Source organism: Hyla sarda, chromosome 4 (genome assembly GCF_029499605.1).
Source record: "Hyla sarda isolate aHylSar1 chromosome 4, aHylSar1.hap1, whole genome shotgun sequence".
Taxonomy (NCBI): Eukaryota; Metazoa; Chordata; class Amphibia; order Anura; family Hylidae; genus Hyla; species Hyla sarda.
Genome location: NC_079192.1, coordinates 203797034 through 203869122, shown reverse-complemented (window position 1 = coordinate 203869122; position 72089 = coordinate 203797034). Strand labels below are relative to the sequence as shown.

At 40.1% G+C, this 72089-nt stretch overlaps 2 protein-coding genes across 7 annotated transcripts in view; both read right to left on the bottom strand.

The window, feature by feature from the left end:
• Window positions 1-30740: 30740 nt before the first annotated feature.
• On the bottom strand, window positions 30741-61057 carry PROSER2 (proline and serine rich 2). 2 transcript variants are annotated; one of them, XM_056569357.1, is made up of 5 exons: window positions 60963-61057; window positions 60386-60639; window positions 45377-45556; window positions 36273-36498; window positions 30741-33739 (listed from the first exon to the last, which is right to left on the bottom strand). In XM_056569357.1, exons 3-5 carry the CDS (start codon window positions 45488-45490, stop codon window positions 32742-32744), a joined length of 1338 nt encoding a protein of 445 aa, XP_056425332.1. In that variant the 5' UTR covers window positions 45491-45556; window positions 60386-60639; window positions 60963-61057; the 3' UTR covers window positions 30741-32741. The 2 variants fall into 2 exon arrangements, with proteins under 2 accessions (XP_056425332.1, XP_056425331.1); XM_056569356.1 differs by lacking the exon at window positions 60963-61057 and having other exon boundaries at window positions 60386-60802.
• A 10582-nt stretch (window positions 61058-71639) lies between these two features.
• Window positions 71640-72089, bottom strand: part of LOC130368899 (zinc finger protein 436-like) — a 15641-nt gene continuing 15191 nt past the window's right edge. For 3 of the 5 annotated variants that reach the window (XM_056573310.1, XM_056573312.1, XM_056573311.1), the window contains exon 8: window positions 71641-72089. This exon is cut by the window's right edge and continues 2158 nt beyond it. The gene's annotated coding sequence lies outside the window, so the exon portion shown is untranslated. The other 2 variants (XM_056573309.1, XM_056573308.1) reach the window with 2 other exon arrangements.

Here is a 72089-nt window from a genome sequence, read left to right as displayed (position 1 = left end):
GATATTGGCCTCCAAGACGGTCAAAGGAAAAAGATTTTTCTTGGTAGATTGGGAGGGCTGTGGTCCTGAAGAGAGATCCTGGGAACCTGAGGACAACATCCTAGACAAAAGTCTGGTCCTCAGGTTCTCAGGCTCCAAGAAGAGGGGGAGACCCAAGGGGGGGGGGGGTACTGTTACGCCGAGCGCTCCGGGTCCCCGCTCCTCCCTGGAGCGCTCGCAACATCCTCGCAATTGCAGCGCCCCGGTCAGATCTGCTGACCGGGTGCGCTGCGATACCTCTCCCAGCCGGGATGCGATTCGCGATGCGAGTGGCGCCCGCTCGCGATGCGCACCCCGGCTCCCGTACCTGACTCGCTCTCCGTCGGTCCTGTCCCGGCGCGCGCGGCCCCGCTCCTTAGGGCGCGCGCGCGCCGGGTCTCTGCGATTTAAAGGGCCACTGCGCCACTGATTGGCGCAGTTGGCTTAATCAGTGTGTTCACCTGTGCACTCCCTATTTATACCTCACTTCCCCTGCACTCCCTCGCCGGATCTTGTTGCCATTGTGCCAGTGAAAGCGTTTCCTTGTGTGTTCCTAGCCTGTGTTCCAGACCTCCTGCCGTTGCCCCTGACTACGATCCTTGCTGCCTGCCCCGACCTTCTGCTACGTCCGACCTTGCTCTTGTCTACTCCCTTGTACCGCGCCTATCTTCAGCAGTCAGAGAGGTTGAGCCGTTGCTAGTGGATACGACCTGGTTGCTACCGCCGCTGCAAGACCATCCCGCTTTGCGGCGGGCTCTGGTGAATACCAGTAGCAACTTAGAACCGGTCCACTAGCACGGTCCACGCCAATCCCTCTCTGGCACAGAGGATCCACCTCCTGCCAGCCGAATCGTGACAACATAGACATTTTAGCCCAAATACAAGCGTGGATCCTTACTAAGCATGTCCATTACTGTCTGGGAGGTACGTACTAAAATCACCTTACGGTGAATAACCTCTTTAAGGGGTTGAAAAATTACCACATGTAGATAGATACATTTATTAGAGCGCTTTATTGAAAACTTGCTTCATGAGATATTCTTTCCATTAGTCTAAATACAAAAATGTTGTACATACATACAAAAATAATATAATATTGACATAGTAGCAACAAAAGCATACAAGTATTAGGCACATGAGCAAAATACAAATCTGGTAATTAAATAATAAAAGTAAATAATACTTTCTGTGCTAACATCATAAGTCATCACTGTAATTCTTATGGCAGTGTGGAAGCAATTAAGATCTAAAACTGACATTTCAATATAAGCCTATTAGCATTTTGATAATGACCTGGTATTTCCTAATAATGTCAGAGCATTGCAATTATATCGATTCTTGGTGTAGCATATTTGGAGGAGGGATATTGAATGACTAGCAGACATTTTCTTCTCTGCACATAAAATCTTTTATGTTTCTGTAAAAGTTTATGAGGTCTGTTTATGGATCCAATGACGTCATAAGTCTTCATTCCAAGACCCTATGAGACCAATTACACAATTTTGCCTCCTGCTACAGAAGTATGTGCTTAAAACATTAGTTACGTCGCATATGTTATGTTGCTTTACAACATATAAACAATCAAAACAAATAACACTACTGACTCTCAATACACAGTATTTAGGAGATTGTTGGTTGGTTATATGTATAATTTATTAATGCATACAGTATAATAATGCGTATTATAGAAAATAGGCATATGTATCAAAGCTAATTAAAAATAATTAAAAACGGTAAAACAGGAAGAAAAGGTCCCTCAATGCATCGAAGTTCAACTGATGTATAAAAATACAGATATAATAATACTTTCCATGGTGCCCTCATGGTACATGAATTATCTCAGATGCCAGTATAAATGCGGAAATAATGACCAGTGAGAGATACCACTAGTAGCACCATAGTATGAAAAGCCTTCATTAAAGGGGTACTCCGGCCCTAAGACATCTTATCCCGAGGGTCCCGCCGCTGGCTGTCATGCCCCCTCCCATAGACTTGCATTGAGGGGGTGGGGCATGATGTCACACGGGGGCGGAGTTGTGATGTCACAATACTTCGGCCCTGTGGTCGTGAGGCTTCAGACTCGGAGCCTCCAGCACTGCGTGCAGCTCCCACAGGTGGGTGCTGCATGAGAGATTGCGGGGGTCCCCAGCGGCAGGACCCTCACGATCAGACATCTTACCCCTATCCTTTGAATAGGGGATAAGATGTCTTAGGGCCGGAGTACCCCTTTAATTCATAATAGGAAGTCCATGAATTATATTAACCACTCAGCTTGACTTTTAGACTACAGAGAAAGTAGAGTCTGTTTATTAGACTATTACATTTCTTAGGCTATTCCTAATAGTTATTAGTAGTTATTAATAGTTATTGCAGACATTTTATATTAGCTGTTATTAAAGTGGTATTCTGAAATAATTTTATTTGACTGTGCCACAAGGGCTGTAAAGTTAGTGTAGTTCTGGTCTCGTAATTCTTATGTGATCTTTGCCCCAATGTTTATTTTTAGCAGCATACAAAATGAGTGTTGTCTTGGGCTTTTCGCAGGTTGTAGTACATCCTGAGACATTACATCACTTGTCAGGTGTTAAAAGGGAGACTGTGCTTCAATGGGTGGAGTGACCGCTGGGTGGGAGGGAGATAATCCTCCACAGGGCTGCCGGGAATTGTAATTTTATTCACAGTACAGTATAGATTAGCACATTTATGAAGTTATTGCATCTGATTTTGGACTTTAGCTAAGTTCAAATTATTTTCCCAGTATTTGGTAAGTATTTGGGCTAAAACAAGGGATGAGTCCAAAGCACTAATCTTAACAGCAGTTTTTCTCCTAGTCTGTTTGTCTATTTCACAACTGGATTTGGCTACATACTGACCAAAGTATATATACGGACCCAGCCTTGAGCTATTTCACATTATGTTACTAGTGCCTGTTAATTATACTCTATCCTATGTTTTTTTTAACAAGTCTGTTTTTATTTTTTACATAACAGTAATCAAAATACAATGATAACAATGAATAGGATCTACACAATGTATTCTCTTTGCTGGATAGAGCAATAAGCAATCGGAATGGTACATGTGCACTGTATATATAGCCTTTTACATAGAAAAGAGACATGCACAGATATGTAATCCTGGAAAGATCCCATTATTAAAACACAAATATCAACAAACAAAACAAGTCACGTGAATCGAGCCGGTAAAGAATTTGTTACCCTTGAGTGAAATAGAGTGGTGAGCTAGCTAGAACAGCTAAGGGTTCATCAGTTAAAATATGATCTCTAGGAGGATGAAAGCTAGATAAGTATATCAGTGTGGAGGGGGGGGGGGGGAGGGGGGGAAGGGATATACCAGGAAGTCCTGTGTGGCGTAGCACTCCTTGAGGTTGTACATTGCGGTGGTCTATTCGTGAGGTCCGGATACTTTGAATCTGTTTAATAAGAGGGCAATGGCGTAGAGAGGGACTGTGTCATGCAGAGGCGCTTATACGAGAGCCAGGGTCCCCATAACATTTCAAACTTGTCATGGGTGAGGGATGACCAGCTGGATAGTTCCTCCATTCTGCATATTTGATTCAACTTCTCTATCCATTGTGTTTTTGTGGGAGGTACGGTTTGTCGCCATAATTGGGGAATAAGAGCCTTAGCTGCTGCTATCATGTGGGTAGGCAGGGATTTGTTTGAGGGTTTTAAGGAAGGTATAGGTAGGGCAAGGGCTATAACAGCCATTGAGAGCGTGATCGAACTCTTACACTCCATATTAATTGTATCCTCTACAGCCTTCCAATAAGGTTGGATCATTGGGCAACTCCACCAAATGTGTGTTAGATCGCCCAAGCCTCCCCCACATCTCCAACAGGAGTTAGAGTTCAGGAGACCAAGTCTGCACAGCACTTCGGGTGTTTTGTATCATCGAGAGAGTAATTTAAAATGGCTCTCTTGTAGTTTGACACACCGAGGGAATCCATGAGAATTGCGAAGGACAAACCTCCTCTGTTCATCTGTGAGTTGTATTTTTAATTCTGTTTCCCAAGAGTGCAAGTACAGAGGGTCACCAACGCTAGTATCTGTTAATAGGGACTTGTGAAAAACAGCAAGTTTCATCTTAGTATTTTTGTTGGTAGAATAGATGTCATCTAGCCATGTGGTGGATCGGGCAATCGTAAACTCTTTTAGAAAGGCAATGCACGTCTGTCTTGTAGAATAACTATGCATTGCAGCTGAAGTGTGAATGCACCAGAGACTGGAGTAACTCCAGGGTAGGGGGTGTATTGTTAGGTAAGAAGTCCTCCAGTGCCACCTATACTCTATCCTATGTTTGAGAAAGGTATAGGAGGAGATTTATCAAAACCTGTCCGGGGAAAAGTTGCTGTGTTGCCTTTAGCAACCATTTAGATCGCTTCTTCCATTTTTTAAAAAGCCTTTAAAAAAAATTAAAGAAACAATCTGATTGGTTTCTATGGGCAACTCAGCAACTTTTACTCTTGACAGGTTTTAAGAAATCTCTCCCATAGACTTGTAAAGTAAATGTATTCAAAGACCCCTGTTGGACAGAGACCAAAAGAATGTTCTTTGACCTCTGTTCTTTTGTATACATTGGGGTTTATGTTTTTTTCCTTAACTGTATGGAATACCACAGCCAAAAAATATACACTGCCTAATATACCTTTCACTTTGTAGCGTATAGGTGATAAAAACCACTCATGCCACTTAATCAAAAGTATCTGTAGGAGGTCTACATTGGTGTCATGGTGAATTTCCAGTGAAGAGTATTAGAGAGAGTGAGAGCAATAACCCCAAATTGAAGACACCTGCTACCCAGTCACACCTGAGACCTTGTAACACTAACAAGTCACATGACTCCAGAAAGGGAAAATTGCTAATTGAGCCCAATTTGGACATTTCCACTTTGGGCTGTACTCACTTTTGTTGCATTTAGACAGTCATAACTGTGTGTTGTTTTATTTGAGGGAACACAACATTAAACACTGTTATACAGGCCATGCACTCACTACTGTATATTGTAGCAGACTGTCATTTCTTCAGTGTTGTCACATGAAAAGATATAATAAAATATTTACAATAATGTGAGGGGTGTACTCTGTTGGAGGTCATGTTGGGAGTCCCTCCAAAGTATTTCTTAAATTGACACTGCGAGACACACTGGAAAAGGATCCTAAGATTTAAAAAAGAACAAATATGTACAAACATATACATATTGAGTCTCTTTGCAATAGCTCTTCATGTTGGCTTATCAAGAGGAGCATTATTCCCAATATGGTATGTTTGCATGGAATCACTGTGTTATCAGAAAATTACCTGTTGTTTAAATCAGGTTTTTATGTTAAAGAGTACCTGTCATCAAACTATAATTTCTAAACTAACTCAGATTATATTCCCTAACTACTCCTAACACCCCTCCTGCCCTTAAAAAATTCCAAGCTTTAAACAGCTCTCTATCATACCTTTCCCCTTGCTTACATTATGTGAGCTCCCGGCAGGAGAAAGTGGGCATTTCCCAGCAGGTGCAACGTCACTGAAGCCTGCAAGAGCTGTGCCTCGCCATTCTCCGCACGAACTTCCTGAGATTGTTCTCTTGCAAGGCTGGGAGGAGACCAAACTAACTGTTTGACTTGTGCAGGGAACAGAACAGAGCCACCTAGTGGCTGTTTTTTCAATCACAAGGTTGAGAATTTTAACAGCAAGTAAACAGCAATAGTGTCTTATAATTAGATAAGGAACAATATATTAAAAGTTTAATTTGGTGACAGGTACTCTCCAACATTTTTTTTCAAAGAATTTTTGGTGATGTATTTTTTTTTTCCATCTTTATTTTATAATAATTCTGAAATCTTGCAGTTTCCATTCTGTCCACTAGGTCTAAAACTAAGCTGAGACTTTCTGTTTTGTACGGATCATTTTCCAGTATTGCTTTTATTTCTCATCACAGACAGGAGTACAGTGAAAGGTGACACCATAGATAGATACACACAATAGGTTTTTCTCGTAGAACAACCTTCTCCACCCTGTAAAATGACTTCTGAATAGGTCACAGTTTATCTAAACGACAGCTCCTATTCAGTGTTATCTATGTCCATGAGTTTTGCAGTAAAGTATAACACTAAATGCTGTTATACACAGCTCAGGCAAGATGGCAACCCCATAATAGTGCACAAAAATGTATTAATGAATTACATTACAATCAGAAAATAGAAAGAGATTTAATAGAGGAACATGTTTGAGTATCTGTCTGTTATCAGAAAAAAAATCTAGGTGACACATTAATTCCCTTTAAGGTATAATGATAAGGGCTAAGGTAAGAAAGAAGGCTGATTTTATTTTAAAGATAAAGCAACAAGAAACCATTAATATAATTATGATGGTAGTACTATTAATTATTTAACTTTTCACAAGGATAAACTCTTGGTACCATGTTATTCTGCATACATAATTTAAATAATGTACTATTTATTTGGCAATTTAAGTCATTTTCATGTCTCACTGATCAAAGCACATAACTTTCCAAGCATTGGTCTTGTAAGCGAAGCAGCGCTCATTATATTGCAGATGAAAAGGGTTTTTCAGCATTTATGTCTCATTATGATTAAACTTAATGGTTGTTAATAGCTAAATTCTGCTTTCCTAGTTAAATAATATCTTATAACTGGAAGGGGTAAGTCTTTTGTATATATTTATCAAAACCTGTCCAGAGGAAAAATTGCTGAGCTGCCCATAGCAACCAATCAGATCGCTTCTTTCATTTTTGAAAAGGCCTCTGAAAAAGAAAAAGAAGCGCTCTGATTGGTTGCTATAGGCAACTGGGTAACTTTTCTTCTGGGCAGGTTTTGATAAATCTCCCCATTGTTACGCCTAGCGCTCCGGGTCCCCGCTCCTCCCCGGAGCGCTCACGGCGTCTTTCTCCCTGCAGCTCCCCGGTCAGTCCCGCTGACCGGGAGCGCTGCACTGTCATGGCCGTCGGGGATGCGATTCGCACAGCGGGACGCGCCCACTCGCGAATCGCATCCCAGGTCACTTACCCGTCCCGGTCCCCTGCTGTCATGTGCTGGCGCGCGCGGCTCCGCTCTCTAGGGCGCGCGCGCGCCAGCTCTCTGAGACTTAAAGGGCCAGTGCACCAATGATTGGTGCCTGGCCCAATTAGCTTAATTGGCTTCCATCTGCTCCCAGACTATATCTGATCTCCTCCCATGCACTCCCTTGCCGGATCTTGTTGCCTTGTGCCAGTGAAAGCGTTTAGTGTGTCCAAAGCCTGTGTTACCTGAACTTCTGCTATCCATCCTGACTACGAACCTTGCCGCCTGCCCCCGACCTTCTGCTACGTCTGACCTTGCCTCTGCCTAGTCCTTCTGTCCCACGCCTTCTCAGCAGTCAGTGAGGTTGAGCCGTTGCTAGTGGATACGACCTGGTTGCTACTGCCGCAGCAAGACCATCCCGCTTTGCGGCGGGCTCTGGTGAAAACCAGTAGCCTCTTAGAACCGGTCCACTAGCACGGTCCACGCCAATCCCTCGCTGACACAGCGGATCCACAACCCGTAAGCCGAATCGTGACACCCATTGTGTGGAGAAAGCTACTGCGTTTACTCTTCTGAGAATGTAAAACATACTAGACTTACATGTCAAAAGGCTGCAGGCACTGTGTTTCTAGGGCCTTGACATTTGCCCATTAAATGGGCTGCATCTAAAAGAATCATTCCAAGTTTGGCCTCTATAATGTTAGCTCACCACCAGTATTCCTGCAGTGTAATTTATTTCATTTCAGCTCAGCTGCATCCATACATTTCATTATTGTAGCTGGGCCATGTGACAACCACTGAAAGTGGTCTATCCTGTGTGGTTGACATTCTGCAGACTACATCATCCCCTATCAGATCTTCCCTGAGACCTCTCAGACCTTTTTCCTCTCCACTCAGGTCCCCTCCCCTTGATCATCTCTGTGTCCCACCATGTATAAGTATTGCTAAAGAGATAATTTCTAATGTCTAATCTATAGAGAGTGCAGTGTTTGGGGTGCTATAATGATTAAAATGATGCATCAGAAGTGATCACTGCTTTAAGTAGAAGGATATAAGATTCCAAAAAGTGATTACTGCTGGAGGGATATGAAATGCCTGAAGCTGACTACTGTTGTGAAAGGGAAAATAACGGGGGTATATGAGATGCTTTAAAGGGGTACTCCACCCCTAGACATCTTCTCCCCTATCCAATGGCTAACGGATAAGATGTCTGATAGCAGGGGTCCGGCCGCTGCAACCCCCGCGATCTCCATGCAGCACCCGGCATTCTTAACATTAGTTTCAGAATGCTTGGTGCTCGTGTTCTTAATGTAACCCCACGCCCCCTCCATTCATTTCTATGGGTGGGGGCGTGGTGACCAACATTTCCCCTCCCATAGACATGAATGGAGGGGGTGTGGAGTGACGTCCCAATGGGGTGTGGCATGTTTATAACTTGATGTTCAGAATGTTGGTTGCTGCACGGAGATCACGGAGAGTCCCAGACGCCCAGACCCCCACGATTATACATCTAATCCCTTATCTAATCTTATTCTTTGGATAGGGGATAAGATGTCTAGGGGCGGAGTACCCCCTTAAACTGCTGGGTGGGAGAAAAAAGAGTGTTCATGAGAAAGTGATTACTGCTGGGTATGAAATGCCTGAATGTGATTATTGCTGTGGGGATGTAAGGGGCCTGAGGCTAAGTTTCCAGAAAAAAACGCTGAGGCCAGATGCTGTAAATCAATGAAAAATTGTTTTTCCACTTTGCGTTTATCAGTTTGGAGTTTTTTTTTTAACCCTTTTTCAGTTTTTTCACTCTTTTTAAGCTCCTCGCAGCATGTTGAGCCTATGGCGTTTTTTTCCCTGAAATTGTGGCGTTTATCTCCCATAGAAGTCTATAGGAGGAAAAAAACAACAAGAAAAACAACAGCGTTTTTTATTCTTTTTTGGACTTTAGCGATCCAAAAAGTGATGGAGAAATCTTTTTTTAATAAAATTTGTTAGGGTACCATTAAAAAAATATTCAAAAAGATACAGAAGTGATGGGAAAAATTGTATTTAACGAAATTTATCTTTTTTATAACAAAATTTTAATTCATTTTTAAAAAGGGATGAATTTATGGGGGCGGGTAGGGCCCTAAAAATGTAGCACACTATAATAAAAATGTAGTGTTGGTGTGTTTTTCATTTTTATGCACAAGTCCTGGTAGGTAGAAACAGCTGATCGGCACTGCTCTGTCTCTCTCTGTGTTGGTCGGAAGTACTTCGCAAGGGGGACTGCGTGTGGAGGTGCTCAACTACTTAGAAATGCAGACTGTCCAAAATCATACAGGTAAAGAAGAAAGCATAGTGGCACTCACCAGGTTCGTTACTTCATAGGTAGCTTCATTCCATAAGAAGGTGCATTGACATGGGCGGCATCAGATCCAGCCGGACCGGGACACCAATGCGTTCGCTTACTGGGTTACAATTGTTTCACGCTTGCGCGCTTCAACAGACCCTCCCTCTCACCGCTTCCCTCACCTGTATATCACTACCTACAACAGGTGACGTCAGAGGCAGGAGGGATTACAGCAAGCAAAAGTTTAAAACCAGTTACAAAAGAAACTACATTTAAAACCAACACACAGTTACAAGAAAGTACCCAAGTCTATTCTATCATTAAGACCTACATTATCCTGTGGCCGTGTTTTTAAAATCCAACGGGCCTCCACTTCACGTAACTCTTTAACTATATTCACTCCTTTTTATCTGAAACTTAAAAATGATCCAATTCCCCATCTTAGGTCCAAACTGCAGTAATTTTTGCGAAAGCAAGTGGAGTCCGGTATACTTTCTGAGAAACTGGCTGAGCGGTTATTCCCTGATGAAGTAAAAGATCCGAACTGGTACTTCCTGCCCAAAATTCATAAGACCCTAGAGAGCCCACCCGGGAGACCCATAGTCTCCGGGGTGGGCTCTCTTACTGAGTCTTTATCCAAATATTTGGATTGGTTGCTGCGCCCCTTACTAAAAGATGTGCCTTCTCTAGTGAAAGACACCAATGATTTTTTGGCTGCTCTGGGTGACATCCCCTGGCGAGAGGGACTCCTGTTAACATCTATAGACGTTGAGTCCCTTTACACCCGTATACCGCAGGGGGATGGAACCGAGTGCATCCGAAAAATCTTGGAAAATACAGACAAGAGTGATAAGTACATCAACTTTGTCTGTGAAGCACTTACATTTGTTCTAGGGAATAATGTATTTAAGTTTGGCGAACAATGGTTCGCACAAAAACGGGGAGTAGCAATGGGCACGCCAGTAGCGTGTACATTCGCTAACTTGTTCTTGGCTCATTTTGAGGACAGATTTGTATTCTCCACACAAAACAAATATTTAAAACACATTCAATGTTATCTACGGTTCGTAGATGATATTTTTATGTTGTGGGAGGGTACACAGTCTGACTTCGAAGGATTCGTGACATGCCTAAATCGCAATGACATCAATATGCGATTTACGTCTAAATGTAGTGACACTGAACTTGAGTTTCTGGATGTGAAGGTGGTGGTAGAAAACTGTCAATTAGTCACTAAAGGTTATAGAAAAGAAACTGCAACCAATTCAATATTACATTTTGACAGCTACCACGCCGTTCACACCAGAAAAGCTATCCCTTATGGGCAACTGTTGCGTTTGAAGCGGATTAACAGCTCCCCAGAGGCGTTTGAAGAGCAAGCTACTGCTCTGATGCAGAGATTGTCGCTAAGAGGATACCCGAGGGAAGTCCTCTGCGATGCGCTGGATAGAGCGAAAAAAGTAACTAGAAATGATCTGCTTAAGGGTAGCAAGAAGAAAAATTATAGAGAGGGTAATGCTGTAAAAACTAGTGATAAGTTTTGTTTTTCATTCAAATATAGCCCCCTGTCTGATTTAATTAGAAGTTCGATCCAAAAAAATTGGAGCTTGATCGAAAGAGACCCACAGTTAGGGGCTGTCAGATTACAAAGACCATTAGTGACGTTCAAAAGAACGAAGAATTTAAAAGACGAATTAGTCAGCAGCAAGTTTAAAGAAGTGAGTTCGGAAAATTGGTTAAAGAAAATGTCAGCTAAAGGTAATTTCCAATGTAAGAGATGTAAATGGTGTCCTCAGTTCAAATCTGGAAAAAATGTGACAGTGGGCGGGGTAACCAAAGAGATAACCGAGTACATATGTTGCAGAACCAGCTATGTGGTGTATGCAATCATATGTACGTGCGGTAAGTTCTATATTGGGAGTACCATACGTGCCATGAACACTCGGTTCAGAGAGCACGTCTGGTCTGTGAATTCAGATAAAGGGTCCCCGCGCCTTATCAAGCACGTTAAAAAAGACCACGATGGAAATACAAATGTGTTAAAATTTACAGGGATTAAACGGTTAACCCCGCGAAAAGGAGTGAATATAGTTAAAGAGTTACGTGAAGTGGAGGCCCGTTGGATTTTAAAAACATGGGCACAGGATAATGTAGGTCTTAATGATAGAATAGACTTGGGTTCTTTCTTGTAACTGTATGTTGGTTTTAAATGTAGTTTCTTTTGTAACTGGTTTTAAACTTATGCTTGCTGTAATCCCTCCCGCCTCTGACGTCACCTGTTGTAGGTAGTGATATACAGGTGAGGGAAGCGGTGAGAGGGAGGGTCTGTTGAAGCGCGCAAGCGTGAAACAGTTGTGACCCAGTAAGCGAACGCACTGGCGTCCCGGTCCGGCTGGATCTGAGGCCGCCCATGTCAATGCACCTTCTTATGGAATAAAGCTACCTATGAAGTAACGAACCTGGTAAGTGCCACTACGCTTTCTTCTTTACCTGTATGGTTTTTCATTTTTATTTTACAATTTTTAGGTAGTACTACTACTCCCTGCATGGAACACACTGTTCCATGATGGGAGTATTAGTACCTGTACTAATTGACAGATCACCTGTGTCACTTCTGACACCCATTGCGATCCTCCTGTATAATGTATAGATGTGGCCGGCCACTCTTCTATGGTCCCCTGCACTGCCGTATATATACACCTATTCATATTTCCTGCAGAGAGCTGTGATTGGCCAGATGGTTCCAGCCAATCACAACTCTCTGTGGGAAATATGAATAGGTGTATATATAGGTCAGTGCAGGGGACCATAGAAGAGTGACCGCCCGCCCGCATCTATACATTATACAAGAGGATCACAGCGGGTGTCAGGAGTGACACTTACTGTCTGCGAGCTGTCACGCCCCCTCACATAGGCTTGCATTGAGGGGGCAGAGCTTTTCATCACACGGGGGCGGGGCTGTGACATCACAATGCTATGCTCCGGCCCCCATGATCACCAGTAATCAGACCCGGAGCTATCGTGCTCTGGGGACTGATTCTAACGGCGTGCTGCGTGCAAGATCACGGGGGTCCCCAGCGGCGGGACCCCCGCGATCAGACATCTTATCCCCTATCCTTTTATTGTTTTAATGCTTGGGTAGGCTGTGAAGAAAGTTTAAAATTTTCTTGAAAAACTTTAAACCTTTGGCCTCCCTCGATCCCCCTCTACTCACACAGTTATATCTTCCGGTTCATGCTGTTGCACTTTAAGAAACCTGGTTGGAAACAACTTACATACATATAAATATAACTAACAAAAGGCTAAATAAAATCTTCCATGACAGAAGAGGACAATTAAAGGTCTGATATTTAGTGGCAGTTTTTGTCATTTATTAACATATGTTCTTTACCTAAAGAAGCATTGTGCAGCTAGTTTATAGTGGCAATGGGAATCTTTTTGATTCTCTTAGTAAAATGAAGCAGATATGTATTATGGCCATTCTTTCCATATGTGTCAGTTTCTGTGAGTTCATAACTATGATGCATGACATAACCTTTGCTACAGAACACTCTGTTATACCGGAAATACAAGGTAATAGTTTCATCTGTTCTCTTAAGTGCCCAGACTATAAAAATTGCATTAAGATCATAGTTAGGATATCATGATCATGTTTAATGAGTCAGTCACTATCTTCTGAAGAGAAACTCCATGTCTTATCAGCAGACATTAATGCACTTCTGTCCAGCATTCATTTTCACAGGTATATTACTAGTTATCAGTTATTACATACAATAAATACTCAGCAATCTACAAATTATACACAATAGAGACATACACAAGAAATACACAATAGAACATGAAAGTGGAGTCTTTCAAATCTGATAATGAAAACATCTTTCAGTTTCTTGGGGCACTCACCGCATGATTCAGTTCACCTATTAGAGAAACTATAAAATAATATTCTTATCGATATGTAAAGGGGAGTGAGCCACTGATAAACTTGAAGAGATGTGGCTACTATCCATTTTTCCTCATAAAACCGACACAAAAGTCATGGCTATATCCAATTCTTTTTTGGTTTCTGAATTTTCAGTAAACACACAGAGCTTCATGGAAGTTATACATGAAGAAGTGAGGACAAGGCTCGATGCAGATGTGTAACCTTGGTGTGTAAAGAGGTTGGGTCTGGAGTGTATTTAGAAGATATATGCTTATACCTTTTCTGTCATTGTTTGAAATCCATAAGGAAAATACATGGCAGACTGACGTCAGTTGAGCAGCAGACACAGGTAGCTTTAGTATTAGGACACATACACACTACATATTTTCTGCTCCGGAATTCCGATTGGAAAATCAGGTGCAGCACCTTCCATTTTTATCAATGGGATTCTGCTGCACCATTCCCACTACAGAATCGCTACGGCGGAATGTTTGGACCCCAGAGTGGAGTCCTCTCTGAAATGCATTGCTGTCAGTTTCTAAGCAGTCCTAGCTCTGGGTGGCGATTCCATAGTGTGAATGAGCCCTTACAATACTCTCACATATGTATAGATTAGGACAGTTGGTCCTTTCCGAACCATATTGTCATGGGGAATCCTCTAAAAAAAATTCTTACTCTTAAACCCCTACTATAATTCCTACCTCAAAGAAACTTTTGAAGGGAATTTTGGTTGAAAATCATTTTATTAGTAAAGTGTTTTAACCTATATTCAAGTAAATGAGTCTACTGTTGAAGATAAGAAGAGTACCTGTCATGATCTTGATATATTTTTTAATCCTCCAGTTCACTTCACTCATCATGATAAACCACCACCTGCCTTTATTTTTATTATTCCTTAGTTTTCTGCTGTATATTCTGCTCAATCTCAGTCAGTCCACACACTGGAAAGGGGTGTTACCCAGCAAGCATTGCATCATCGGAAGCCCTGCAGGGAAGAACTTACTCCCTTACTCTTCTATACTGCTCTGAACACACAGCCTAGAGCAGTTAATTCTGTGATGGGCTGTGATTGGCTGAGACCGCACACCCTCTTCTCAGCTCTATGCTCTGAACTCCACAGTGTGTCAGCTTTGCCCAGCAGCTGCAAAAGGGAGCAGATATATCCAGCACAATATTTACCACTATGCACTGAAGGCATCGTGAATCTACAACCCTGCTCTACAGTGTTGCTCAGCTCAAAGGGAAAGGGAGCTGAAACATTCAGCTCTGTACACTCGATATACTGTGCTGAGCAGAGGTCCCACCTGCATTTCCTGACTTTTGTCTCTGGAACCTGGTGGCCTAAACTTTTAATTTAATACATAAAGTTACAAAATGTTATTAACAAGTACATTAGAAAAGTAATTTAAATAGGCTAATCTATAATATATTACATTTCATTGATAGTGACAGGTACCATTTAAAGGAAACATGTATCCAATTTCATGCTGCCTGAACCAGAGGCAGCATAAAACACTGACAGGCTCCCTTTATGCAGTCATATATGACCCTTTCTGAAGCATTTTTCCTTTCCTTCCTGATTGATCGGCCTCTCCCTATACCCAAATAAGTGGCGTTTTTCCTTTCTTTCCTGATTGATCGGCCTCTCTCTATACCCAAGTAAGTGTAGACCGATGAATCCTGGCTGGTGGGGTGAGGAGAAGCTGCCGGAGGCTGCCCTAACGCCCTGTTCCTGGCCGTGCTCTATGATTGCTCTAGAACACCAAAGCACTTTAGAGTGGATCATATATCACTGTACAGAAGGAGCTTTTTTACTGCCTGTGGTTCAGCCATGAAACTGGTAACAGGTTCCTTTTAAAAAGGCTTGCACACCAGTTTTTTAGTGTAAAAAAATGCACATTTTAGTCTGAAGGCACATTTACAACCATAGATACCCCACATGCATTATGGGACATGTACCTCTTCAGCTCACTTACTCTGATGTTGGGGGATTGTAGACATATGAAACTCTGGTATAACTAAGTTCCCTCCATTGTTTTTGTGAAAATTACCTGAAACTTTAAATTCATGGTACGCTACATAACTGAAGACAAATAAATCTGGAAATGTACTGACTGACACCAAGACAAACCAGAGTAAACAAAAACAGAGTAGAAAAGCTTGAAATTTCTCTTTGGTTGTTGAAATATTGGATACCACATAGCAGTGGCATTGTACCCGTACATTGTGTGCATAGTTTCAGCCATACAAATATTTCATGAAATAACATAACATGTTTTGTATTCATTATATTCTTTGCACAATCAGGAATGGCTTATGCATCTTTACTGTGCATCTCAATATGGCTTACAAAGCCTCCTATGTAAATGAAAATATGCTGCACCTTTTGAAGGTGTTGTTCTCTCTATATTGGCTTTTTTCAGAAATGTCAAATCTCTGCCTATGGCCTAAAAAAGAGAAATACATTTACTTATTATGCCAATGTCTTCTGCAGCCGATCTTGTACATGCTCCCAAATCCTAGGTTGTCTTTTCTGGTTCAATACGTAAAAAACACAAAAAGGAATGAAAAAAGGTGCAATAAGTGCAGTTACCATGAGTAAAACAGGTGTAATATCAGAGTAGTGGAACTCACCAATCACCTTTTTGTGTTGCGCTGGATCATAGTGTCAGCAGGATCATAGGATCAGCCCGCTGTCTAGCCGCTGCTTTGGCTAAGCTGGCGGTGTAAGAAATCATCCAAGAAGAAGACCCTCGGTGAAGCCTCTGTGTGTGGGAAGATCTCTAGGAGCCTAGAAGGGAAAATGGACGTTCATGGAAGGCGCTCCTACTCCTATGACTAGTAAGTGGGTTTAACTAAAGAAATGAACTTATAAGCGATTTGCTGTCTGACTCAATACGTTAGCCAAGCTAGCCCTCTTTCTCACTGCTGATGCAGGGACAAACAAGAGGACTTGTCTAGCTAGTGAACTCAGCCAGACAGCCAGCCCGCTCCAAGCATGTCACTGACACAGAGGTAGGGTAGAGCTCTCTGCGGTGTAAGAACAATTGCAAAAGTGAAGGTGCATGGATTAACAGGCGGGGTAAGGATCAACATGTATATTAGTTATGTCTAGTAATTTAAATTCGGTAAACAACCAAATAACTTTTTTATGTCCGCAGACAACTCTTTTAATTGATAAGAATAAATCAGCATATGCTTCTACAGTTTCCACAGCAGGGGTCACAGAGGGGTTACTATGGAAATCCTAGATACTAACTCTAACTAATTGTTACATCAAAACTTAAAGGGGTACTCCACTGGAAAACATTTTCTTTAAATCAACTGGTGCTAGAAAGTTAAACAGATTTGTAAACTACTTCTATTAAAAAATCTTAATCCTTCCAGTACTTATGAGCTGCTGTATGATCCACAGGAAGTTCTTTTCTCTTTGAATTTCCTTTCTGCCTGACCACAGTGCTCTCTGCTGACAACTCTGTCTATTTTAGGAACTGTCCAGAGTAGCCAACATATACTGCTATGGACAGTTCCTGACATGAACAGAGGTGTCAGCAGAGAGCACTGTGGTCAGACAGAAAATAAATTCAAAAAGAAAAGAACTTCCTGTGGATCATACAGCAGCAAAGTAGTTTACAAATCTGTGTAACTTTCTGGCACCAGATGAGTGGAAAAAATTGTTTTCCAGTGGAGTACCCCTTTAAAGGGAGACTCAGTAAAACAGTTTTTGTTGTTCATAGCAGCAAATCACAGTGCAGCTTTCAGTTTTCTAAAATGCTATATAAAATCCAAGTACCGGGATGAATCGCATTATACAACAAGCATATAAAACATTCTTTACTTTTATCATTGTTACGGTGAGCACTCCGGTCCAGCGTTTCGACCGTGAGCGTTCACCTCCCCGCTCTGCCGTCCGCGGTTCGCAACGTGGGACCTGCTCGCATGTGAATCAAGACCCGCTTCTCACCTGCCTCCTCTATGGCCTCTGCTTCCCGGCATGAGTGCCCCCGCCTCCTAGGGCGCGCGCGCTCGCTCGCTGTCTTCATAAAATTTAAAGGGCCAGTGCACCACTGATTGGTGCTTGGTCCTTCTGCCGCCCTTTCCTCCCTGCCGGATCTTCAGTGCCCCTAGCCTGAGATTGAGCACTCCCAATTGTCTGTTTGCCCATGTATTTTGACCCTTCTGCTACATTAATTGACTACGCACCTTTGCCGCCTGCCTTGACCTTCTGCTAAGTCTGACTATGCCTCTGTCTCATCCTTTTTACCTCATCTTGGCCAGTTACCTGTGTGGTCGAGTCGTATCGGGGGTAGCAACTTGGGTGTCGCTTGATGCACCAAGCCCATCCTGCCTTGCGGCGGGTTCTGGAGAAGACCAGCAGCACCTTAGACTCTGCTCCCCCATACGGGCCCACGTCATCTGCCACACAGGTCAGAGGATCCACATCCAGCAGCGTTACAATCATCCATGCATAACCCCTTTTTTACCTTTCTGCAACCAGAAGTAGTGCCTGTGGCAGTTGTATCCTTTCTATTTAGAAACATATGAGATAACTTTAAAGGGGTACTCCGGCGCTTAGACATCTTATCTCCTATCCAAAGGATCTTCTTATCTTATCCCCTATCCAAATCTGTTTAACTAATTGTTACATCAAAACTGTCATGCCCCCTCCCATAGGCTTGCATTGAGGGGCGGAGGTGTGACATCGCACGCCGCCGGCCCCGTGGTCACCGGTAATCAGACCGGGAGCGAACATGCTCCAGGGACTGATTTTAACTGGGGTGCTGCGTGCAAGATCACGGGGGTCCCCAGCGGCGGGACCCCCGCGATCAGGCATCTTATTCCCTATCCTTTGGATGGGGATAAGATGTCTAAGCGCTGGAGTACCCCTTTAATGTCATAGACAGCAATGGCAACAATATGCCACATCTGCTATTTGTGGTATTGCTAGGAAAGAATCATGCATCAATGACAACACTATTGAATTCCATTAGTGTCTCTTGGGATAGTTTCCTCACAGCCTAGCCTAAGTTCAAGTACAGCACTGCTCAGTTCCTTTATTGTTCTCAGTTGCACAACTGCACAGCTGGGAAAAGTTGCTATGCAATATTATGCTTTTTTGTTTTGCTACTGAGTAATGATAGGAGGGTCTGATCCTAAATTACAACCTTAGACCAAAAAGAAGCAGAGAAAGTGCCACTCCGCTCTGGGTAGCATAGTCTAAGGCTCCATAATTCACCAAAGCCTTTCGTAAGGTCAGATATACTTGGCTACAAAAGACCAAGGTTGCATTTGCAGATCAGAGTTGGAGCAATGATGCTGGTTGGAAGGCCACAAATATCACACGAGCCCTGGGAGGGGTTAACATCAGGCCCGGACTGGCCTACCGGGATACCGTGAATTATCCTGGTGGGCCGCTGGGCTTGGGGCCGTATTAACGTAGGGGCTCCAGGCCCCTACATATAAATAGGTCCAGTAGGCTGCACAGGTGGCCCGCATAGGCCGCCTGGCGCTGACGATAAATATCTTAACAGAAAAGAGGGCCAGCCCTGCTTCTTACTTACGGCCCTGGGTGGTCGGCTGCCTGGGAGAGGCGCTTTGAACTCCGGCGTGGCGCGTTGCTGCGCTTAGACGTGAGGTCACGTCACCGTGAGAGTGACGTGACCTCACGTCTAAGCGCAGCAGCGCAACGTCGGAGTTCACTGTGCCACCGATCAGTGTGCCTGCCGCCCTGGCTGCTCTTTCTCGTACAGAGCCCCGCTTGTCCTCAGGTACAGAGCCCCGCTTGTCCTCAGTGTACAGAGCCCCGCTTGTCTTCAGTGTACAGAGCCCCGCTTGTCCTCAGTGTACAGAGCCCCGCTTGTCCTCAGTGTACAAAGCCCCGCTTGTCCTCAGTGTACAGAGCCCCGCTTGTCCTCAGTGACTGCACCTAATGTGGGGAACTATGCTGCACCTAATGTGGGGAAACTGTACTGCACCTAATGTGGGGGAAACTATACTGCACCTAATGTGGGGGGGACTGTACTGCACCTAATGTGGGGAAACTGTACTGCGCCTAATGTGGGGAAACTGTACTGCACCTAATGTGGGGGAACTGTACTGCACCTAATGTGGGGGAACTGTACTGCACCTAATGTGGGGGGAACTATACTGCACCTAATGTGGGGGAACTATACTGCACCTAATATGGGGGGAACTATACTGCACCTAATGTGGGGAACTATACTGCATCTAATGTGGGGAAACTAATATGCTTTAAAATGCATGATTTGACATTTTATGAACAAGAAAATGACGACATGCTGGTATAATAACGCAACACTATGGGGCTGGTATGTAATTTTTTCCAGGGCTGGTTTTCACACCCAGTCCGGCCCTGGTTAACATGATCATTTACCAGGAGGGCTCATAGGAACAAAATAGGCAGGGAAATAGAAAACAATCCAGAGGTCAAATAGTCAGGAGGTCATGTATATGTAAAATCAGCAGACAAGAAGGGGTTACCGAATACACAATCCAATAGGTGAGAAGCCAGAAGATCCACTAACTCTATAGATGTAACGCCGATCGCTCCGGGCCCCACTTCCTCTCCGGAGCGCTCGCGGCGTTACTCCTCTGCTTGCAGCGCTCAGGTCTGCGAGTCTGACCGGGAGCGCTGCTCTAAGTCCCTCGGCGGGGATGCGATCCCCGCGGCGGGACGTGCCCGCCCGCGGGTCGCATCCCGTGTCTCTTACCGGCCCCGTCCTTCTGCTCAGTGAAAACCAGTAACCCCATAGATTCCATTCCCCTGGTACGGCCCACGCCATCTCCTCACTGACACAGAGGATCCACCACCCGTGTCCTCTCCGCATACCAGTCCGGATCCTGACAATAGAATGCGGAGTAGAGAGCCAAACAACATCAAAGGCCATTGTTCTGTTACCCCTTGACAAAGCCAGTGTTCTGGTGAAACACGTCACAGTGTCAGACTGCAGCTGCACTGTCCTACTAGGTCATTTTGTTGTCCTCAAAAAAGCGGGGAGAGTATAACATTGAGCATAAATGCCAAGCCAATAACCGTATGTAAGTACATTTTTTATTTCTCCACGCAAGTAAAGAGAACAGTCTGGTGGTCCATGGTGTTATTGGGCAATACCGGAAAAAAATGATTAAACTATGCAGGTTTGACGAATAACAAACATAGTGAGATATCCATTATAATATGTTTTTCTCACTAGTGACCTTAGGGCAACAGGAAATTTGCAAACAATATTAAAACCACAGACATGTGTCAAATACAGGAGCCTGTTGTAAATGGACCACCTCCTACCCCCATTGGATGCCAAAAATGAGCTCTGATTGGCTTGGCATTCAGCAGTGCTAATTGGCCAACCAACTCTCCTGTTAGCAAGGCTGGTGCCCATGGCAAAAGGGGAACACTGGCTCATAGCAGGAGTCAACAGAGAAGATGTATAACATGGATAGGAAAGATAGGTATCAGAAAATCTGATTAGTTAATCTAGGTCTAGCTATTTTAAACCAGCCAGGTCACCATTTAGTGTCAATTTAAGTGTAATTTTTTTTCACAAATTAGAGCCAGATACTGAAACATGTTTGTGTTGCTATTGTTTCTATTTTCAGTTTTTCATTTTTATTTTATTTTAAGCACTTTATTAGGGGTCAGATATATTGCCTGGACTATCTGCACAGAATTTAGAGATATGCTTTACAGGAGAGATGACACTTTAGATTTTTATGGCCAGTGTGCAGGCAGAGGAGAGACTAAACTCTAAACATTACTTATTGTGAATGGCCTGATCCCATTTTATCTATATACTGGTGTCACCTTTCCCTGTAATCCTGCCTGTGATTATAAGGAGAAGACTGCTAAAGAGTTTTTTCTACAGCGCACATAAATAGTTAATAGTTAAATGTGTTTTACCACACTTATAGACACTTATCTTTGCCTATCTGCTACTTTTGCTTCTCCCATAGACAATAAATGATTCAGGTATCACTGAATATCAACCTGTGCACTGCTGCTCCATTAAGAGTCCCATTCAGGAGTCCTGTTCTAGCACTTGTAACTACTTCAATCAGACACCTATCCCATATCCAATGAATGGTAGTGTCTATAGATTCAAACACCTTTAGGTATGTCACAAAAAGCATTGAAAGATTATATGTAATCTGCCATTCCAGTCAACATCACAAATATATTTTTTCTGGTTTCGCCATAAATGTTGCGGTGAAATGATTATAATGACATCAAAGTACAATTGGTGGTGCAAAAATAAAAGCCTTCACATAGGTATGTATGTGCAAAATCGAAAGCGTTATGATTTTAGAAGGTGATGAGGAAAAAACAAAAGTGCAAAAACTGAAAAACGTCCTTAAGGAATTACATTTGTTAGCCTTTATTTATGTTTTTCATAGCAAAAATTTCACCTTTGGAACTACATGTGCAGCCTCAATGAATTTTAACTTACGTTAGATGTGTTGTCTATTACTCCCATTCTAGGAATGTAGTCAATAAATGTGTATATCAGTCCAAGATAACAAAACACACAAAGAAGTGACCTTCTTGTTGTGGTGAAAAGTGATTGCACAGTAAGGCAAAGGATATTTTTTATTAGTTTTAACGTTTTTCAGTAAAGTCATCTAAGCTACGGTAAGCAATAACACAATTGGAAACATGCAGGGGGAGATTTATCAAAACCTGTCCAGAGGAAAAGTTACTGAGTTGCCCATAGCAACCAATCAGATCGCTTCTTTTATTTTTGTAAAGGCCTCTGAAAAATGAAAGAAGTGATCTGATTGGTTGCTAGGGGCAACTGAGCAACTTTTCCTCTGGACAGGGTTTGATAAATCTCCCCCACAGTGTGCAAAAAGTAGTAAAACAAAGCAATCCTATCTGTTTAATTCTTCAAAGTAGCTATCTATAACAGTTTTGCACACTTTTGGCATAATCCCAACCAATTGAATGGGGTATTCCAGCGCTTAAACAAAAAAATAAAAATATAAAAATGATAATATGAGAGTTTAGAACATGACCTTGAAGCTCAGCAAATCAATGGCCAGGACAAGACATTGCTGCGACCAGTGATTAGCTAAGTGAGAAGGTCCTGCTCTGTGTTCTCATCTCAGAAGTAGACAGAACCCAGGAGCAGCGAAGTCAGACAAAATGGGAGCTATAGCTGACCCTGTGGGGCACCAAGGGTAGGTAAGTATAGTTTTTATTCTTTGGCCCCACCGATTTATGATATTTGTTTACGCTAGAATACCCCTTTAAGACATGAGTCTTTAAAGGGAGTATGTAAGCTTATATTTAGGTATGAGTTACAGACACTGGCACTGATAATAGTAAATTAGACAAACCAATGTCTTAGTACTTGCTTCTGTGATGACTTTTGTAACCAAGTTTTTTCAGGGGCACAAGTGTAGGAGGTGGGGCTGAGCTGCACGAGTGTTGCAGCATCACAAGCTTGAAATTTAGGGATTGGCTTTCCATCAAATATGAATATGAGCTGACAGATTCCCTTTACAGGAGATGCCTAAATGCATGCAATAAACTAACCACAAATAACTTGTTTTAGGTTACAGGGGTTGTCCAGGGAATTACCTTTATATGAAAATGTGATCAAACAGGGTAAAAAAAAATTAAGCATACTCCCTTCCCTGCTGCTGCTTTTGCATTGGAGCCTGCTCCCGTGGTGGGACCTGGTCACAAGGACGTTTCCACTCAGCCAGCTGCTGGCTGTAGTGGTGTCCAGCCTTTGCCAGTAATAGGCTGCTGAAACTGAGGCCAGGGATTTCTGCACTGCAAAATCAGGCTCTGTCAGACCTGCAGCAGTGCTGGATGAAGGCAGGTGAGTACACCTTTATTTTTTTAACCCTATCTGAGTACTTTGCCTTTTAAAAGAAAGTCCCCAGACAACCCATTCAAGTTCAAATGACTGTGGTGGCCAAGTAATCTGATTCAGCAATCTATCACTGTCATTCTTTGTCAACTAGTTCTTACATGTTCAGCTGCTGTGTTTTAGGCCCTTCTTCTTTTGTAATGACACAAAATTCTAAAGACTATTCCAGTTAAACCTGCCTTCAAATCTAGATGAATCCATATATGTTACCAATGTCCCATACTGCATGTGCAGAAATGATCCCATTATCTTCTCTACTTATCAAACATACTGAAGACAAGAACAAATTGGTGTCTGCCTTTTAAAGCCTCTGTAAAGTCTCTTATAAATAGATATTGAATCCTTCACATGTGAACTTAGTAGATAAGTGGAGTTCCCCAGAATACCCCATTAACATGTTATACCAAAGCTGGTTACAGTCATGTAACAAGCCAGGGCAAATTCTTTGCAGATCTTCTCAAGCTCTGATTGGATAAGACTGCACACACCCCCCCTCCCTCCCCTCTTCAGCATTTCCTGATTTTGGACTTTTGCCAGGCCAGCAGGAGTCAAAAGTCTGTGCAAAAGATGGAGGGAAATGTGCTCTGGACAAGTAGGGAGACACCTAGTGGCAGCTTTTTTAACCACAAATAAAACACAGAAAACGTTTTTGTTTTTTAAACAAAGTATATTAGAAAGATTTTTTTATTTGCCATAAGGAGTGCAATAGCAAAAATTAGTTTTAACGAGAGTTCCCATGGAAGCAACTCACTTGGCTGTTATGGCTGTGTAAATAGGGTTATTGTCTTGTTGGAAGATGAACCCCCAGTCACAGTCTGAGTGTCTTTTTGTTGCTTTTGTTTAGCCCTACTCCATGCAGGATTTTATGTGACAAAGTTTTTCTTTTTAAGCTCAGCCAGAGTGGCCATTGGGTTCCTCTCAGAGCGACCTCTCTTAACAAGACCCTTTCCCGATTACTTAGTTTGGCCTGGCAGCCAGCTGATTCTTCCAGACTTCTTCCATTTTGGAATTATAGAAGCCACTGCTCTTGGGAACTTTTGGGAGTGCAGCAGAAATATATATATATATATATATATATATATATATATATATATATATATTATTTTTTTTTACCCTATTTCAGATGGGCTTATAGACAGGGTTGTGTCTATCCAAATCATGTCCAGTCATCTTCATTTACCACAGGTTACTCCAATCAAGGTGGAAAAGATGTCTCAAAGACCATCAAACATCAGAACAGCATCTGCATGAGATTGGGGTAGATGAGTATGGTTTTATTTTTACAGCACTTGGGTCCAAATAGAAAAATGTTAGCGCCACCAGAATACAATTTTATTGCTAAAGAAACCAAAATTACAAGCTTTCAACCCTCTGTCAGGGGTTTCTGGATACTTTGCACCCCTGGTGGCCAGGACAATTAGTCCTATGGTTTAAAGGCACATCCAAAAGAAGTGTTCATTTTGTAACCACCTACATCTTTTTGCATATATATATATATATATAGCTCCTATCTAAACCTATTTATTACCATGGATTCTCATTTCTGCAGTTATGTCTTCCTGTATATTATCTGCATTTAGGTTACCAAGTAGAGGATGCATTAGGAGTAGAATAACACATATTGGCCCTCTTTATAGAGAAAAGGAATATAAAAAAAAGTCTAAAAGAAGCCAAGATTTAGATTTTAGAGACTAAAATACAGCTTATAACTATTAAAGAATCAGTTTGTTTACTAAGTAACTAGAAAAATGTCTAACTCCGTATTTATCAATAAATAATGTTAATCACAATAATCAGTAAATGGCATGACTATATTAAGGAACCAATTCATCCATGATTCACACACACTGTGGTCATAAATAGTTCCTTGTGTGGTTAATCTGCAAACTACCTTGCTGGATATTTGTTCAAATACATATCAAATACTTAGTTGAGAAATATTTTATCCTTGAGATACTTAGCCATTACATCATCTCAGTGTTGAACGTGATGCATTCAAGTAAGGGACATTCCGTAATAGTGAACCACAGGCACATAAAAGGCGTAGTATACGTTTCATAACATTTATAGCTAGTCAACAAGTGAGCCTTTAAAAACACAAAATACCGGTATGCAACATGACTGACAGTCCTAGAAAACCAATGGTTCAACCAAACATGGAAGGCTTTATTTTCTTAGTTCTCATGTATACATTAGTAAGAGATTGTTTATGATGTGCTTGACTTTTCTATAGTCAATATAAAATGAATGAATGGGTGAAAGGTACGGCAATGGCAAAAGACAAGAGTCAATGCAGTACAAACTAAGTTGTGTTGCTGATAGTTACTTAGCCTGTCTATTTCTTCATCCACAGATATGACATTATACTGTCTCACATGCAGCCAGTGTCAACATGCTTAAAATCTTTCAGTAGGAAGTGTGGGCATGGTTTGTTGGGCACTGATTCAACAAAGGGCATGATTATGCAGCCCAACCCTCTGAAAGATACTAGCACCAATCTCCTAGATCATAAACGGAGGTTATTACATGGGTAGTATCTATGACAGAGTGATGTGTGGCCAACAAATGCCGATTTATGTTATATGCATGTGATCAGCTGACGAATGAGCATTTGCTTTTTGTGGGCTGTTCTCTGGCCCTATTACACAGGGCGAACCTCCTCCGGAGCTCTAGCTAGCGGCAGATTGTAGTCACAGGTAGCCGCGCGCCTGCCGGCATCTGTGTTGTCGCTCCCGGCTGCACGCTAGTGATTGCAGGTCAGCTGACCGGGACTTGCCGTTACAGCGGATGGCCACGTTCGTGGAGGGCAGTAGTTGTCTGATGTAGTTTGATTGCAGGCAGTGCTTGCGTTGACCCAGGTGGCACAAGTGGTTGAGGGGTGATTAACCCTTTTGCTGTCCTTCTTGCAAATAAAAAAGTCTGGTGCATAAGCGCACTGTGTGAATTCGGTTCACACCGCTGTAGCTGCTGCAGTCCTTCACCAAACGCGTTTCGGGGTATAAATGATTAGGTCTGAACCCCTTCCTCAGATACACCACCCCGGCGTGGAGTGGTGAGTGGCACTTGGTGCTGGTCAGTTCTTTTTCAGCCTTAATATGTCAACTATTGGCAAGTGAAATTGCGGACATTACAGTTTATAACCGCTACTGTGGAGACTGCTTGTTTGTTGGCATTGCATCTTGTGATACCTACAGGATTGTCCACCTTATCACTCATTCAGGTGGAATTCACATAGGTGGACATCTTCATCTTATACCACTAGGTGGACGGTTCTACTTCTTGTTACAGGTGGACTTTGTTACAGGTGGACGTTACTTTTGTTACAGGTGGACATCTTCTCCCGATTTATTCAGTATTACTGATGTTTACTGGGATTCCTTTTTCATTGGGATTTTCTTTTCTTCTTTTTATTATCCTATTTTTAGATTGGCCATTTTTTTTTTATCACCGCAAGGGCCCTGCGGACTATTTGTATATTGCAATTTTTATGTGGCATTATTTTGTGTAGATTAGGCGATTATTAAACACAACTTTTTCACCACTATTCAGGCTGGTATCAATTCCATCATACACCTCTTGTAGGTGATACACTGAGGACTGTGACTTATTATTTGATTATTCCTTTTTTTCCCCTCTTTACTGGGTGAGAGGGCCACAGTTAACCTCGTGTTTTGTTTGTGAGCTCCACATAATTTATTTTGGATTTATTTTCTGTCTGACTACAGTGCTTTCAGCTGACACCTCTGTCCATGTTAGGAACTGTCCAGAGAAGGAGCAAAACCCTATAGAAAACCTACTCTGCTCTGGCCAGAACTTCCTCTGGAGCATACAGCAGCTGATAAGTACTGGAAGAATTAAGATTTTTAAATAGATTTACAAATCGGTTTAATTTTCTGACACCAGTTGAAGATAAATTCACACAACGGCCCTGATTTACTATTGTAAACCCAGCCTGTTTTGTCGGGTTGTGCGCCAGATTCTGGCACATTGCGTCAGAAATGCTGTCTGCACCAGAATGTGCGCCAGAATTTTAAAAAGACCCGACAAACTCTCCATCTTACTGAGAAACCCCTGAAAAGGGGAATAGCCCCTGTGGGAAAGGGGGCGTGGTCATCAAAAAGGGGCGTGTTCCCGACATTTTTGAAAAATCACAACATATTTACTAAGGTTTCCACAAAAAATTTGTTGGATTTCAGCTGAGGAAAATCTGACAAATCAGAGCATGTGGAAAAAAGCAAAGTGTAGGGAAAAGTGCAAAATGTAGGGAAAAAGATCTGTTGTGGACAAAAACCCACAAAGAAAACAGGGCCAATGTTTTCTGACCCTTTTTTGGAACAAGTCTAAATGTATGGAAGAGATGAAGGCACAGTTATCAAAGGATGGCTGAGTAGTTCTTATTTGAAAGAAGTTCGTAAAAGTGGAACAATAAAAAATGCTTATCTATCTTAATATATATATATACATAACATTATTGGTACGCACGCATTCTACTATGTAAGTTATCTCGGAGATGTTATATTTCCTTTATTTTTATTTATTTTACTTTAGTCTTTTTATTTCTGTTTTCCTTTTGGTTTGGTTAAACAACTGCCTATCTTATATGTAAGATTGAATCGACAATCAAGTCTTCCTATATGCAGTAAACAACTGTTTGCTGTTATTGTTATCGTAAAATAATAAGTTGACAGCTGGGCCTGTCCTTTATACATGTTTGTTTTTCTATTTTGGTAAAATTCAATAAAAAAAACTATTGAAAGAAAAAAAAAATGCTTATCTACATAAATAAATAAGAAATACATTTAACATTCTACTGTAAACTTTACATATACAGTACATTAAAAGGGGTATTCCAGGAAAAAACTTTATTTTTCATATCAACTGGCTTTAGAAAGTTAAACAGATTTGAAAATTACTTCTATTAAAAAAAAAAACGTATTCCTTTCAATAATTATCAGCTGCCGAAATTGAGTTATTTTCTGTCTGGCAACAGTGCTCTCTGCTGACACCTCTGCTTGTCTCGGGAACTGCAGTAGAAGAAGTTTGCTATGGGGATTTGCTTCTACTCTGGACAGTTCCCGAGACAGGTGTCATCAGAGAGCACTTAGACAGAAAAGAACAACTCAACTTCAGCAGCTCATAAGTACTGAAAGGATTAAGATTTTTTAATAGAAGTAATTTACAAATCTGCTTAACTTTCTGGAGCCAGTTGATATATATCTATAAAAAAGTTTTTTCCTGGATAACCCCTTTAAAGCAAGAAGCTTCACAATGAAGCTGCCCCTCGCAAAACTTGATTATTTTAGTTTTCCAACACATTCCTTTTTTACTTTGTCATGGCAACCAAAATCCCTGAAATTCCTCCGACTCCCAGCTCTGAGAACAAACCATCCGCTATCTGCTTTACTAAAGTCAGTGAGCACGGGCAGCAAGAGAGGAAAACATAAGTTCATTTATTATGCAGAATTTTTTCTGTCACCACAGTGTAAACCCTTGTGGCCAAATGGTTATTTAGCCTTTATAACAAATAAACCAGCTTCATAAAAGCAAATATGCACATATTGCTGTGCCCTTATTATGCCCAGACCATGGGTATTATTGCCCCTACCTAATAGGATCATACTGTAGAGCGATGTGATTCTGTACATGTCGGGTCCTTAGACCTGTGTTTAGGCCAAGACTAAATTATATTATGGGAAAAAAAACTAATAGTAAGAAAGCAAACTCAATGCTGATAAGGGGAAATGATATTAGCAATAATCTGGCACATCCAATTCAGTTTGGCCAAATCCCACATTTTATTTGCTCACCAAACCGCATTACTAATATGTCCAGATTATCCACAAAAATAATTAAGAAAACTGTAAATATTTTTTTCACCAAGTAAAGTTTTTATATGGCTACCCATAGCACTAACTGCTATTAGTAATAAAACACCACCCCTTATATGTCACTCAGAGGTGTGTAAGCACTTGTAAAATACACTATACACCATATGTCAACAAACATTATGAAAGATCAATTTATACTTAGTAACCTAACAGAGACTGGTCAGATATGGTACTTATTCACAGATGCTAATAATGTGATTTAACATGGCTCTATGGTAACTGCTAGTCGAAACGTCAACATGGGAAATATCAGTGTCTGACAATCTCATGATCTTTCTTGAATATTTAACATAGTTGCCATTTCCAACAATGACTTAAAGGGTTTATCCAGGAATAGAAACACAGAGCTAATTTCTTCCAAAAACAGTAACACCCCTGTCCTCAGGTTGTATGTAGTATTGCAGGTACTATCTATTGAGGCGAATGGAGCCAAGTTGTAATACCACACACAACCTGAGGACAGGGGTAGTGCTGTTTTATGAAGAAATTAGCTCTGTGTTTCTATTCCTGGATAACCCCTTTAAAGACACAAAACAGTTTTCTTGATTTATTGGCATATAGGACCACAATTTAAAAGTTATATATTATATACTTTTGCATTAAACCAAAACAGTTGGTTTATAACAGTAAAAAGGGCAAATTCCCTAACTTTGTGGTTGTAAGGTCAACATCCCCAAACAAATACAAACTAATATCTCATTCTGAAAAGGCATATTTTATTGAATATAATAAAGGCTATAGTTGATTGATAAAAAAATTGAACAAAACATTGTTTTAATTGTTTTTGGTTTTCCTACTAAATTATTCGATATATTTATGAAAATCATTGTTTAAATAATTTCACAGTTTAAAATGGCATTAGAGTTAAAAAAAAATAATAATTTTGACTGGGGATTATGCAATTCTGTTATTTGATCCCTTATTTTTGACCAGGGGATCCTTTAATTCTTATATATATTATACATATATATACATATGCAAATAAAAAAATGTTGCAGTATCTTGTAATACCTTTTTTATTGGACTAACAGGATATTGTAGAGACAAGCTTTCGGGATTCCTCCCTTTATCAAGTCATAAGTAGATTTACTTTGGACTTGATAAAGGGAGGAATCCCGAAAGCTTGTCTCTACAAAATTCTGTTAGTCCAATAAAAAAGGTATTACAAGATACTGCAACTTTTTTGATTTGCATCTGCATCACTGGACTAATATGGCTACTCAAATTTAATATATATATGTAACAATACAATAACAATCCATATCCCATTGTTGACAACAACACTTTTTCATGAAAATGATGAAAGACATATTAGGTACTCCTCTGAAAAAGAAACGTAGAGGGAGATTTATCGTTGCCTTCCTGACATTTTATTGGCTGAAATTCAGCGCAAAAATTTTGCACAATTTCAAAATAGACAACTTTGTCAAAAGTGACTTTGAATTTCAAAAGGCACAAAAATATTGAGCAAACATAAAAAAAAACGCAAATTCATACCACCTCTGCCTTGCCTTAGAAAACTGACATCCTACAGCAAGTTGAGGCAATTTTTCATTTGTGCAATATATATCAAAGTTTTGCAGCGTTTTGATAAATTTTGCGCACAGAAGCCAAAAACACAGCAAAAAAAAAAAAAAAAGGCTGTGAAGTGGCGGCACACAGACTCATATTGATAAATCTCCCTGTGCATGTATACATTATGTATAACACAAAGGTCATTTGTATATATGGTGACATTTACTTAAAAATTGAGTGTAAGCTAGAACTAGCTCAAAAGCAGACCTGTCGCATATGCTGCTAGTGAAGTCAAAATAATTATAGTGTTTTTCATTAATAAATCTGTAAGGACAGGCCCACTGCATGGATATCAAAAGCGAAGGGAGAACACCTTCATAAAGGCTTCTTCTAAAGATATTCGCCTTGTAAGTGCGGTGTTCAAAGGGTAGAGTGTGTGAAACACAATAGAACATTTAACCTGGATTAAGTAAACACAGACATGTATGTGCCTGAAGATGTTTCTTTGAGATTACTAATAATCCAATATTTTGCTTTGTATGTCTAGTATAAATTCCAGAATAACATAAATCAATAGAGAACATGTTCCAGGTAACAAATCCCATTGCATTTGATGCAATAAAAAACAACTAAACATCACTCACAATCTTTAATAACATTTTAGAAGTTTATTGTCATATGAATAAAATATGTAGAGTCACAGAGTCCCTGACATCCTGAAGGCTTTTTGTGGTCGTTGGGCATGTATACCAGCTTATATGCTTCCAATGGAATTATTCCTATCTGTTGATCTGTGTTTTCACTAAACACAAGGTTGCTAGAGGCATTTAGTGAATTATTAATCAATCTGAATACCGACATTCTTCAGATTCTGGAATCCTTGTTGAAGTTTATATTAAACATCTGTGAACACAAACATCCCCCCCCCCCCCCCTTTACATTTTGGAATATCTTTCCAACTGGAACATTTTATATAAATTAAATGTTTAGCTGTAACTTCTCACATATGGGAAACCCATAACTAACCATTACTTGAACACATAGGTTTTTTGTTCTTATATGGGCCAGTTGTAACTAAAATCTTTGCATCCCCTACAGAAATGGCACAGTATATGGTTATATATTTTCACTACAAAAACTATAATATAAGTTTTACTTTAAACAATACTAAACAAAAATAATGGTTTAATTCAGAAAACTCTATAAATTATTTTAAATACTCTTCAACTACTTCAAAAAGAGCGCCTTAAAAAGCTTTTCTTCTAGCACTAAGGCTATGTTTACATGGCGGAATGTCCGTGCTGAATTTTAAGGGGATTCTACTGCACTGTGCACACAGCGGAATTGTGTGTGCAGAAATCCTGATTCTGGCATCCGCAGAAAGAATAGACTTATCGGGTGAACCCGGCCTAACACATTCAATTGATTTCACAGATTGAAAGAGTCACTGGATGTTTCTTGGGAATTAGAAAGTGCCATAAACCTCATTAGAATGCATTCAACTCTAAGCACCATTAGGCTAGGTTTCCACACAGATTTTTTTTCCTAGTGATTTTGGAAAACTGCCACTGCAGTAGTGTATTTAAAAGAAATCGGAAATATAAGGGAAGAATTTATACTTCTTCCTGCTGGATCCACTTCTGACTTTTTTTGGAAAACTGACACTGCAGTTTTTGAGCCAAACGCCAGAAAAGAACCTGTGTGGAAACCTAGCCTTACACATCTTATTAAGTTTACAATGGGATGCAAATATATTTAATAAATAGAAACATATTTAACATGGTATTTATAGATTATCGTTATTGCTCTCAGGGAAATAAAAATCACAGTTAAAACAACGATATCAATTAACCAGTGTGTTACCAATGATAAGTAAATATATTGGTTTTGCTCTAAAAAAAATCCTCACACCTAAATTCATCTTCCATTTGTAGTGGTAATTCTACCTTCATATGTACTGTAATATGATTACATAAAAAAAATCTAAAAAATACATAAGTAATATACACTTTAAACCAAATGTACATATAACTGGCTGTAAATCAATGTTCTGTTCCTTGTGTTTGTGAAACATCAGCCTTCTCTATAATGCAGGCAACATAAGAGTCATCAGTAAATTACAACAGTGTCCTGGAAATGTGGAAATATTTCAGTGTCCTGACAGTAGGCCAAGTCTTCTTAAAGCATCTTTTCTAGACTCCTCTGAAGAGTTACGTCCAGAAAACTGCACTGTAATCCCTTGAGACCATAAACCTGCAGGTCTTGGCATAGAATAAGTTCTTTTGATTTCCTGATGAGTATTTGTTTGCTTTTTCTCATGTGCAACTTGTAGGCTACTGGGCCGTTTGTTCCTTTCTATAGAGGATGCTGCTTCACCTTTTATAAGAACAGTTTTCCCTAAAGGAACAAAGGTGCTTGGTTCGTTCATCAAGATTTTGCTGATACTCTCAGGCTCATTTGAATGTTTTCTGTTTGTTTCTGGAGGCAACATCTTGGGGGAATGCTCACCATTTGAGACAGGAGATTTGTATACATCAGCTGAAGGGACATCAGCTTGAACAGGGATTTCTTTAACTAACCCGAGTTTGGTCAATGCTTCATATCTTGTCTGCTCTGATGGCACATCTCGAAATGAAGTCCTTCGCCCCAGTTGATTTTTAGCATCAATTTCGTCTGCAAACAATCCAGGGCAATGTAAATTAGCCAGCACTTGAGCTTTGCGTTCTTGTACACTGACAGCTGCTTTGGCAATAGTTTTGTTATACTGTTTCCCAACTGGTTTAATAATTATATTATTTGGAAAACGATTGGATTTGGCATTTGGTGATCCAGGAAATATAAAATGACCTTCATTCATAGGTGAGGTTCCCACACTTTTTTTCGGTTCCGGTGACTTTTCAGCTTTAGGCGACAAGGGCGACATATTTTCACTGTCGCTTTTTTTCTCTGACATTTTTTGAGCAATAATAACTGGTGTTGGAATAGCACCATGTAGTTTCCAATATTCTTCTGATAGATCAGGAGAAAGCTTCTCAGAGTCCATCTGTGAAATAGCCATTGGAGAACTTACTGTCATGGTTGCCTGTGAGGTCCAAGCATCTTTGGTACTATGATTCAAGCTACTACTACTTAGCTCAACTCTAGAATCTATGAGAAAAAAAGAATTATATATGAGTCAGTTAATCTTTAGTACTATACAGAGATCAGAGGTAAGGACTTGACAAAAACCTTGGTTTTAACAAACACTTAAAAATTGAAATTATAAAGATTTGAAAAGAAATCTGTGACTTGAAGCATTCTGGATTTTTAAAAATGTTTGCATACATAGTGCAGCATATGCTATTTTTACAGCATAATGTAGAGGTTCTTGTGTATGCCTTCTGCTTATCAGTTTAGCTGATGTATCAGGCATAATATTGGCTCCATGTTGGATTGCTATTCAATCACTAAAGTTATTGTGTAAAACTTGTGTAGGTAGCTACAACCAGACAATAGGGACAATAGTATTATTGCCAAAGAGTACTAATGTGAAAAGGTTGTGTATCCCATACAACCTGCAAACAATGTATGTAGTGGAGGTACACTTTCCTCAAGTCTGGGCTTGATTGAAACCAATGTATAGGTGTATAAAAAATATATCTATATATATCTATATCTCTATATATCTATATATATATCTATATCTATGTATATATAAATATAATGTAGATCCAGTGCGTTAGATTAAAACAATTTATTAAAACAACAACAGTGATATTTCTTGTAGTGTCCTTTGTAGGGCCCTTACATTGGACTTACCACGATAAGACTGGTAGTAGATGTACATAAATTAGAAAATAAAAATAAAATAGGCATAAAATGTAAATGCATTGCTATTGAAAAAGTGGTAGATGAGTACCTCGAAACGCGTCTAACCTCCACCACCTGTACCCCAGTATTGGCAAACTTGACATCGCCCATCGGACTGCAAAAACTATATCAGAGCACGCTCCCAGGATTGCACGTATCCCACCTGCCAGCGGACGTCTCCCCGGTGAAAACCTATGCCCGGTAACCTCGCTCAAGGACATTGCTGGTAAAAGGCACAATGGGCCAAACCCCAAACGCATATTGCTGCCACACAGAGACATCGCTGCTCAGATCATAAGACATTGTATTCCACCCGGCATAGCACGATCCCCGTGCATGCACCTATAGCGCTACCTATTATCTGCCTAACTGGGATACCAGCACCTATTACTTATACATTTTATGCCCATTTTATTTTTACTTTCTAATTTATGTACATCTACTACCAGTCTTATCGTGGCAAGTCCGATGTAAGCGCCCTACAAAAGGACACCACAAGAAATATCACTATTGTTGTATTAATAAATTGTTTTAATTTAATCTAACTCGCTGGATATATGGAGATATATTATATATATTATATTATATACACACACACACATTTTTTTTATATATTTATATAATCATATATATATTTTATACACCTATACAAGCCAAGAGGAAAGTGTACCCCAAAGTTATTATGTCACGGAGCCTCCGTTTTCCATGAATCCTCTAGCTTTGGAAGTGGTGTTTGATTACTGCAGCTGGGTACATATTTAAGCTGCTAGTGCTTGAGTTCACTCAGGTGAACTCAAACTCATAACACAGTTGAGATCAGTTCACATTATGTGCAGTTTTGAAGGGTTTTCCTATTCAACTGAGGTGTATTTATGAAGATTTAAAGTATTTAGGCTGTGTTAATACACTGAATTCTTACTGCATATTTTATAAATTGTTACTGCATTTTGGCAGTCATTTTCAAAAATCCTTGTAAAAATGACATGTATCAGGATTTGTTAAAATATTATTTTTGCCATAATGTTGGGAAAACCATCGTAAAAACAGAAAAAACTCAGTACAAAATGCAAAGTGTGAACACAGCCTAAGGGGAGGTGTATAACTACTATATATCCTGGATCTATAGAAAAAGCAGCAGCAGAGGTATACAAATCAGAGTGGGGAGGGGTGACGATGGTAACATCACAGAGTTCAGAAGAAATTAGCTGGCCCACATTAAGCCAAGTAACTTTGTGAGAGTCAGACTGGTGATCATGTAACAAGAGTAATAAAACACATGAATGCAGCTGTGCTGGAATAAAACAAATGGCACTGTAGGACTAGAAACGGTAAGTGTGTATGATATGGGCAATAAGAAAATAACGGAGTGCTTCTTTAAGTTTTCTTGTTGCCATTTAATAGAATGTTAGAAATATACTAGTAATAACAGTAAATTGGGTAACCATCAATACTTTTTGTTTAAAAGAGCTGAATAAACCATTTAATATTACTAAATGTTGAAAGAATACAAAGTTAAAAGAGTTGTTGGGTAGGAAGCATTTTTATATGTTGCTGGGGCTACAGGGAACATAACAGTAACAGTATACTGCCCCCCAACTACTTTGTTTCCGCATTCCATTTCTTTACTTATCCCACTGACTTTCCATGCAGACAAAAAGTCAGTGGGATTGGGGACTGCAGCAGAGACTGGACACTGGGGAAACCAGCAGAGGTGGGGAAGTGGGCTGAGTAAGTGCAACCTCTTTGTTATGTTCCCTACAGCTCCATTGACATATAAAAATGCTTCGTACTTGGACAACCCCTTTAATTTAAGAAGTATCCAACAGCCTACCTTCTGGTGAAATCCCCACGTGGTTAAGCTCAGTCTGGACGAGATCAATGATGTCTTCAGTGTCAGAGTGGCTATCTTCTGTAGACCTTGGGGAGTAGTAGCCAATACTTGAATTGGCAGAAAGAGGTGGTTCTTCAAGGTCATCTTCAAAAGCATCTAATGTTTCTTCCAAGAACATAAGGGCATTCTTCTCTTCATTTGTAAGGTATTTCAGGTTTTCATCATCCTAATGAAAAACAAAATTAAAAAAAGAAATAACTCACAGCAAGACGTGACATGGTAAAAGTATACACCTTCTTGTCATACCATTACTAAGGAATAAGGATGGTCACTGCTAGAAGTTGTAATGTCTGCTGTGGAATGCTTTATAAACTACAATAGTGCAACTCAGGCAATTCATTTTATATACAATATGAAATGGGTGTTACAAAGAATGATACATGTTCTACAAATCAGATGATTCATGTATTGAAGTTAACAGAAAAGTATTAGGCCGAGTTCACATGAACAAAATCTCCCCTGGGAAATCTCGAGGGCCAGTGTCGACAACAGTCAGAGCTATGACCACGTGGACTGCATTGCCATCCCCATAGATGACAATGCATTTCTGAGCAGATCCATTTTTCTTGTTGCATTTTTTTTATTTGCCCTAACACAGTATTAGAAAACTGGTGCAAAGTCATTATTAAAAAGTGTTCTTTCTTGCACAGTAGTCTGCTACTCTTTTTTGTCCTACAATACCATCAAAAAAAGCAGTTAGGCAACATATTATACAGAGATCTGGAGCAACATACTTGTCTGTATACTTGCACATAAAATGTACAGAATATTAAAAGAAATGTATAGGCAAAACAATTGGAAATTTTGGCTGATTGTCTTATGTGTATAGGGGCCTCTTGGCCATGATGTTAGGGAAGAGAAGGATCGGGCAGGTTGAATTTCAACTACCAGTCCATTTGTTTTTTGAAAATAAGCTACTGCCAAATGACTATGGTGACAGCCTAACCCTTAACCCCTAACCCCAGTAAGCATTTTTAAGCCATGTAGAGTCCCTCTAAAAAATATTTAAATTTTTGTCTTCACAGTAAGTTAAAATAAAAAAGCCTAAGTGGTCTTTTACACAGTGAATATTGGGGAAAATATTTTTATAAGGACCTAAATATTATTGTATAAATAGGTAAATGTAAGTGAAACAGAGGAGACAAGAGGAGCACAGACAAGTGACAGTGATATAAATAAATGCATGTCTCTAACGCTAATGACCTTCTAAAGCGTTTATATCAACATTCAATTTTTACAAAGTTGCACATGTAAAAGGACCCTACACCCGTAACAACCTTGTTAATGTGAAGGTTCATGAAAACAAATGAGAATTCCAAGGGCAGAGTGGAGGGTATAGGGTAATCGGTCAGTCTAGGTGGCCATCAGCTCATGACAAGTGGAAGAGAAAAGTGTTTTACAATACAAGTCATGAAGCTCGTTTTGTTAATTAGTGGCTAGGGTTATACATTCCTTTTAAGGCTTTATTGTTACTCTAGGTACAGTGATTGTATCACGTACACACAATCTGGTGATCACTGGTTAGTTACAACTGAATTCCATGAGTAGGTGAATGACAATGACATAAGTAACTAATGAGTCTCATTATTCTTATTATGACTAAGCCAATGATGACCAAATGGTTTACAAAAAATGTAAAACTTCATTATTTACTGCTGGCATGAATAAAAAAAAAAAAAGAAAAAGAAAAAATGTATACAGAATCTAAGACTTCTGTATTAGAAGTAAGCTTAAAGTGGTTCATTTTTAAACTATAGACTAGAGATGAGCGAACTTATAGTAAATTTGATTCGTCACGAACTTCTCGGCTCAGCAGTTGATGACTTATCCTGCATAAATTAGTTCAGCTTTCAGGTGCTCCCGTGGGCTGGAAAAGGTGGATACAGTCCTAGGAGCCGAGAAGTTCGTGACTAATCGAATTTACTGTAAGTTCGCTCATCTCTACTATAGACACATGAATGCTTTAGTGATATGAATTTAACACAATGCTAAAACACTATGGAAGAGATTTATTAATATCTGTCCAGAGGATAAGTTGCTGAGTCGTCCATAGCAACCAGATTGCTTCTCTTCTTTTTCAAAAGGCCTCTGAAACATTAAGGAAGCAATCAGATTTGGTTGCTATGGGCAACTCAGCAACTTTTCCTCTGGACAGGTTTTGATAAATCTTCCTTTATGTACTGTTAATGGGTAACAGTGTATAACCATTGAACATTATTCTGTTCAACGGAGGGTGGCAAAAAAATGTATGTAAATGCTAGTTAATCTTAACTTTCTAATCTTAATTTTTGTAACAGGGAGAGGCACCTATTAATCCATGTGGAAGTGGATAAAACTCTACAAGCAAAATTAATAACTAAAATACTGTTATATTAATCAATTCAGTAATTTGTTATATATGTAATTTATAGAATGGAGTTTTATATGTTTGTTTCTTCCAGGGGACAGATCAAAACCAGTAAAGACCTCTGAGCAACAAAGTTATTGGACCTCCAAACAGCTTCTGTGCCCCATTATACAGTCATGGCCTTAAATGTTGGCACTCCTGAAATTCTTCAAGAAAATGAAGTATTTCTCACAGAAAAGCATTACAGTAACACATGTTTTGCTATACACGTTTATTCCCTTAGTGTGTATTGGAACTAAACCAAAAAAAGGAGGAAAAAAGGCTAATTGAACATAGTGTCACACCAAACTCCAAAAATGGGCTGGACAAAATTATTGGCACCCTTAACTTAATATTTGGTTGCACACCCTTTGGAAAGAATAACTGAAATCAGTCGCTTCCTATAACCATCAATAAGCTTCTTACACCTCTCAGCCGGAATGTTGGACCACTCTTCCTTAGCAAACTGCTCCAGGTCTCTCTTATTGGAAGGGCGCCTTTTCCCAACAGCAATTTTAAGATCTCTCCACAGGTGTTCAATGGGATTTAGATCTGTACTCATTGCTGGCCACTTCAGAACTCTCCAGCGCTTTGTTGCCATCCATTTCTGGGGGCTTTTTGACATATGTTTGGGGTCATTGTCCTACTGGAAGACCCAAGATCTCGGACGCAAACCCAGCTTTCTGACACTGGGCTGTACAGTGTGACCCAAAATCCGTTGGTAATCCTCAGATTTCATGATGCCTTGCACACATTCAAGGCACCCAGTGCCAGAGGCAGCAAAACAACCCCAAAACATCAATGAACCTCCACCATATTTCACTGTAGGTAGTGTATTCTTTTCTTTGTAGGTCTCATTCAGTTTTTGGTAAACAGTAGAATGATGTGCTTTACCAAAAAGCTCTATCTTGGTCTCATCTGTCCACAAAACGTTTTCCCAGAAGGATTTTCGCTTACTCAAGTTCATTTTGGCAAAATGTAGTCTTGCTTTTTATGTCTCTGTGTCAGCAGTGGGGTCTTCCTGGGTCTGCTGCAATAGCGTTTAATTTCAATTAAATGTCGACGGATAGTTTGTGCTGACACTGATGCTCCCTGAGCCTGCAGGACAGCTTGAATATCTTTAGAACTTGTTTGGGGCTGCTTATACACCATCCGGACTATTCTGCATTGACACCTTTCATCAATTTTTCTCTTCTGTCCACGCCCAGGGAGATTAACTACAGTGCCATGGGTTGCAAACCTCTTGATAATGTTGCGCACTGTGGACAAAGGCAAATCTAGATCTCTGGAGATTTTTGGTTCTCAAGTCCACAGACAGTTCTCTTCTCCTCTTTCTGTTGTCAATGATTAGTGTGGCACACACAGACACACAATGCAAAGACTAAGTGAACTTCTCTCCTTTTTATCCGCTTTCATGTGTGATTTTTTATGTTGCCCACACCTGTAACTTGCCCCAGGTGAGTTTAAAGGAGCATCACATGCTTGAAACAATCTTATTTTTCCACAAATTTGAAAGGGTGCCAATAATTTTGTCCAGCACGTTTTTGGAGTTTGGTGTGACATTACAGTGGGGATCAAAAGTTTGGGCACCCAAGGTAAAAATTTGTATTAATGTGCATAAAGATGCCAAGGAAAGATGGAAAAATCTCCAAAAGGCATCAAATTACAGATTAGACATTCTTATAATATGTCAACAAAAGTTGATTTTATTTCCATCATTTACACTTTCAAAATAAAAGAAAATAAAAAAAATGGCGTCTGCAAAAGTTTGGCACCCTGCAGAATTTATAGCATGCACTGCCCCCTTTGCAAAGCTGAGACCTGCCAGTGTCATGGATTGTTCTCAATCATCATCTGGGAAGACCAGGTGATGTCAATCTCAAAGGTTTTAAATGCCCAGACTCATCTGACCTTGCCCCAACAATCAGCACCATGGGTTCTTCTAAGCAGTTGTCTAGAAATCTGAAACTGAAAATAGTTGACGCTCACAAAGCTGGAGAAGGCTATAAGAAGATAGCAAAACGTTTTCAGATGTCTATATCCTCTGTTCGGAATGTAATTAAGAAATGGCAGTCATCAGGAACAGTGGAAGATAAAGCAAGATCTTGAAGACCAAGAAAACCATCAGACAGAACAGCTTGCAGGATTGTGAGAAAAACAATTCAAAACCCACGTTTGACTGCACTATCCCTTCAGAAAGATCTGGCAGACACTGGAGTTGTGGTACACTATTCCACTATAAAGAGATACTTGTACAAATATGGTCTTCATGGAAGAGTCATCAGAAGAAAACCTCTTCTACGTCTTCACCACAAAAATCAGCGTTTGAACTTTGCAAATTAACATATAGACAAGCCTGGTGCATTTTGGAAACAAGTTCTGTGTACCGATGAGGTTAAAATTTTACTTTTTGGCCGAAGTGAGCAAAGGTACGTTTGGAGAAGAAGGGGAGCATAATTTAATTAAAAGAACCTCTGTCCAACTTTTAAGCATGGGGGTGGATCAATCATGCTTTGGGGTTGTATTGCAGCCAGTGGCACAGGGAACATCTCACGAGTGGAAGGAAAAATGGATTCAATAAAATTTCAGCAAATTTTGGATGCTAACTTGATGCCATCTGTGAAAAAGCTGAAGTTAAAGTGAGGATTGCTTCTACAAATGGATAATGATCCTATACACAACTCGAAATGCACGGGGATTACATCAAGAGGCGTAAACTGAAGGTTTTGCCATGGCCTTCACAATCTCCTGACCTCAACATAATTGAAAATCTATGGATAGACCTTAAAAGAGCAGTGCGTGACAGACAGCCCAGAAATCTCAAAGAACTGGAAGACTATTGTAAGGAAGAATGGGCAAAGATATCTCAAACAAGAATTGAAAGACTCTTGGCTGGCTACAAAAAGCGTTTACAAGTGTTTGCCAAAGGGGGCAGTACAAGATATTAACTCTGTAGGGTGACCAAACTTTTGCAGATGTCATTTTTTGTTTTCTGTTATTTTGATGACATATAGTTTGTTGACATATAAGAATGTCTAATCTGTAATTTGATGCCTTTTGGAGATTTTTCCATTTTTCCTTGACTTCTTTATGCACATTAATACAAATTTTTAACTGGGGTGCCCAAACTTTTGATGTCCACTGTATGTGCAATTTGCTTTTTTTCCCTCCCTTTTTTGGTTTAGTTCCAATACACACAAAGGGAATAAACATGTGTATAGCAAAACATGTGTTACTGCAATCCTTTTCTGTGAGAAATACTTCATTTTCTTGAAAAATTTCAGGGGTGCCAACATTTACGCCCATGACTGTATGTAGTAGCTACATTACTACATTACATAAGACATAAATATTAGATAGTTGTCTGCATGTTAAACCCCAGGAGTTCTCCATGCAGAGAAATAATTGGTAACATAATTTCGCTTCGTGCTTTCCTCCTGTTGGGCCCTGTTGGTTTCTATTCCCAGTTTATATGCCTTGTCTGCTAGAATGTTGGTTACCGATTGTAATCACGACTACTAACTGACAAATATAACAACAGCTTTAAGGGAAACAGAAAATTACCTATGTGAATTATTTTTTTTTTATGTTGAACACAATTTTTATTTGAAATCTGAAATCTTGCATGCTCATTCTGACTGCTATACCTAAAAAAAATCTGAGACTTCCACGGATATAGATCATCATTTTCCAGCAGTGTAAACAGCTATGGCAAGATGGCTGCCCTTGTAATTATGTACTAAAATTCAATACTAAAAAATAAATAAAAATAAAAAATAAAAATAAAAAAACAGATTAGAAATAAAAGAAATATGTTTCAGTGTTTAGCTCTAATAAGTTCAAATATCTAGGTGATGCATTCAGTTTAAGCCATGAGTTCACAACATACAGCCCTTGATGCTGTTTTGTGTGGCCCCAACTATTAGGCTAGGTTCACACTGCAGAATTTCTGCCGGAGATCGAGCCGGCGGCACTAGGACCGAGCAAACTGGATTGCTGCCCCCATAGACTGCAATGTATTTCTGGGTGGATCTTTTGGGAGATCTGCTCACAAATGCATTGCCATCTATGGGGACAGCAATGCAGTTCATGAGGTCCTGGTGCCGCCGGCTCAATCTCTAGCAGAAATTCTGCCCCGGGATTCCGCAGTGTGAACCTAGCCTTACAGGTATGCTTGTATTCCAGTGGTAGAGGGGAGTTCAAATGAGACACTGTCAGGTTAATTATAGGGGGCCCTGTAGGGCTTGTACTAGTGGTAGACCTTATGGGAAGCAATGTTATGGGGGTACTGTGTGACTGGCATTGTTATAGGTAGGTGTACCCGATTGTGTTATCAAGGGACTATGTGGCTGGCATTAATACAGGGCACTTATAGGAGGCACTGTTATGAGGAGCACTGTGTGGCTGACACTATGGTGTCATTATAGAGTGCTCTGTGAGGATGGAACTGTTGAGGGCCCACTGTGTGCTTGGCATTGTCATGGGGGCACTGAGTGGCTGGCATTATTATAGGGGCCGAGTGCAGCTGTATGAGATTTATTTTAAGCAACCTAAAGGGATTTTCCAGTATGGACTATCTTGGCATGTGTGCTGCTATCTCTTGTGCTGTTTATACAATGTTCTGTGTTCCTCTAAAAAATTTGCAACCCAAAAGTGGAAACCTATATATATCTTGTAGACAGGCATTAAATGTCTCATACTGGAATACCCCTTTAGGTTTTATTGAAGCTCTTGTAGCAGTGTATAAAAGTGTGACCTTCAGACCAGAAAAGAATCTGCATCCGTGACTTAAGCCCACTCCAACCTATTAATACTTTGCAACACTTCTGCTGGTATAACACTAAACCAGACTGAAATCCAGTCCTAAACACACATAATAACCTACAGCTATTTTTACTTCAATAGCTCATGTCGCCTGCAGTGGCATCTGTTGTATCAAGGGTACTACCAAGGGACAGCCCCTCTCTCTCAGTAGCACAGACCTTAAAATTACAGGTTAAATGACAAAGCAGTGTAAGCACGTGCCAGCCTGTCAGGGTATTAACCAGCATTCAGTTCATAAAGAGATTTACTAAGAATCCCATTTACAACAATGTACTTATGACCATCCTGTACTCTCTGGCTTTGTGCTGGACAGAATGCACATTCCATGTGTCATAGAACGTTATGGGAGGAAATCACAAAGGTGACCGTATGCACATATTACCTAAGCAGCATGCAGGAAGCACCAACCGGCAGTACTAATATATACTTATGTGATAAATACCACTTTACGTCTGTGTGACATTCCTGCCTCTTTGTATCCTGGGACACAGCTGAGGTCACATCCTATTAGACATAGCTACAGCATGTAACCTATGTGGCATTGCATGGGGTTCACGAGTTAATTATGTGGATCCATGACTATTGTTTCCTTTTCACTAATGAAAACAAATACTATATAAGTGCTAAAGGTTAAGCTGTAATGACATGGTAGGGATTTGTTGATGCAGAATAACTACTTGGTTCAAAAATACTAACTGTATGCTAAAGCTTCATACTCAAAGGCCCACATGTACTATAAAATGTTACTTATACCACAAAATAGATAGCTGGACCGATTTGTACCAAAAGATGCATATCTCTAAATACAGCAAAGGAACACGTCCACCCTCTAACACTTATCCCCTATCCTATCTGGCTGTTTAGACCCCCACCCCCACCCGACCTTAAAGGGGTACTCTGCTGCCCTGCATCTGGAGCTCCGCTCCCCAGCATCCAGAAGATTATTGCTCCGAACGCTGTGTGTGGGCTTCCGTGTTCAGGGCCGCCCCTCGTGATGTCACGCCTGCCCCCTCAACAAAAGTCTATGGGACTATTTACAAATCTGTTTAACTTCCTGGCATCAGTTGATTTAAAAAAATAAAATAAAATAAAAAATAAAAAGGTTTTCCACCAGAGTACCCCTTTAACCAGCAAAAATCGCAAAACTGTAATATAAGTAAATCCTAACATAACAAGGGGACATGTTAGAAACTGTCCTCTGCAAGCTAAAAGGGAAACTGAAAGATTACAGGATTGTAGTGTGGGTGGCCCTCTCTCTAACAATGTTTACCTCATCCAGATCAAAGTGACATCAGCGCGCTGGCCCCACCTCCAAACCTCTCTGCACAGACAGGGCTACCGCCAGGTGAAGATGTGTATTGTGCCCCCCAGAATACTCAAATTTACTGTGTTCCATAAAAATACTTAAATATCCTGTGCCCTGTAAACCCCACCTCTGACTATGGTAAGATAAGAGAAAGTCCTCATACTATTGGAAGAGCCATGGGCCTGCATGAACAGCACAATATCAGGAGGTATTATGCCTCTGACTGTAAACAAAAATGCTTCAGTAGCAGGAAGTAAAGATGTACTGAACTATACTGGGGAGTGGCATACTTACCGTATATAGTGAACAAGCTCTATGTGTATAGAACTGGAAAACAACTTTAACTTAGGCATTTAGCTATAGTCAGTAACATAGAAGGTTGTGTGACTCGTGTTAGTTCCTTCATACCAGCTGACTAGAGTTTTTGTAATATGAGTAATTGTAAAAACAGACATATGAATACATTCACTCCATGTTCTTTACACCGCACCATACTATACTTTTAGAAGACTTATTTAATGTACTTACAAAGTTATGGCTTCGGGACCTTGAACGTTGACTGCTTTGACTATCAAAACTTCCACTTCTCTCAAACTCGGATTCCATGCTTGAAGAGCTTAGTTTCAACAGGTTGCTCGGCATTTTCTCACAAGGATACTTTTGTGCTTAGGGGAGCTGTGTTTTTTCACAATAAACCATGCCCTTACTCTAAAAATGGAGAAAATAAATTCATGATAAGTATATACAGCAAGATCAAGCAACTTGCTAGTTTTGTCGTGTGGTTGGTTTTTAGTTACTTTTTATCCCACAGACCACTAATTAAGTAGTCCAGATATATTTGCCATACACAATAAAATATGGTAAGGCTGGGTTCACACCATGTTTTTGCAATACAGTTCCCATATACGTCTTCAATTTGAAAACCGTATGCCAAAAGATGCATCAGATTGTGTCCGTTTTGCATCCTATACAATTTTGTCAGGTTTTTTTCTCATACCCAAAACTGTAGCCAACCACGGTTTTTGGTCCGGGTTAAAAACTGTATTGAAACGTATACGTTGGGAGTCAATGGGAACCGTACAGAACCGTACGGTTTTTGACTTTGCAGTTTTTTTCTTAAAATTTCAATCAAACAAGTGAAACTCTATTCATAATGGAAAAGTTAAAAACGTATAAGTTTTTTCTTAAAAATGGATGCAACCGGACATAATTTTTCAAACCATATACGGATTAAAATTTGTACACATATTTTGATACAGTTTAGTCAGGTTTTAAGGAATCCGTTTTTTTTATCAAAAATCTGATACGGTAAAGATATTGCAAAAACGTGGTCTAAACCCAGCCTATTGAAACGACACACTACCTTTGTTAAAAACTTTGTGCTATAACCCACTATTGTGTACGCAATAGTGCAAGCATGTAAGAAAGTTTGCAATATATCCTAAAGAAAAATATTCCTCTTTCTTCTCTTATCAGACCCACAAACATGCATTCACTCTAAAAAACTAGATCAACTGTGATGCAAGGTATGCTACCCTTACAAGTCCATAGAGACAGGAGGTGCCGGGAGTGATTGAAGAAGGACAAAATCAACCAGAGATTGTAAAGAGACTGCATAAGTTTACTAAGATATTAGATGTAAACCCAGTGTGATTCTTAGCTTACAGTGCTCAGTTCTGCTCTATACGATCCTCTTTGCTACTGCTGCTTCTTAGGGTGTGTATATATAGGGTAGCAGGATTCCCACCTCTCTGCGTGTGCAGTGTATAGGAGTCATCAAATATTGTCTCCATCCTTCATCTCAGGGATAAATGAAAATTTAGGATAAAGCCAACAGAGCAAAAATCTGATGAGAAATGCTGTATAGAAGTTATATAATGACCAGGAATAGTGCAGCTACACACAAAACAGCGGAAAGTAATCTGAAAAAGGTACGCTTTAAGGGTATGCTCACACATACGCAGATTTGATGCGCAGGATTTTCTGCTGCAGATTTCAATGTAAGCTAAATGATTGAGCACAGCTCTAAAACCTGGGCATCAAATCTGCGCAGGATCCTGTATGTGTGAACGTACCCTAAAGGGGGTATTCACAAGTACAGTATCCTGCGCATATTTCATGCACAGGATTTGAAGCTGAATATTTTAATGTAAACTAATTGACTGAACAGAGCTTCAAATCTGCAGCTTCAAATTCTGCGCAGTCAGACCTTTGCGATCAGACACTTATCCCTTATCCTGTGGATAGGGGTTAAATATTAAATACTCAACTATCCCTTTTAAGTGAGATAGACTGGATCTTACCAAGGATATTACTAAGTGTACCTCAGCATATGACTATTGGGCCCCACTTTATTAACCAAAGCAGAAAGCAGCCACAAGGATCTGCTCTCCCTCAGAGGATCCAGCTCATCTTAGCATTTTTGGTCCCTGTTGTTGAAGTTATTTGCCTGAACTCATGGTACTTTATGTGATCCTAGTGTTAAACCCCACTGATTTAACTTTTGCAGCATTTTTCAGAAAGGCTAGAATATCCTTTAATTTCAATCTTCAAGGATATTTCACTGCTATAATGATGCAGGAGCAAGAACGGTAGCATCAAAATAAGCAAAATCTGCATTTAGTTTCCCATTGGAAGTACTGACATTTGCTCATAATACAGCTCACTGGGGTTGAACAAAGGCTTAACAAAAAGCATTGTAGGCTTACTGTCTAACACAGTAAAGCGCAGATGAAGTTGCCTATAAAACAAACCATTGTTTACACTGAATGTCCATAAATGATTCAGGCTGTAATAATATATAAATAACAGATTAATAGACAGGCGTGTTTATTGATATAACAACAGAATGTATTTAACATGAACCATGAATAGCAGATGCGTATCCCTGTCAGCAGTACACATAAGCCTAAAACTTAGATGCTACAAAATACACAATGGTTTACATGTTCTCTTACTGCCTCTCTACCTGGAAAGCCCTTATGACTAGTACAAACAGTAGGGTCCTCACTGTCTTATTCTATTTCAGACCAACTTAAAGAGCAGACACTGGAACGGTTCAATTGCTTAGCCATTCAGAACTAGCTGGCACACTTGGTTTTGTATTATTAACAATGATCTTGGCACGAAAATGCTCCATTTATAGATGGAATGTCAGATGTCACATAGACAAAAGTAAACCTGGAATGGCTTGGACCTGTACACCTACATTCCACTGAACAGACAGCAGCAAGAATTACTTGTGGTTATCAAAACAGCAAATAATCTTCTTCTTCCCACGCATCCACCCTGACTGATCTTTTCTCAAGTGTATAAGGCCCCATTCACATCATGTTTGAGTTATAAAAAAATAAATAAAAAACAACATACAGGAACTGGATCAAACCTATTCACTAGTAGAATACATTTAGGCCCAATAAAAGACTAAGCAATACACAGTAAACATTGGAATACTTCTTTCACATAATTCTCAGGTACTCTGGCAGTGGGGACCCAAATTGTTGTGTAAACCCAGCCTTAGGCACACATAGTATTGTAGTAAATATCTTGTGAAACTCGGAGTGGAACAGATAAAAAAAACTGTAATGGATATATTTAAACCAATTTGACTGTACAGCGCTGTGGAATCTGTGTGTGCTATATAAATAAAGAGTTATTATTATTATTGTATTCGCACACCTTTCTGTGTTTTGGACCCACTTCTGGTTAGAGTAAGTACAGCTGGATTTGGCACGTTATATTTACAGTTTATGCAACATTACTTAATCCCTCTCAGGTAAGCAGGTAATTCTTGGGCAAGCCAAAGGAAGAAACCCCAGAAAAAAGGCAGAAATGTTTTGTCATGGATCAATGACACTGAAGTTATTGTACAGTGCTACTGAAACAAATGACACAATTTAAATGGTACCTGTCATCATCAATTAAACGTAATATATTCTAGATTAGCCTATTACTTTTAAAATATAATATAATACAATTTTGCAACTTTATTTAATAAATTCACCCCTAAAAATTTGGCCACCAGGGGTTCTCCTTCCGGTCCATCTTGCAGCAGCCTGGCAGAGACAAAAGTCAGGAAATGCAGGTGGAACCTCAGCACAGTGTATAGAGTATATGGAACTGAATATTTCAGCTCCTTTTCCCTTTGAGCTGAGCAAGACTGTAGAGCAGGGTTTCCCAACCAGGGTGTCGCCAGCTTAGGAAAACTACAACTCCCAGCATGCCTGGACAGCCAAAGGCTGTCCAGGTATGCTGAGAGTTGTAATTTTGCTACAGCTGGAGGCACCCTGGTTGGGAAATACTGCTGTATAGTCATGATGCCTTCAGTGCACAGGGCTAAAAATTGTGCTGGCTATTTCAGCTCCCTTTTGTAGCTTCTGGGCAGAGACTACACAATGTAAAGTTCAGTGCACAGAGCTGAGATGTGTGTGTGCAGTCTCAGCCAATCAAAGCCCATCTCACACTGAACTGCTCAAGGCTGTGTGTTCAGAGCTGCATACTGCATAGCAGAGTAAGGGTACATTCATACCACGTTTTTGCCATCTGGCTGCCGGATCCGGTGGGCAAATTTTGCTGAGGTATCCCCTCCGGACCCGCGCCAATCTCATTCATTGAAATGCGCCAACCGTAGTCAGATAGTGACTCCAGTCGGCTCATTTTTGCACCACATCAGTTTTCAGTCTGGCCACAAAGCTTGATATGGTGCAAAAATTAGCCCACCAGAGTCACTATCTGACTCCGGTTGGCGCATTTAAATTAATGAGATTGGCGTGGGTCCAGTGGGGATACAGCAGCGGCTGGTTTTGAAATTTTCCTGCTGTCGGCAGTCAGATGGCTAAAACGTCGTGTGAACCCAGCCTAAGGGAAAAATTCTCCCCAGCAGGGCTTCAGATGATGTAACGTCCCTTCTGAGTTCATGGAGCTAATAGAGACTGAGCAGAATATACAGCACAAGATCAAGGTTGAAAATGATAAAATAATAACAATAAAGGCAAGGGGGTGGTTTATCATGATAGGGGGAGTGAACTGGGAGGATTAAAACATTTATCAAGATCATGACAGGTACTTTTTAATCTTGGGAGTCAGTCTGCAATTTTTAGTACTGGGCTTGAGCGGTAAGGAGCTCTATAGCATCTCTTTGCCGTTTATGCTGTACGGGTGCCATGAATGGTACAGTCTTGTGAAGCTGATTAAAAAACTGGAAATGTCTCAACTATTTTTATTTTCATACTTTGTATACTGATAAGGAAATTACTGTTAGTAAGTTCCAACTCCTGTCCTCTAATAACCCTGGTAATAGGGAAATTGGTGCACTATATTCCACATCGGGTAACTACTTATTGATGTCCTTTATCTACCTGATTACTTCATGAGTACACAAACCACTCACATTTCATTTACTCTTGCATTCCTCAGACATGTGTTGTAGACTTCTACAGCTAGCTGCCAAATGTGCAAACAAAATCATTACTTACCAGATATAGGCCATGAATGGAAGAGTATAATGTAAGCAAGCTATCAATATTTTGGTCCTACCTGAGCTGAAAACAGTAACCAACTCAATACAATCAAATAATCCTTGTCACCGGCAATATTCTCATTCTACCATTCCTAAACATCACATATGACATGTCAGGTACAGTATCTTAGCTGACAACTAGTTGAGTCACTCGTGAATAAGCTCTAGTGTACGGCCGATCTCTTCACCAACTGGTCTTACTGGATTTTCAAGCACAACTTTAGATACCTATAGAATGAATGTGTTAAACAAACATGCTTGTCCTCACTGGGCTACACTCCTGGAGACTAGTTATTCAAACACTGAAGATGATATAGACATATATGGTTTAAGCCCTTTCTTAGAAAAGGTTAGATGATGGTGGTTCATGAACTCTGCCTCCACACGTACACAATGTTCTCTTCAGGTGTCCTGTGAATCGCAGTCTTTTTTAGGACCACACCTACCATGCCTGGAAATGACTATAAATCTTAGATGTTCAAGTATATATGTAATATTTCTACACGGATAGATGACGGAGATAGATTTTTAGTTTATTTTGTTTTTGTGACTTTGTGTTTGTACTTTTTACAGTGTTAGAATGGGTTTACATAGCGCAAAATGAAAACGAATAATAGGTATAAATAGTAGTTTTTTTTATATTATAATAATGTTTTTTATTAAAGTCTTTGTAAATCTGATTAAACCCCTGCTCTGGCTATTCCTCGGAGTCCAGTGATTACTGTCACAAATTGATAGAATCATTCACTGCACTTTCAACACATAGGGAGATCAGAGGTTTTATTCAATAAAAGTAATACTAAATCCACTCTGCTCTATAACAGGATGCCGAGAGACAGCATTTCTATAGTGACAGGTTCCCTTTAGAGGAGATCTGCAGAGCTAGACACTTATCCCCTATCTGCAGGATAGGGGATAAGTGTCTGATCGCGGGGGGGGTCCGAACGCTGGGACCCTCTGCGATCTCCTGTATGAGGCCCCAACTCTGCTGCAGCTCTCCCGTGCAGGAGGTGTGTCGGCCGCAGCATGACCTTGTGGCCAACAGGCCCCCCTCCATTTATCTCTGTGGGAGGGGCGGAGATGCAGCGTTTGTGAATCCCCGCCTCTCCCATAGAGCTGTAAGGAAGGGGCGTGTAGCCGACCTCAGTGAGGTCAACAACACGCATATTAGCTGCACAGAGCCGCGGTTTTCTCATTTTTTGCACTTTAGTTTTTTCCTCCTTACATTCTAAAAATTATAACGCTTTAAATTTTTCACCTACAGATCCATATGAGGGCTTGTTTTTTGTGCCACCAATTTTACTTTGTAATGACATCAATAATTTTACCACAAAATCTAAGGCGAAACCAAAAAGAAAATATTTGCGGGGCTAAATTGAAAAGAAAAAAACAAAACTAAAAATGGCATTTTGTAATTTTGGCGGCTTCCGTTTCTACGCAGTGCACTTTTTTTTATTTATTTATTTATTTATTTATTTTTTAAGTGACACCTTATCTTTATTCTGTAGGTCGATATGATTAAAATGATACCCAACTTATATAGGTTTGATTTTGTTTTACTTCTGTTAAAAAACTATAACTTTATGCACTAAAATTAGTAGGTTTAAAATTTCCTCTTCTGATCCCTATAACTTTTTTATTTTTCCATATACAGGGATGTATGAGGGCTCATTTTGTGCGCCATGATCTGAAGTTTTCATCAGTAAAAAGTTTTGGACTGGATTTTTTTATGTATACGCCATTGACCGTGTGGTTTAATAAATGTTATATTTTTATAGTTCGGACATTTACGCATGCGGCAATACCACATGTGTTTATTTTTATTATGTTTTTATATGGAATTTTGGAAAAGGAAGGTGCTTTTTTTAACTTTTATTAAACTTTTTTATTTTTATTTTTTTACACTTTTAGTACACTTTTATGAGGAATCATTAGTTTTCTCATATAGATCAATGTGGTTCCATAGAACCACATTGATCTGTGTGCTCTGTGCTCAACTGACAAAGCCTGGTCCTGCCAGGCTTTATCATTCCCAGAGCCACAGCAGCCACAGAAGAAGAGTTAAGCCCTCAAGTTACCTTAGCAGTGGATTGCCAACCCCCTATCATTTTATTTTAACATTATCATTATGGGGTATTAAGTGCAGGATGCTGGGTAAAAAAAATAGATATCTTTATTTTATTTTAGCACAAGGCCTCAACAACATAAAATGTGAAAGGGACGGAAAACTTTCACCCACAACAATGTAGTGTTAGTCAATGAACATGGCTGTGGGGGCAGTAAGCCAAATTTCCCACTTTGATTCATATAAGAATTATCAAGAACAAATGGCTGTTGTAAAATAGTACCATTTGGGCTTAGATTAAAGGGTACCTCTCATCAAATAAACTTTTGATATATTTTAGATTAATGAATGTTGAATAGCAATAGCATGTTAATGAAAATATAACATAGCAATAGCATAACATATATATATATATATAACAATAATATAACATTCCAATAGCATGTTAATGAAAAATATGCTTCTTTCTATTGTATTTTTCCCGATCAGTCCTGTTAGCAAGCATTTCTGACTCATGCTGGAGTCCTAAACACTCAGAGCTGCCAGCCTGCTTTGTTCACAGTCAAACAGGCTGTGAACAAAGCAGGCTGGCAGCTCTGAGTGTTCTCCTTTGTGAACAAAGCAGACTGGCAGCTCGTAGTGTTTAGGACTCCAGCTGCCAGGACTGGTAGGGAGACCCCTAGTGGTCATTTCTTGTGGAAAGTGGAAAATTAAATAGAAAGAAGCATATTTTTTAATAACATGCAATTGTAAAGTTATTCTGCATACATTAATCTATAATATATCAAACGTTTTTTGATGAGAGGTACCCTTTAATAGACCAGAACATAACTATTTATATGGTTACAATGTCTAAACTTTCCAAAACCCCTATGAAAGTAAATCTGCAACCTGCTACACATTTAATGAATTTAATATATATATATATATATATATATATATATATATATATATATGATATATGGCGTTTTAGATTTTTGTATATCTTTATTTGCATGCTGGAGGGGTGTACTAAATATCAGTCTGCGTAGAGATGATGGATTGACAGGACAAATTATCTGAAAATAAATGTCCCTATTTTTGCCTTGTTCTATTATCGGGATCAACCATTCTTGTAGATAGGTATCTGATCATTTGTTATGTGCGAAGCAAAAAATATTTCTGCATTTTTTTCTCAAAGCTTGCATTTTGGAAGAATGACAAGGATGAAGGAAGCAAAATAACCTCTGCCCGTTGTGCGGAAACAAAGTAATTTCCTTCAGCATGTTGTCTTTACAGAAAAAGGCAGCACGTAAAAGAAAATATGTTTTATTTCTTAATATAAACAAAAAGAGAGGGACTTTGATGTCAAGTTCAAATTCCACCTCCTGCTGTAGAATGTCACGACTAGGTGACAACAGACCCGCCATACCTACCGATCCCTGCCTCTTAGGCAAGTGCTGAATATACTCTTCCCTGATGTACCAGTGAAGTATCACCAAACGTAAATATTTTGCTTTTAAAACCTTCACTTTTATAAACAATTCTAGTATTCCAGAATGTGTTTCGTCATTGAAACCATGATAAAGTTTACAGGAAATTAAATTTCTCTCTGCAGATCCGGAGACTGATATTTAGGAAGGATAGCTTGCCATTTATTCTGTCTTTGGAGCAGTAGATGCAGATTGGCAGATACACAAGAGAATTCTCCTGCTGCCCTCCTTCACTGACATAACACGTACAGATTTATCATCGGTATACATTTATACATGAAGACTTTGCTGGAATGAACATCTAGCCGGTCCATCTCCTGTCAACCAAATGTATGATATCATTCTACAGGGTGAACGGGGTGCCGGTTATCCATAGTAATAAACACCTGCGCGCACACTTGACACCTTATGTCCTGGGTGAATGGGAAGTTATAGATAAAACCAATGGAAGATGGACCCCAGAAACGCTAGACACATCTATCTGCTGCAGGTCTGGAATGTCATTCGCACAATAATTCTAATCCCCTTATCTCCTGTTAGGAAGTTATTCAGAGATAACAGAAAACAGAAAAACTGAACTTTCCAGTTTTTCAGCTGAAAACATAATACAGTGGTCCCTCAAGTTACAATATTATTGGGTTCCAGGACGACCATTGTATGTTGAAACCATTGTATGTTGAGACTATAACTATGGAAACCTGGTAATTGGTTCTGAAGCACCAAAATTTCATCCAAAAATAGGAGAAAAAGAGGATTAAAGAAAAATAAGTAGATAACTAATACAGATAAAGCAAATCCTTACATATAAAAGTAAGAAAGATCTGCTGGGAGCTGTCACTGTCTATTTCAGTGTTTTCCAACGAGGGTGCCTCCAGCTGTTGTAAAACTACAACTCCCAACATGCCCGGACAGCCGTTGGCTGTCCGGGCATGCTGGGAGTGGTAGTTTTGCAACAGCTGGAGGCACCCTCTTTGGGAAACGCTGGTCTATGTAGAGGATAGGAGCTTCTTCAGGGTCCTGTACAGTACACACAGTGTCCTAAAAAAGTAAAATGGAGCCGCCCTCACCTGATGCCTAAAAGGAGCAGCTAACCGTGGCATAGATTAAAAGTAGTACAAAACATGTAGTACCTCCCTGTACTGTAGGGGGCGCTACCAGACAGCCAGTCAGTGCACGCAATTTAGGAATACAGGGGTTTTACCAGTGAATGCCCATTCTGATTGGTCGGTTCTTCCGGCCATTGACATGTTTTGCAGATTCCATAGTATTGTATGTTGAGTCTGGTTTCCAGTTACAATAGTCTTTTCTGGACCATTGTATGTTGAAACTATTGTATGTTGAGGGATCACTGTATAGTAGACTGTGGTTACAGAATCAGTTTTTCACACACTTTTTAGTATTGTATGGTCTTTCACACAATTTTCCCCAAATTTTACACTATAAGTGCGGTTCTAACCCATGTAAAACTTTCATTTGCACAATCTGAGTTAAGAGGGTTGTCCGGCAAGGAGAATTTTCCACATGTAATCCCCTCTTTGGCCTCACATTTTTCCTGCAGTGAAGCACTGAGAGAAAGGTACATGGTCAGCCCCAGTTCTGAACAAACAACCTCTTTCACAGTATGGCTAGGTACACAATGGAATTCGGCTTAGTAATTTCCGATGCAGCAGATTCCTATTGGCAATGGGATTCCACTGCACGCACTGTGCAGTGGAATCCCATTGCCAATAGGAATCTGCTGCATCGGAAATTACTACTGAATTCGAAATTCTGCTGCCAAAATTATGATCACACTTTGAATCTGTGTCAAAGACATTGGCATCTATGGGAATAGCAATGTCCATATGGTCCTAGGGTCGACTGATTCAGTCGGCGCAGGGCGCACTCGGAATCTCTGGATGAAATTTTTCCTTCTGGAGCTTTCTCAGTGTGAACCTAGCCTACATGTCCAAGTTTCACATGGGCAGATCCATGGTTAAAGGGGCACTCCAGTGCTTAGACATCTTATCCCCTATCCAAAGGATACGGGATAAGATGCCTGATCGCGGGAGTTCCGGCGCTGGGGACCCCGTGATCTTGCACGTGGCACCCCGTTTATAATCAGTCCCCGGAGCGTGTTCGTGTGACGTCACGCCTCCGCCTGACGTCACGCTCCACCCCTCAATGCAAGCCTGTGGGAGGGGGCATGACAGCTATCATGCCTCCTCCCATAGGCTTGCATTGAAGGGCGGAGCGTGATGTCACACACCGTCGGCCCTGTGGTCGGCGGTAATCAGACCCGGAGAGAAACACGCTCCGGGGACTGATTATAAACGGGGTGCTGCATGCAAGATCACGGGGGTCCTCCCGCGATCATGCATCTTATCCCCTATCCTTTGGATAGGGGATAAGATGTCTAAGCACCGGAGTACCCCATTAAGGCCGGTTTCCCATGGGCGTATTACAGGTGCAATGAAGATCTTTAAAAACGTGCATAAAGATTTAAATAATATATACAGTGGATTTCGTGTCTGTGACCACCATTGCATTTTCTATTGACCATCCAGACCTCAGGTGAAAAAATGCAGTTCTTCCAAGGTCTGGAGAGTTGTTCTTAACAACCCTCCAGGCTCTACAAAACAAAACAAAAAATAGCATTGCCTTATTGTGAACATGTTCAGGCACTTGCCACCATTGGCAACTAACCTGTATATCTACACTCATTGTAAGACCAGCATAGCCCCTTTAGATGAACGGAACAGTTATAAAAATTTCTCCAACAAATCGGTCACAAACAGAACCTAAAAGTGATGCCAACACTGCTCTGAGCTTTCAAGCATAGAAAGAATTGCCCAGGAGGAAAGAAGCTTGAATTTGGTTTCCATGTTAAATTATTTAATATTATAATGAATCTAAATCCCAAACTAAAGGCATGTGGTATGTGGTAACTTTCAGTGAACGAGTTTGGTTGATGGCTACCTCTCACAATCCCTCCGTACACATGAAGGTTTAGCTTGGCCAATGGTTCATGTGTAAGCCACTGCTATACTCCCCTGGTAGTGGATTACCTCTCCAAGAACAAAAGAATCGGACAGTTGAAACCCAACAAACCTGACCTTTCTCTCCTCCATCATCAATAAAGAGGAGAGTCAGGAGGCCCCCACACACAACATTTGTCGGATGGTCCTGCCAAAGTAATCAAGTTCATACAATTATTATTTATTTTATTAATATAGGGGCCTTTACTGTAGACAATTCCTAATGGCTAAATACAGAGGTAAATTCCAGTTTTCCAATTAATGACAACACTAGAAACTTTAGATCAATTTAGATCAAGAAGGTTGATCTAAAGTTTTGATTTCTATTAAGATCTGCTGAATTACAATTCTACCAACAACTATTTTAATACTTGGAACCACATAGGAACATTTGGTTGTTCTATTACTCATCTAACTACACACAATATGATGTTTGTTTTGATTGGAGATGACCTTTAGGCTTATTCTGAATGCCGGTGCCAAACCTTATGGAAGCCAACGCTATGCTATATGAATTTGACCACATATTGACCTCATATTTGATGGCACAGGATCCTTTATAGTATCAGTATGTGACGCCGTTACTGAATGATCAGCCACAATTGCCCTAATATATAAATAGTCATTAGGTGGTTTTGTGTATACACTATTGGCAGAAGAGCACTAAAAGCAATTGACAAGTATACACTATAATTGTCACTCTTTGTTTTGGCACCAAGTTTAAACAACTTGGGCAATAAATAAGGTTTTATAAACATATAAATAAGGCAATCCAGTATAATTCGTGTGTGACTGTGATGTTATCACAACAAGGGCAAATTCACATGGCTTTATTACTAGACCACATATACGGTTGTCAACAAATTCCAAACCAAATTACTTTGGTAAGAGATTTTATTTATTCCTCTAATACACTCTGTTTTTTAACTAGCGGTGTAAATGAATTATAGACCACACACACACACTAAAAAAAAAAAAAAAAAACAGCCATGTGACTGAGCCCTAAGCAAGTTTATGATACGTGTGTCATGTTATATTTATGTAGACGGAATTTACTAACAGTATTAGTAAATCTGGGTCATATCATTTTTCAAGAAACTGGATGTCCAGCGTCAGGATTCGTGCAAAACAGATTCTTTAATGCTTAAAATGCCATAACAGGGGTCAATGTAATTTTTCAATAAAGCTGAAAACAGTCATGGCATTTCTGTAAAAAAAAAAAATAAAGCAGTGTATAACCCCCCCCCCCCCCCCAAAAAAAAAGGAAAAAACACCCACTAATACACACTATTTTTGAAATGATAAAAAAAGGCCACAAAAACTGCATTACGGAAGGAAAAAATTTGACTTTTCAGCCAAAAAAAATCCCTGACCAGACAAATGTTGCATCTAGCTTCAAAGTGCTGAACATTTAGAATATTATACGTGTGGTCCCTGATATCTTGGTAGGTGTGGATGCCATAAAGGCATGTTTACACACAGCAGACTTGTTTCCAAAAATTTCTGAGACTAAAAGATCTATTTTACAGATCTGAATGGGGTTGTTTCTGCAGCATGCCTATGGATTTCGGCAAGCCTTACTTAGATAAATAGGACGGTCCCAGAAATTTCTGCAACCAATCTGCCATTGTGAACAGCACCCCTATACATAGATTTATGAAAAGGCATCATATAAAGAAGTACCCTTGCCCTTATACCTGACTATGGCATATGCCTCTGTATTTTGACAGCAGAATAAGCATGCTGCTTTTCCATACAAGATTGTTCAGGTACATGTGGGTGGCGTTCTGAAAATCCCATCCACTTGTATAGTAATGTGCAGCAAATATGCTAAATCTGCCAGGTGTGGACTATATTCTCTCCATAAAAATGATGGCACGCTTGACATGATGGTGATTTACTAAGAGAGGAGTGTAGGTTTCTTTGTGGGTTTTAATTCCCTACAATTTTTTTCCACGGTATTTACAAAGGTTTCCCTACATTTTGCTTATTTTATTTATTTACTTTTTTTTAACACATGCTCTGATCTGTGGGGTTTTCCTCAGCTGAAATCCACATTTTCTGTGGAAACCTTAGTAAATATGTATTTTTTTTTGTGAAAATGTCGGGAACACGCCCCCTTAGTAAAATGGAGAGTTAGTCGGGTTTTTTCCAATTCGGCGCAAATTCTGACATGGACAGAATTTCTGTCACAATGCGCTACAAATCTGGCACACGACCCGACAAAACATGTTGGGTTTGCAATAGTAAATGAGGGCCAATATGTGTAAGGACCTTTCACACTGCCATTGTGCCCTGTCGGAAAACTTTTTTTATTTTATGTCTTTAAAGTTCGTTATCCGGACAGGACACAACTGGAAACAATGGGTCCCAACAGATCCCATTTACTATTATGGGGTAAGCTGGGCACCGTTGTTTTTAATGGGAGTAGCGGGAGAAAAAAGATGTCACATGATGTATTTTTTTTCTTCCGCTAGTCCCGTTTCTTTGACGTGCCTTGCATTGCCGTGTCACAACGCCACAGTGAAAGAAGCCGAACAGTCTAACATAACATTTCCATGTCATACATTGTGGACCTAATACAGTTTTATAATATTAGTCCATGAAAGAGAACCTAGGTAAATGTCTTCTAATAGCTGTTTAGTATATTAGTATATTTAGTAGCTATTAGAAAGGACTATGGCCCCTTTCACACTACAAAATGACTATACAGCCGTTAGAAAATCCCATTATGGCCTATGGGATTTTTCTAATAGCCATTTTAACCCGTTATTGTGTGACGGAAGAAATAGTGCATGCACTAATTCTCCTGTTACTATCGCCCATCACAAAATAACGACCGTTATTAATAACAGGCTATAACGGGTTAAAACGACTATTAGAAAAATCCCATAGACTATAATGGGATTTTCTAACGGCCATATAGGATTTTGTAACTGCTGTTTTACAGCTGATTTTCAGACGGAACTTGGAACGGATCTTTAAAACGGAGTCATTTTGTAGTGTGGAAGAAGCCTACGCTGGATCCCCACATTCTTGTCACAGTCACCCTATGGTGCCAATAAAATGTATTGCTAACACAATGGCAGAACTACTACTCCCACTGTGGAGGGGAAGATGCTTCCCCAGTAAAAGCAGCTATTTCTTTCAAGCTACTTTTTCTTTTATAGATAGATAATCTAGTCTTGGATCTTTGATGGACAGAATACATTATGCTTTATGTTATAGATCTACTGTAGATGTTATACACCCAGCATCATTGTAAAGAAAGGATCTGGACGTATATTTACAGCACTGCTCCCACCTGGAGGACTGCAATAACCAGCATGCCTGCCCATGATTGCTAGAAGTCAAATAACAGCTGGGAAGACCTTGTCTGAAGACAAATGTCCCAGGGCATAAAGGCTCCACGTCTCACATGAACAGGTGGGTCACCAAGAACTACCGAGCACAGGGTGGACTTACCTGAGAGAGCCTGATGAGCAAATCACAGAGTGCAGCCGATGAGAAATCCTGGAGGTGAATGGAGCAGGTGTAACCGGGTGAGGTGTATAGTGACAAGTAATAGGGCGGGGGCAGCACTGCACGGGAGTGGCTCCTCAGCATTCCTACAGCAACCTGACGGCAGCAACAGAGCAGGTGACACAGAGGCTCAGAGAGCGCTACCGCCATCTAGTGTTCTTTTAGGGGTACTGCACAAGAGAGTGAGTTGCACAAACCTGTGGAGCACACCGTTTATAAATACACAGATATCCTAATATGAGTATGTGTTTTCTCTCTCGTCTATATATACACATTTTATATAGGAATAGAGAGAAGAAAGAGGGATAGGAGATGATATATCTATACTGGAAGGACTATATATAACGTGTACACATAGGTCTTTCTCTCTCTCTCTCTCTCTTGCCCACAGCAACCAATCAGATTGCTACTTTCATTTTTGAAACGGCCTCTGAAAAATGAAAGAAGCGATCTGATTGGTTGCTATGGGCACCTCAGTAACGTTTCCTCTGGACAGGTTGTGATAAATCTCCCCCCATACTGTAGATTGCTGCATCTTCCATTCCACTTATCCTTGATCTCTCAGGCTTTTTCAAGATTAGTTCATAATGGTGTCCACATACAAGAACCAATGTCAGGCTTCATTTTAATGTTTCCCAACCAGAGTGCCTCCAGCTGTAGCAAAACTACAACTCCCAGCATGCCCGGACAGCCGAAGGCTGGGAGTTGTAGTTTAGCAACAGCTGGAGGCCCTTTGGTTGGGAAACACTTCCTTATTTACATGATGGAATTCTGGTCATCATTCCGCATTTCCAAGTAAAAGCCAGGAGTGTGTCCAAGAGGGTATGTTCACACGGCGGCATGTTCATGTAGAATTAGGCCAGAATATTCCTCACAGACATTCCACTTGATTTCAATGGGATTCTGCTGCACTGTTCACACGGTGGAATTTCCTCTGCACATGTTTCTGCTGTTGAAATCCCGATTCCGGTGTTCGCAAAAAGAATAGACTTGTCTATTCTTTTTGCGGATTTTGCTTGGAAATGCATTGCCTTCTATGAGACGGCGCATTTCCGAGCAGTCCTAGCACCCACCCATTTATTAAAATGTGCAGAATGTCCAGGCATGTTTTCCTTTCGGACATTCCACACATTTTACACCGTGTGAACATGGCCTTAGGTTACGGACTTTTGTCATGCAATAAAAACTGACCCTCAAAATAGTGTGCATTAATCAGAATAGGTGTTTTTTCTTTGGAATTTAATCCCATGCCTTTTTTTACATCATGTTTTTTCAGGATTTTTAATTTAAATTTTTTTAATGGGAGGAAAAACGCCATGTTTTTTTTGAACACCATACCTACAGCATAATAGGATTTTAGAAAACTGACATTGATCCGAAGGTTGCGTTCACACGACGGATAATCCGGGCGTAATTCCCTGTGAATTTATTGCCCATTAACTTTAATGGGATTCCGCACTGTCATTCACACAGCAGAATATCCGCACAATGAATCCTATTTTAGTCAATGGGGCTGACTTTCTGTTGAATTCATGAAGAATTTGCTTAGACTGCATGTGGAATGCAGGCAGAATCCACACAAACTATCACTGTTTAGTTTAATAACATCTATCTTTTTTTTCTACAGTTGCCCAACAGACCCCTGCAGGGGTAGTAGTACAGGGGCTCGGAGGGATTGATCACATCGGCTCTCAATTTTGAGACCTAATGTGATCATAAGTTATTAACCTGGGGAGCGGGTGGCATGCCGATGCTCCGCTCCCCAGCAATGTATATGGCACCAAGTGGCCATTCAGGGCTCCCGGCTGGGTTTTTAAAATATACAGTGAGGATCCTATTTTTTATAGAGCCGGCCGGGGATCGCGGCGCAATGCTGCCCACTTCCCCAGCAGCAGCCATCTCTCATACCACAGCTCCCATCATGGACAGTGTCCATGACTCTGACTCACATCCTTACTCCCTTACCTTCCCTTCAGTGGTGCTTGAAGCCAAGCTCAATATGCCAATAAAGACTGAAGGGCAGGGAGTGAGCAGCATCCATGCCTCCAGGATACTTATGGCTGTTTATAAAACTTGATTTTTGGTGTGATCTAATGGCCATCTATCTCAACAAGAGCATGTTTAAACTACACAGTTTAACAAGCATATACTGACAAATTCATGTTCAATGTTTTTACTGAGTCCGCTCGGAAATGCATTGGCATCTATGAGGCAGCACAGCACGGGTCTGGAGACATGCTTAGCTTTACCCTCAGATTCTTTAGCAAGACCGTGGTAGTCATGGAAGTGTGTTTGAGGTTATAATGATGTTGGAATTCTGCTCTGTTTCAGTCTCTGAAGTGGGTGGATCATGCTCTGCTTCAGTATGTCACAGTACATGTTGGCATTCATGGTTCAATAAACTGTAGTTCCCCAGTGCCAGCATCACTCATGCAGCCCGAGACCATGACACTCCCACCACCATGCATGACGCTCGTCTTTGTACTTTTCACCTGGTTGCCGCCACACAGGCTTGACACCATATAAATCAAATAAGCTTATCTTGGTCTCATTGGACCACAAGACATGGTTTTAGTAATCCATGTTCATAGCCGCTTATCTTCAGCAAGCTGTTTGATGGCTTTCTGTGCTTAAGCTTTAGAAAAGACTTCCTTCTGGGGTGACAGCCATGCAAACCAATTTGATGTAGTGTGCAGCATATGGTCTGAACAAGGACAGGATGACCCCCCCACTCCTTCAACCTCTGCAGCAATGCTGGCAGCACTCACACATCTATGTCCAAAAAACTATGCCTGGACATGTTGCTGAGCATGTGCACTCAACTTGCCCTGTGAAACAGTTGTATAGTCTTGCCCACCGTGCTGCAGCTCAGTTTCCGAGTCTTGGCAAACTTCTTGTGACCAAGCCCATCCTTATGTAGAGCAATACATCTTTTTTTAAGATCCTCAGAGTTCTTTGCCATGAAGTGTCATCTTGAACTTCCAGTGACCAGTATCAGAGAGTGTGCTCCCCATTCACACCTGAGACCTTGTGACGCTAACAAGACCCATGACACCATGGAGGGGAAATAGCTAATTTGGCCAATTCCACTCACTTCTGTTGTCAAAGTTTAGACATTGATGGCGGTGTATTGTTTTGAGGGGACACAACTAGGAATGTCACGACAAAAAATTTTTAAGACAGAGTACCGATACTTTTTCTTAAGTGCTCGCCGATACCACTTACCGAACCTTTTTTAAATGTCATGTGACAGGGTTTTTTCTTAATGGGGAAAAGGAGTGTTTTTTTTTTTAGTTTTCATAAAGAGAAAATGCATTTTTATATTAAAAAAATATACATTTTATTAAAAAACTGTTTTGGAAAGGGGGGGGGGTTCAAATTTTTTTATTGGGAAGGAGTTAATTCCCGTTTATTATTTTTAAAAAAAATGTCCCCCTTTTTTAGTCCCCATAGGGGACTATTACATGCAATCTGTAGATTGCATACTGATCAGTGCTATGTCATAGCATAGCAGTGATATCGGGGCTCCTTTACTACTGCATGCCATGGCTGGCAGCAGTAAAGGCGCAATGATCAGATGCATGGAGCAGGGTAAGAGACCTCCGGCCGTCCTTACAGCTGATTGGGACACCGCGATTACACCGCGGTGATCCTGATCAGCATCCCTCAGCAAACCGGCAGTACATCTCAGGACTTTTAGAGGCCGCGATCAACTTTGATTGCGGCATTTAAAGGGTTAATATGGGTCCTGGCTATGATGTGCACTCAGCTGCTGAGTGCACTGCATAGCTCGGGAGCGGAGACTGCAGGTGGTTTACCGCACCTCCGTTATACCTGCCGGCGGGAGGTATTGGATTAGGTATCAGGGACATTTGCTCCAGTATCAGTCCCGCTACCAGTATCTGTATCGAGACATCCATACACAAAAATAAACGCTAAAACACAATAATAAACGCTGTGCACTCACCCTGAACAGGCTGAACCCATGCTGGGCGAATATTCCACTATTATAGATGGCATAAGGAGGGGGGGGGGGGATAATTTCTCCCGAGCTTTATGAGTGGTGAGAGATGAGAGAAAAGCCTTGATCTACATTTCAGGAACAGTGTGGATGATCTGCAGTAGGCAGACTGGCTCAGCTTGCAAATACAGTCTCGCTCTCTCCCCAGCACATGCTAAGTCCAGCCCCATTTCTTGTGCTCTGTCTTGGTCTCCCATAACAGACAGTGTAGACAGAAAGTGGCAGGGAAGGGAGACATAGATAAATATGCTTCCCATCTCATGTTTAGGCAGGTGTCCCCACTCTCCATTGACAGCAAACGCCATGAAGAGAAGGATCTGTCCATGTTTGATTTCAACATGTCCAATACTATGTTCTCACAGTAGGTAAGCCAAGCATGGAGGTGAAGAAGTGGGTGCAATGACTGCATACAAACTAGCATGTAATTTGCAATGTGTGTGGGTCCTCCTATTTTTAGTGCTGTAGAAATAAATAAATAAAATGCGCAAAAAAGACATATGTGGAGTACATATATTGAGACATCTGAATCTGTTCCCATAAATAGTAGACTATAACCAATGGTAACCTTGGAAAGAAGGATGCAGTATACAGTTTAAAATGTGACAATTATGTGGGAATGATGTATTTTAACATCTATCATTTATTCAACCGATATGCTTGAAGTTTTCTATAATGAAAAAAATAGAGAATGACAGATAATAATCCAGCATGGTGTGGTAGGAGATGAGTAGTCAGCTCTTGTGTTAGAGATCACACAATAACATGCTGTTTACTAACCTTGTGCCATAGCAGATCTAATGTAATCACTATGTTGAGCTGCCTCACAACATAGCATGTCAAGAGGAAAATATTAAAGCTATACAGCTTTCCTTCAGCTGTTATGCTTGACACTCATCCTGCTGAACATAAAGGCACACAAAAGCATTAAATTCAGACTGAGCAAGTTCAACCAGCAACATCAACAACCATGTGTAATTTTGCGGCATTTTATATACTGTTTGTTGCCCTATTGACTTTAATAGAAAAAAATGTGACATAAAAGAACATATGTAAAAAGTACTAATGTTTAGTTAATAGAATAGACAAATGTAGCTACAATCTTTGAAATGCTATGAATATTAAAGCACCATTATTTATTGTGCAGTTACAATCCATTAGTGGTTCTGTTTCTTGTGTAACAAGGAGTGGATTGAAAACACAGAAAAAGTACATATCTTTTCATTAAAGTTTTTCTTGTATAGGTTTCACATCTGGTTTTGGATTTCAAATACTGCTACAAAATACTGACCCAAATACTGTAAGGGTCACTAAGGCTGGTCTCACATGGGCATCATAAAGACAGACTTTTGCATCTGTATAACAGCCCCAAGTACCAGTCTAAACCTGGGCCATTTTTGGAAGAAAGCAGCCATGTTTTTAGACTCTGGTACAATCTCTTGTTTAAAGAGGAAAACTAACATCCAGCTCCTAAAAAGGAGCAACTCAAGTGCTCAAATTATTAATGAACTTGAGAACATGAGAAGAAAGAAGCTTGTGATAGAAGTTCTAAAATAGATTTCTGTGTAAGGATCGTTGTCCTACAACCTGTACAGACAGTTGCTGCCTACAGCCTCCAACTATACTCTTATCATGTCCCTCCCCTTTATGGGGGTTGTCAAATAAACCTTCCATTTCACCTTGTGTTTACATTCATTACAAATTTTTAAAATCCCTGTTTAAAAGGGTGCTCCCTGCTGTATGCTCCACAAGAAGTACTTTTATAATTTATTTTCTGTCCGACCACAGTGCTCCATGCTGATACCTTTGTCCATGTCAGGAACTGTCCAGGGCAGGAGCAAATCCTCATAGCAAACCTATCCTGCTCTGGACATTTCCTGACATGGACAGAGGTGTCAGCAGAGATCACAGTGGTCAGACAGAAAAGAAATGCAAAAAGAAAAGAACTTCCTCTGTAGTATACAGCAGCTGATAAGTACTGAAAGGATTAAATGTTTTTAATAGAAGTAATTTACAAATCTGTATAACTTTCTGACACCAGTTGATTAAAAAAAACTAAAACAAATTATTTTCCACCGGAGTACCCCTTTAATATCTTAAAGCTTTTCAAAGATGGAGCTTGACACAACGGTTTTCTTTCAAGGAAGTCTCTAATATTAAAGTTTCCTATCCAGGATTCCTCCAGCTGTATCAAAACTACAACTCCCAGGGAGTTGTAGTTTTGCGACAGCTGGAGGAACACTGGTTGGGAAAAACTGTACTAGTCTGATATTCTTTACAGGAAGTATATTTGTGCCACTTTGATCTAAGTAGCTCACAGCTACTTACCTACAATGGATACAAGTGCAGCAAACTATTAGCTGAGAATAACAGGTCTACATGGCTCTTCCATGAATGCATGTATGCATGCACAAATGTTTCCATTACAAGTAGAGACCAACACTAGTGGCATGACCCACAAAATATTTTGCAACTGTGATAAGCTTTATCATTTAAATGGGCACTGTCAGATATAAAAACTTTTGATATGTTGTACAGCATGTATAACCAATAGGTTTTGAAATTGCTTTCATTAGAAAATGTTCAGTATTTCATAATGAAAAAGCCAGTCAAACTGCCCCCCTGCATTCTGGAATGCATTCAGTCCTGCTATGTACACTGCTTCATTATGGACGTTTTGGAGAGGGGAGGGGCTGTACACACTGCAGACTCATGTGAAGAGAAGGGGAGGGGCAGGAAGACTGCTGCCGGGCTCTCACTGATGTCTGCTGTGTGAGAGAGACAGAAACACATTGCATTGCAGACTAAAAAGTAAGTGTCCCTGCATGTATGTGTGTATGGATATATGTGTATGTGTGTATATCAGTGTGTCTATCTAATGTGTATGAATATATGAAGCCAGTGTGTGTGTGCGAGTAATAAAGGGGGACTACAATCATATGCCTCCAGCTGTTGCAAAACTAAAACTCCCAGCATGCCTGCACAGCCAAATTATGTGTGAGCATGCTGGGAGCTGTAGTTTTGCAACAGCTGGAGGCACCCTGGTTGGGAAGCACTGGACTGAGGAGAGAGAGGGGGGGGGGGAGAGGAGTGGTTATCACAGTGAGTACCTGCCCCCATGCTTCTGGTGGACAAAATTAAGGTATTTCAGAAATAAAGCTAATTCTGAGAGAAATGTAGGTCACAGACACATTAAAAAAAGTACATGTACATGATCAGGATGAGATACTGAGCAACATTTAACAGTTTTTTTTTTTTTGAGTGATCTGACGGGTACGCTTTAATGATTCAGCATCACAAAACATGGCAGGACATCAGTAGAAACTAAGAGCAATTCAGCTTCTAATTCTGAAGATCAGATTTGTTTACCATCAACCTTTATCTTTTACCAGCGGTCTAATCCTGTGCTTCATTCTACATTGTGCTAGACCTCATGTCTTAGAATCTAAACATGGTTAGGTACCAAGTTTATGCAAATTTCTATCTTTATGCAGTAGGACTATCATGGGTTGTAGATAAATCCATCATTTTTTGCCCACTGCTATTTTTTTATCCCTTAAAAGGAAAGTGCCACCTGCTGTCAATAAAAATCCACAACCTACTGTATTTGCTTGTCTGGTTCCTATTTGTGAGCCTTCTGTAATGTGGGAGAAAATACTGTGGCTCTTGCATAGAGAGAACATAAAGTAACTTACTGGAAACATTGTATTTGAGCTTTCAGTGCATTCACTGCTGAATGGAAAAAGACAAGAAGGAAACCGTTTGATGTCGCTCTTTTCTGTGTAAAATATCCCAACAATGCCGAAACTTCATAGACTAGCTTCTGAGGGTTACAATAACATTTTACAATGATAGGAGATAAAGACGCTTATAAAAATGGCTGCATGCATAGTAGTGACAAGCAATACTGTTACATTGTAAAGTGCAAAATTTGCATAAGATTTATAATGAGGAAATATTTTAGTATCTGGATGTCAAACAATCAGCAGGTACTTTAGTAACAAGAGAATAAAAGTTGATTTGAGGGTACTCAATCTGTCTAATATACAAGAACTTTGGGTAATTATCCCAAAATACCCGATAATTATATGTTAAAAAGACTGAAAAGAAATTGACACTTTCTCAAGAATTATGAAATAGTGAATAATATAACAGTGATAATTGTGAGACTGTATTAGTAATTATGCATGTGTTCAGAGAAGAAAAGCAAACTGTTAGTATTAGTTGTCTCTAATAGATACAGTAGTACTGGATGTGAAGGGAGCACTAGAAAATACAGCCTGATGTCCACTTGCTCTGTAACAGAGCGCTGATGATCGCAGGTTTATGCAGCGCTGGAATACACAGTTTGGTGCCCACCAATAAAGCGATTTTAAATAGCGCTAGTGTAATAAGATAGATAGCGACACGGCGGCTGCAGTATAAAGTCACAGGTACACAGTACCACTCACCCAACCTTTTGCAGGGAAGGGGGATAGCGTCCTTTTACAGGAATCCCGGTACTCGGGGTTGCTCAAACTTTAGGTGGCGAAGTCTGCCCGCCGACAGACAAGCCACCGAGGTAAGTGAAGCCTCTTCTCAGGATGTTGTGAACCCACATGGAGCAGCGCGTGCTCTCCGGTAATGCACTGTACAGATCCTGGTGATGATACAGTCAATAGATGGTTTCTTGGTCTGTGGCTACAATGGATGACTGATGGTAGTTAGGTGGTCTTAGTAGGATAGATCAAACGCGTTTCGGACCCTCTACGACCTTCCTCAGTGATCTGGGGTCTTGGATTAATAACTCCATATTAATAGGGAAATGGGAAACAAATAAAACACAGTAAATCCTGGACATGAATGTCAGTAAAAGGAAAAACTGGACTGGATTTGGTAGTAAAAGTGAAATATAGTGTCAGAAATGTAATGGGGTGTAGTGTAGAGTTAGTCAGGTGTATGGCTGTTTGTACTTGGTAACAGGTGTCTCATACATATTAAAAATCTTATATTGGTATGAAAATAAAAATATATCATTTAAATAGATATATAAAATAGAATAGAAAGAAGAGTTGATGTAGAAATTAGTATATAAATGGAATAAAATATGGTACATATAAAACTGATAATACATTATGTGATCTCAAATGTAAAGAAGCATATCTCATAATTACATTTATAAAAAGAAAAGTTGATGCAGAAATTGCTAATATGTATAAATAAGACGAATAAATCATAATGTTCTATGACAGATGTTGAGAGAAGGTAGCAAGAAAAAATTTATTTCAGATATTTTAAGATAGGAACCCGAAAATGTCTAAATCAGAATGGAGACCATGAGGTGCCAATGTTTGAAATTCATAAGTGTTTCTACTTTCCATTTGTTACATTTTTGTTATAAGGTTGCCACCTCTCCAATCTTTCTTGACTGATTGTATAGCTGCATAAGTCATAGATGTTGGATGTTGGATCTTGGTTATGACAACGAGTGATTTGTGAAACCAGTGCTGATATTGTGCTTATGTTCTCTAATCCTGGTTTTTAAACTTCCTTTTTGTACGCCCAATGTGATGTTTTTTTGTATGGAAAATGTATTATATAAATCACTGATGTACTGTCACACGTGAGGAATTCGTCAATTACATGTTTATATGTATTCGTTGTTGAAATTATGTTTTCTGTTTTCTTTGGAAATTTGGTTTCTTTACAGTTAATGCACCTCCCACACCTAAAAAAAAAAACATTTTAGCGATAACCAGGTTTCTTCTTTTTTATTATTTTGATTTGTATTCGGTTGATTTGTAGTTGGAGCTATTTTCAAACCTAGATTTGGGGCCTGTGTATATACAATTTTTACTTTTTCGGTTAATATTGGTGCAAATAGTTTGTCTTCTTTTAATAGTGGCCAGTATTTATTGATTACATGTTCCACTTTTTTAAAATGATTTTTGAATGGTAGAATTATCTTCATTGTTTGCTCCGTTTCTTTTGTATCCTTTGTTCTCTCTTCAAAATATGTTTTTCTTTCTTGCTGTTTTATCTTGTCCAGTGCTTTCAATAAAAGATTCTCTGGATAATTTTTCTTAATAAACTCGTTAGTTAGATCTTGCGCTTCCTCCTCGAACTTCTCACTGGCCATACAATTCCCCTTTAGTCTCCTAAATTGTCCCTGAGGGGCATTGATAAGCCACCTAGGAAGGTGGCAACTTTCAAAGAGAATATAAGAGTTCCACTTATGCTTGTAACGGGTGAATTTTAGATAAAAATGATTTATGTTGATAGAAGATAAAAAATGATCTAGATTCGCGTTGGTACCTCTCCAAACTATTAAAATATCATCTATATAATGCCGCCATATTTTAATAGTTTGGAGAGGTACCAACACAAATCTAGAATGTTTTTTATCGTCTATCAACATAAATCATTTTAATCTAAAATTCACCCCTGTTACAAGCTCGACACAAGTGGATTTTTTAGCCCTGGTGATTTCAGTAGTAGGACAAAGACTTGAATGCCTGACGTTCTCTTTGAAAGTTGCCACCTTCCTAGGTGGCTTATCAATGTCCCTCAGGGACAATTTAGGAGACTGAAGAGGAATTGTATGACCAATGAGAAGTTCGAGGAGGAAGCGCAAGATCTAACTAAGGAGTTTATTAAGAAAAACTATCCAGAGGATCTTTTAAAGGGGTACTCCGATCCTAAGACATCTTATCCCCTATACAAAGGATAGGGGATAAGATGCCTGATCGCTGGGGACCCCCACAATCTTTCATGCAGCACCCCGCTATTATCAGCCTTGGGAGCAAACATCGCTCCGGGTCTGATGAATCATGATCACGGGGCCGGAGTATCATGACGTCATGGCTCTGCCCCCATGTGACGTCACGCTCCGCCCCCTCAATGTAAGCCTATCAGAGGGGGCATGGCGGCTGTCACGCCCCCTCCCATAGGCTATTTTATTCTATTTCCATACATTACTAATTTCTACATCAACTCTTTTTTCTATTTTATTTTATATATCTATTTAAATACATAGATATATTTATTTTTATACCAATATGAGATTTTTTATATGTATATGAGACACCTATTACCAAGTACTAACAGCCATACACTTGAATAACTCTACACTACACCCCATTACGTTTCTCACACTATATTTCACTTTCATTACCAAATCCAGTCCAATTTTTCCATTTACTGACATCCATGTCCAGGATTTACCGTGTTTTATTTGTTTCCCATTTCCCTATAAATATGGAGTTATTAATCCAAGACCCCAGAGGGTCCTAAATGAGTTTGATCTATCCTACTAAGACAACCTAACTACCATCAGTCACCGTCCATTGCAGCTACAGACCAAGAAAACATTTATTGACTGTATCATCACCAGCAGCTATACAGTGCATTACCGGAGCGCGTGCTCCTCCACGTGGATTCACAACATTCTGAGAAGAGGCTTCACTCACCTGGGTAGCTTGTCTGTCGGCGGGCAGACTTCGCCACCTAAAGTTTGAGCAACGCCGAGTACCAGGATTCCTGAAAAAGGACGCTATCCCACCTCCCTGCACGGATAAGAGGTTGGGTGAGTGGTACTGTGTACCTGTAACTTTATACTGCAGCCGTCGTGTCGCTATCTATCTTATTACA

Bases quoted from the DNA above. Each gene is read 5' to 3' on its own strand.
- PROSER2 (XM_056569357.1), bottom strand. From the start codon at position 45,490: ATGCCGAGCAACCTGTTGAAACTAAGCTCTTCAAGCATGGAATCCGAG. The intron at 36,499-45,376 runs GTAAGTACATTA...GTTTTTCATTAG, and splicing joins GGTCCCGAAGCCATAACTTT to GATGATGAAAACCTGAAATA. The intron at 33,740-36,272 runs GTAGGCTGTTGG...TTTTTCTCATAG, and splicing joins CGTGGGGATTTCACCAGAAG to ATTCTAGAGTTGAGCTAAGT.